Source organism: Nicotiana tabacum, chromosome 20 (assembly GCF_000715075.1).
Source record: "Nicotiana tabacum cultivar K326 chromosome 20, ASM71507v2, whole genome shotgun sequence".
NCBI lineage: Eukaryota > Viridiplantae > Streptophyta > Magnoliopsida > Solanales > Solanaceae > Nicotiana > Nicotiana tabacum.
The window spans coordinates 154,591,213-154,663,301 of record NC_134099.1 but is presented as its reverse complement, the minus strand read 5'-3'; the positions used below and the strand labels follow the sequence as shown (position 1 = coordinate 154,663,301).

The 72,089-nt window shown below is 37.7% G+C and overlaps 2 protein-coding genes and 1 pseudogene across 2 annotated transcripts; 2 read left to right on the top strand and 1 right to left on the bottom strand.

The window, feature by feature from the left end:
* Positions 1-2,880: 2,880 nt before the first annotated feature.
* LOC107785772 (probably inactive leucine-rich repeat receptor-like protein kinase At5g48380) lies at positions 2,881-5,084 on the bottom strand (annotated as a pseudogene).
* Positions 5,085-11,663: 6,579 nt separating this feature from the next.
* LOC107767112 (large ribosomal subunit protein uL6z/uL6y) lies at positions 11,664-14,733 on the top strand. Its single transcript, XM_016586037.2, has 3 exons — positions 11,664-12,111; positions 14,152-14,274; positions 14,407-14,733. The coding sequence occupies exons 1-3, from the start codon at positions 11,737-11,739 to the stop codon at positions 14,491-14,493; spliced, it is 585 nt and encodes a 194-aa protein (XP_016441523.1). The 5' UTR covers positions 11,664-11,736; the 3' UTR covers positions 14,494-14,733.
* Positions 14,734-32,128: 17,395 nt separating this feature from the next.
* Positions 32,129-33,052, top strand: LOC142174610 (uncharacterized). The gene has a single exon (XM_075240437.1). The coding sequence runs from the start codon at positions 32,129-32,131 to the stop codon at positions 33,050-33,052; it is 924 nt and encodes a 307-aa protein (XP_075096538.1).
* Positions 33,053-72,089: the final 39,037 nt, after the last annotated feature.

The following is a 72,089-nucleotide window of genomic DNA, read 5'->3' as shown; positions in this document are numbered from 1 at the left end:
ACATATATAATAGTTTACCCCGAGCGAACGAATGGCGTGACACCCCCAAAGCCCTACATGGATCCGCCCATGCTCTTATGCAGAGTAAGTTACATTCCCACTAAAAAGTTCAAAAAGATGTGTGGAATAACAAAGGTAAGGTCCAATATTGGGACCCACCCTTTGAAATTTGTGACTGAGACAGGCAGTTTCACAAAGACTCTCATTTCTTTACTTTTTCATTCAGAATAAACAAACACTATAGGAGTAATATGTTACCCCCAGAAAAAAAAGAAATAATTACTCAGTAATCTCTCTGTTTCTTTGCCAGAGGGTTGAAGAAATGTTGATTTCTTCTCTACTGATTGTCTGTTTCTCTCTCTAATCTCTCTTTCTTCAACAAATACTCGAAGTATTAAAGATTGCAGCTTTTATATTTTTGGACATATAAATTTCTCTAGCTAACCAAAGTCTTCTCTTTCACACCTCCCAAACTCTCCTCTCTCTCTCTCTCTCCATCAACACAGCCCTATGGAGATTGGAGAATCTAGGGTTATGTTGCTGGGATCGGGGCGGGTTTGAATTAAAAAAATGGGGTGGGTCAGTTGGTCCAATAAGGGGATGCCACGTGGATTTTAAAAGATGGGATGGTATTTTAAACGTGTAAGGGATAAATATGAACCTAATGTATAACGGTAGGGATATTGTTTATAGAAAACTTAACTAGGGGTAAATAAGGCCTATTTATGATAGTAGAGGGGCAAATCAGACCCTTAGCCGTTATTTATAATCCCTCCGTCTCAATTTACGTGAACTCATTTAACTGGACATAGAGTTTAATAAATGAAGAAAGACTTTTGACATGTAAGCTAAAAATATAGCAAGTTACAATAATACCCTTAAGGGCCCACGGACTAATATTCAACGAAAAGCCCTTTAAAGAATAGAGAGACAAGTCCATTTCCTCGCTGCAAACAATGCAAAAGTTACTTGCTTTTAGAATTAGCGGTCCGTGTAAGACTTCAAAATAGAAGATGATAAGGGCATTAATGGAATCCTAAAATTGGAGAATTTCCTTATTAGGAATGTGATCATTCTTTCTGGCACACCCTAATAAGAAAATAGATTCACAAAACAAAGGAAATATTATTCTTGACTTCATAGTTTGATGCTTCAGAGCAAAGTTTCAAACATGTGGGAATTGGGATAAGTGAATATGGAAATGGCACTCTTGGGTTTGGGGATTATAAAAGTATTTTTTCAATGGAACAGCAAAGTTTACCTAATTTAATAGAAAAAGGTTTGATTCTGTCGGAAAAATATTTTGACCTGGTCAGTCCATATCTTTTTTTTTTTTTTTGTTTAATAAACGACTACTTCTATTAATTAAAGATGGGTTACAGGGAGCTACATTTGTGCAGCAGAATTACAAACATATGGAACTTGACTACTAGTAGTACTATATATCCTATTTAATTTACTAATACAATTGGTCTGACTAGACGAAGCATTATCGGACATTGGACAAAAGGATTTGGAGTAAGCTTGCACTGGAAAGTGACTACTACTATGTCTGCTTCGTAGATACCCCAGCTTGTCAGCTTCTACGTTTGCTATAACAAAAAGTGGTGGTTGCTCAAAAAGGTGATATTACTCCCCATAAGTTCCATTCCAAAATGAGCTAGCTGGTCTGCTACTCTATTTTGCTCTATTTTGCTCCCTGTAAGCATGTTTTACCGGTGGATCACCCAGCTGGTGGATCAGGTATCTGCAATTATGTGAGAAATTGTTAGAGGGGCTATGTAGCATGGTAACTACCTCCGCAACGTCCATATTGATTTCCAGTGGTATAAGCTTATGAACTAAGAGTTCGTTTGGATTGGTTTAAAAAAAGTTTTTTTAAAATATAAGTGCTTAAAAGCAATTTTTAAGTGCCGGAGCTTGTTTTATAAATAAACAGTTAAGTGTTTGAATAAAAGTACTGAAGCTGAAAAAAAACTGTTGAAGTGTTTGGTAAATAAGTGACAGTAACCTTCTTTGCAGTATACGGAAGCAACTTTGGAAAAGACTTCAATTTTGTCTTTATTTATTGATGATTTTTTTTTACTTCAAACAAGCTAAGGCTACTCGCTTAAATAACACTGGGAGAGTATCTGAGACAAGGAAAATTGTAAATCAAACTAATCAGTAGTAGGTAGTCATCTTGACTCACTAATGACTAAACCTTATTCTAACAGAAACAAGTTTCAGAAATATAATCGCAATGACTTTAATTAGTACAGAATTAATGATTTAATGTACTAAGCATCTATATGTTATTGATCATCTTTAGATTGAGACAGCAAGGAATCAGGGGTTGAAATTGTATTTGAACATCATGGTTATGGTCTGAAAGGAGATGCATATGCATTTGATACTACAACAACAACAACCCAGTAAATTTTCACTAGTGGGATCTGGGAAGGGTAGTGTGTACCCAGACCTTACCCCTACGCCGAGGGAGTAGAGTGGTTGTTTCCGAAAGACCATCGGCTCAAGAATACAAAAAGACAAAAAGAGACAATATCAGTAACACCCCAGGAATCATTGGAAAATATGCATTTGATAGAATTTTAAATATGCAATTATATTAGATTGTCTATAGGTTTATGGTTCATGCTTTTTCAATTTTGAATCACAACTAGTACTGACCTAATAACAACTAGTTTCAGCAATATACTCTAGGTGATTGCGTATACCAAATTTGGGCATCTTCAATTAGTTCTCAACTATTCGAAAGTAACAATTCAGCCCAGAATGCTGATATTCTGAAAAACAGCTTGACGACAGTTTCAGAAGACGACTCTTAGAAAAATGCATATAAAATTTTAACTAAGCCAATGCAGGATCAGTGTTCTATTCTTTTAGAAACTACAAATGCAATCCATATGGTTTTCCAATATTGTGAAGTATCTACAGATTCTTAGAAATTACAATTGCAATAGAAGCTATTAATGTACAGACTTACATAATGGCTTTCATGGTTTAATTTAGTGTGCTCCTACTTTGTCTCCTTAGCACTAGTCATATAGACTTGAAATGTCAGTTGATAAGGGTATCTCCCGTACCCAGTCTGTTCGGCCCTGAGAAATTGTCCTCAGTGTGTCATACACTTCCAACATTGTTGGCCTTTCATTAGGAAAGAACTTCACACAGTTGCAAGCTAATTCAAGAAATTGGAGGATTAAATCGTCGACTCCTTTTCCAAGCAAGTTTCTGTCTGCATCAAGTACACAAGGCGAATGATCAAATAGATTTCTCGAGCTAGTCAATTCATGTGGTTCCTTCCCAGTTACAAGCTCGAGAAGCACAACACCAAAGCAGTAGATGTCTTGCTTGTAAGAACCTAAACCTGAATAATGCAGTGTCATTCTTACTCCAAAATTTGGCTTCCCAAAAATTGGATATTTTAGGTTCAAAATTTTGATCTAGCAATATACACCGTGTGCTTATGCTTCCGTGTGTAACGTGTAATTCGTACCCATGATGAAGCCAAGCCAGACCTTTTGCTATCCCAAGTGCAAGTTTAACTCTCCGAGGGAAATCCAAAATCTCGACCTTATCTCCCGTCGAGTGCAGCCATTCATGAAGACTTCCATTAGGCATATATTTGTAAACAAGAAGTTTTTTTTCTTTTTCAGCACAGAAACCTATAAGAGGCAATAGATTCCGATGTCTCAGGCCACCGAGAGTTGTTATCTCAGAGACAAACTCTTCCTCCAAATTCTCCCATTCATTGAGCTTCTTGATGGCAAGTGTCCATCCATTTGGTAGAATTGCTTTGTACACTTTGCCCAACATTCCATTTCCTACTAAATGGTCTTCACTAAAACCAGAAGTTGCTTTTTCCAGCTCCTCAAAACTCATTTTAGTAACTAACTTCTCCAGCCTTAGCATCTGTAAAGCAACCAGTTAAATCATTGGAACATACAGAATAGAACAGAACATAGAAAAACTTACTGCTTTCACATTTGTTCATTGAATAAAGAACAGCAGGAAATGTAAAGTGGCAGTCTATACACGACTCTAGCAAAAAATTGTAACTTAACTAACGCAGGGGAAAAGCTGGAAATTAGCAAGATCTTTACCTTCTGGTTGCTGCTTAAGTCCTCTTCACCTGGTGAATCGCTTCCTGAAGTTAAATGTTCCTTTACCCTCAGTTTCCATTTGTTGAATGAGACTATCTTGTTGATAACTTTGCTTGGAAATTGAAATAAGCGAAGGACTAAAACCAAGGTAAAGAAAAGTACCCAACCAACTACAAATGCTTTGATAAATGAAGCACGATCGATATGTTTCCATATCCAAGAATTCTCACATCCTTTCAAGGGCTTCCCACAAAGCTCTGGATTGTTTTCAAAACTTTTAGCTGTGATTTGTCCATTAACAAACGACGGCACTGCCCCAGTCAAGTAATTGTTGGCTACACTGAATGTCTGAAGGCGAAGTAAAGAGCCTATTCTACTTGGAATTTCACCTTCTAGATTATTATTGTCCAACCTCAGAACGTTAAGGTAAGTACAATTAGCTATATCAGGTGGTATATTGCCAGAAAAAGTGTTATTTGAGAGATCAAGTGTTGTCACATAATCAAGTATCACTGAAATATCAGAAGGGATATTTCCATACAACTTGTTGCCTGAAAGATCTAAACCAGTCAAACTTGTACAATTTCGAACGCCTCGAGGAAACTCACCAATTAATCCATAGTTTGAAAGTGTGATGCTCAATACCTTATTTTCATTAGCATGCCAACAATTAATTCCTGAAAAACGACAGATGATGCCTTCGGTAGCATTGCTGAAATCCCAAGTGTCCAAATTATTGAAAGGGTCTTGTAATGAATCTTTTATTGATTTCAAGCAATAAAAATCACTTTCTACAGCACAGCAGACAGAAATTCTGCTAAGTAACATCAATAGAAAGCCAAGAAATGTGCAGATGAAAAAGAAAGATCTTGTTCTAAAGTTGGTTTTGTCCATATTTTGAAAGACTTCCTGCTAAATCTTGAACTAAAGAAAAAGGAGATATCAGCAATGAAAACATCTCTAAAGAATGATTTATACTTCAAATATTATACTTATTGTTGCAATGATAGTCAGGCAAAGCAGTCAACTTCCTTGTAGTTTACTGAAGCAACTTGGAAAAAGCTTCAATTTTGTCTTTATTTATTGATGATTGTTGACTTTTAAGGTTTGATGTTCTCAGCGTAAAGGTTTCAAACATGTGGAAGTTGCGATATTTTCTAATCAAATTAAAATTGAAATGGCACTCTTGGGGATTATAAAGCAAATTAAAGAATTTCACTAAAGAAGAATGAACATAGTTTATAAAAAGAAAATGAGCAAGATATAACAGTTTTGAGTGTTTTTTTTTTTTTGGTTGGAAAGGAAATATTGTTATAGTTAATATGAGTCATAACAAAAGGTAGTACAATTATCTATAGGCCTAACATCTTAGTAAATTATCCCAAATTATTGAGTGTGTTGACTGCTTCCTCCTTCAAAATGAATGGCCACAACTCAATATCAAATGGGTTCCTTTCAGTGGAGTTAAGGAGTTTTGACTTTTCTTAACTCAATAGCCAAAAACTGAATTCGTCCTAATTTATGTAACAAAGTGATACTCTGAATTTGGGAGTTGAATTTTCTGCAAAGTCAAGAATTTGGGAGTTGAATTTTCTGCAAATCCTATCAATTAGATATATAAGTTTAATGCATCGGGGCAGGGTAGGGTAAGGCGGAGTAGGGCAGGGCAAGTCTTGCCCCGCTAAAATTTTGACCCGTCCTGCCCCGCCCCGTTTAGCTTTTAGTTAAAAGTTTACCCCGTCCCGCCCTGCGCTATCAAGCCCTGCACGGCCCTGCCTTATTTAGACTCTTTTTTATTTTTTTCTCTTTATTTTGTATTTTGCGGTATGCTTATAATTTCTTTTACTTTTTCAACTTTCTATTTAAAGACCGAAAACCTCCAAGATTTGCCAATTGGGGGATGTGAGGTGGTATTAAAAAACTTCACTCTCCAAAGTCAAGCATAATTATCTTCGCAAGTCTCAAAATTTCCAAAAGCACGTAATCATGCATCTTTTAGAGAGCCAAGTGAATATAGATATAAAGTACGTGGAATTAATTAACTGTCCTAATCATCTTGCCCTCCCTGCCCCATTCTAATTTTTCAAAAATTAGATTTTACTCTGCCCTACCCTACCCTGCCCCGCCCCATTTAAATGTCCCCCTGCTCCGCCCTTTCCCGCCCCAATTATCATTGGCTTATAAAAAGTAGTAGTTTTTAAGTTAAAAGTCAAAAGCCATAAGTTTGTAATATTCAACTTTTGGCTTTTGGCTTATTTTCGTACTTTTTATGTCTAAAAGTAAGTGTTTATAAGCAATTTTTATTATTGTCAAATACCACACAAACTAAAAAAGTACTTAAAAGTCAATAATCACTTAAAATAGCGAATAACAAGACATATTATCGCGGAATTAACAATCCTACTAAGTACTCATATCGCAAACTGAACTTTCTTTTTCTTTTCAAAATTTACACCTTTGTACTGAAGGATCAACAAAGTAGATGAGGAATAAGAACCTGCAAGCTGACTGAAGCATTGAATGCCTAGGTAAGAAATCGTTATGTGTTTATTTCGTTAACAATAAGGGAGTGGCCGTAAATACTTACTTTTCTTTACGATAATTTGCACAATTTCGTGTACATTAGGGCGATAGATGCGGTTGGATGGGGAAAGTTTGATCTCTACTGACATGACGACAAAAAACGACGACGAGGAACAAAGCTGCTGAGAGCAAAAAAAAAGAAAAACCGGGACTAGTCACCGGATTTGTCGCCGGTGTTGGCCTGCAAAAACCCGCCACAATATTAGGCCTTCATCTCAACGAACACATTTCAAGTTGTAGTAGATTTATAAGTCGCATTCCAAAGTGCGATATATAAGTCGTATTTCAAATTTGTGATATATATATATATATATGGATGTGTGGGATAATATTGGATATGTTGTTATTGTTGTAAAACTGGGGTTCAGTTTTATATAGTAGATTTATAAGTCGCATTTCAGAATCGCTATTTATAAGTCACATTTCAAAATCGCGATTTATAAATCGCAATTTAAAAATGCGGTTTATATGTCGTACCCAATATCATTTATAGTCACATTATAATGTAGTGACACATTCGACTTATAAATATGATTTAGAAGTCGATTTATAAGTCGCAGTTTGTTAAGTTTGAAAATGCGATTTATAAGCTTTGTAAATTTAATTATTGTGTGGCACTTATAAGGGCTGCTAAAATAATGCCTATAGTTTTACAAGGCAATTTATGTATAGCATTTAAATCTTTCTTATTTGAAATTTAACTTTAAAACAATTTGATTCAAGGCACTAAGGTTTTCTTCATACGAAGAAGATTAGGTGTGAAAAGTAATTTTCTAATGGCACAGCAAAGTTTACCTAATTTAAAAGAACAAGGTTTGATTCGGAAAAATATTTTGACCTGGTCAGTCCATATCTTTAACATACAAATATTGATTACTCGTCTTTTTTAAAATAAAATTAAAGAAAACGATTTTCCCAACATAGGGTATCAATAATTTAAGATGTTTAATTTTTCGAATGTGAATTCATGTTTATTCAAGGTTTATGTTTAGTTTGAGATCCTACTGAGATTTACTGCATTTTTAATGAAATATTTACGAAATCAGGGAAGTTACTGAACTTTTACCGCATAGAATAATTATTGAAATTGGCGATTCATGCTTAATTAGGATTTATGTTTAGATTGTCAATTTGATTTGTTGAAGGTTTATGATAACTCTTCGCTCATAATTTTAGATGTTTGATTTTCTGGATGTAAAATTATGTTTATTCAGGATTTCAGATTTAGTTTTGAGGTCCTTTTTTAAATTGCAGCATTTTTCAGTGGGTACTGGTTCAAATGCTCCAGCTAACGTGGAAGATTGGAATTCAAGGGGATCTACTGGTTCAGCAAAAGTCTCCATCTAATGCATAAAATAACTAAAATGCCCTCCAAAAAAGCAAGCATGTTGACAGTGAGGTGCCTGCTAATACTCACTTATAGAATAGTAGAAAAATATATGCAAATGCACTGGAACAAAATTGACTCTTTTCCCACAAACAAAAGAAATAAATATACTATAAAGGTCCCACTATATGTGGGATCCGAGAAAGGGGCGAACTATAAAGGTCTATTGTACGCAGCCCTATTCTATATTTTTGCGGAAAGTGCACAGTTAGCCACTAATAAGACATGTATTTACTTTTAAGTCACTGTTTAAAATATCTTTAGTCTTTAGCCACTGCTTTAATAAATTTTACTTGCCGGACGAAAATATCATTCTGCTCATAAAGTTCAGGACCAAGTGTCATTAACATATGAGCTTGTTACTGTAAGTTCAGGACTAGCTATCCTGAATTTATGAGCTTGTAAGTCTAAGTTTAGGACTACTTGTCCTTAACTTTTGAACTTGTAACTCTAAATTCAGGATTACATGTCCTTAACTTTTGAACTTGTAACTCGAAGTCCAGGACTACCTGTCCTTAATTTTTGTGCTTGTAACTCTAAGTTAAGGACTACCTGTCCTTAATTTCTGTGCTTGTAATTCTAAGTTGAGGACCAATTGTCCTTAATTTTTGAACTTTCAACTCTAAGTGCAGGACCAAGTGTCCTTAACTTATAAGTTTGTTATTGTAAGTTCAGGACTAGCTGTCCTTAATTTATGAGCTTGCAAGTCTAAGTTAAGGACTATCTGTCCTTAGTTTTTGAGCTTGCAAGTCTAAGTTAAGGACTACCTGTCCTTAGTTTTTGAGCTTGTAACTTTAAGTTCGGGACTCCATGTCCTTAACTTTTGAACTTGTAACTCGAAGTCCAGGACCACCTGTCCTTAATTTTTGTGCTTGTAACTCTAAGTTAAGGACTACCTGTCTTTAATTTCTGTGCTTGTAATTCTAATTTGAGGACCAAGTGTCCTTAATTTTTGAACTTCCAACTCTAAGTTCAGGACCAAGTGTCCTTAACTTATAAGCTTGTTATTGTAAGTTCAGGACTAGATGTCCTTAATTTATGAGCTTGCAAGTCTAAGTTAAGGACTACATGTCCTTAGTTTTTGAGCTTGCAAGTCTAAGTTAAGGACTACATGTCCTTAGTTTTTGAGCTTGTAACTTTAAGTTCGGGACTACATGTCCTTAACTTTTGAACTTGTAACTCTAAGTTCAGGACTATCTGTCATTAATTTATGTATCCTTTTAACAACACATGCATCAACAAGAATCAGAAACCCAATTCAGCATTGAATCCATACATAAAATTGAAGGCAAAAACCGAATAAAGGTGGCAATCATACGAAACAAGACAAAGCTGACCCTCGTTAGAAAAACAACAAGATATCATTTTTCATCTTCGTAACTGTTCAAAGCCATCAAATTCACAAGAATCAAAAAACCCAATTCAGCATTTTTATCACAAAAAACATATGCATCCACAAAACACATGTCTCTGCATCCAACTTGAGAGAGAAGCGAGAGTTTGGAAAGAAAATCAATGGAAGAAAGGGTTAAAATTTCTTTTCATGTTAATTTTAATAGAGTAGTGACTATTTTTGCTCAATATTAGAATTGCGGGATAAAAAATAAATACCATCTTAAATAGTGACTACCTCACGCCATTTTTACTATTTATGCAAGAAGTTGTTTCTACGATTTGAACCTGTAATCTCCTGGTCACAAGAAATATAAAATAGGGAGCAAAGGCCATGGCAACTTCGTGAGACGATAAAGGAAGAAGTGGGGCAATCTATAGCAAAAAAAAGTGTAGAAGATACATAGTGGCCGCACGGATAAAAATATTTATAGCTCCTAACCAATATACATATACTATACACTAATTATATAGAATATATACCTTTATGGCTATATTCTTAAAGGGATTTTTACACAAATAGCCGGCCATATTAATTGTTTACTTTTTCTAGCCATATACATAGATTATACATTGATTATACATAATTACACACATTTAATACATAAATTATGCATATAATATACATTCGCTGGCTATTTTTAGTTTAAGTTGTAGGGTGGGCGGCTATTTGGGTTAATTCTTCATTTTTAAATAAATGACTATTTAAATTAATTTCTCATAATTTTATTATCTTGGGGTGGCCATATTTTTAATGAGCGATTTGTTCAATTAATATGCAGATCACTTGATATCTTTCTATTGATATACATGCAAATGCACATCGACAAAGGACATAATTGACTTTTTTTTCCATAAACTTGATTCGCTGTTTACTTTTCCTAACCAATATATAAATTATAAGATAAAATACAAAAAAATTGGCCGATCAATCAAAACTAATTGCATTCGCTAGACAAAAATATTAAAAGATATATTATATGTATATGATACACATATATACAAAACTTAAACATTTTATTGGCTATTTATTTTTAGAAGCGGCTAAAAATATATATTTCTTTATTAAATAGTGATTTTGTAAGACGATAAAGCTAAAAGTGGGCCAAAATAGCACGGGTTAACCAGTTTTCGGACTATATACAAAAATATTAAAATATATATTATATGTATATGATACACATATATACAAAACTTAAACGTTTTATTGGCTATTTATTTTTAGAAGCGGCTAAAAATATATATTTCTCTATTAAATAGTGATTTTGTGAGACGATAAAGTAAAAAATGGACCAAAATAGTATGGGTTAGCCAGTATTCGGACTGGTAATTGAAAAATAGCCAGTATTTACAAAGTCATTAAAAAATAGCCACTATTTTACTGCGACACGGAAAGTTCCAGTATAATAAAGTGGAGATTGGTGCACATGTGTATGAACTTCCAGCATATTATGCTGGAACTCTAACACACGGAAAGTTCCAGGGAGAAATTTAAAAATAGCCAGATTTATAAGTGGTCATTCAAAAATAGCCACAGTTTTAAAGGTAATCGAAATTTAGCCACTTTTCATGTAAAGATAGATCTGAACGAAAACACTGTTCAAGTTCTAGTATATTATACTGGAACTCCAGTCAGTATAATATACCGGTCCAGCATAATATACTGGAGTTTGGAGCACCAGTGCTCCAGTCTTCAGTATATTATACTGGAGCCAGCAAAGTATACCGATCCAGCATAATATGCTGGAAGTTCATACACAGGTGCACCGACCTCCAGTATATTATGCTGAAGCGATCTCTGTTGCAGCAAAATAATGTCTATTTTTCATTGACTTGGCAAACAATGGCTATTTTTGAATGACTAATCCGAAAACTGGCTAGACCGTGCTATTTTAATAAAATTCCAACATAATATACTAGAGATTGAAGCACATATATATAAACTTCCAATATATTATGCTGGAAGTCTAGTATATTATGCTGGAATATTTTCTGAATTTTGAAACAGTGTTTTTGTTCAAATCTATCTTTATAGAAAAAGTGGCTAAATTTCGATTACTTTTGAAATAGTGGCTATTTTTCAATCTCTTGTAAATCTGGCTATTTTTGAATTTCATTGGGCTGGCCATATTTTGAAGGCTCATAAGCCCAATAAACAAAGACATCATTAATCATATTAATCCCTATTTCACCATCTTAAACAAACTTCCCCCGCTAGGGTTTTGCTGTCTTCACAGAAACGCCGAGAGAGAAAGAGAGTAAAGCAAAATGAAGACAATACTCTCATCAGAAACAATGGACATCCCAGATGGGGTAAACATTAAAGTAAAAGCAAAGCAAATAGAAGTAGAAGGACCAAGAGGAAAACTCACTAGAAATTTCAAGCATTTAAATCTTGATTTTCAGCTCATTAAAGATGAAGAAACAGGCAAAAAAAAGCTCAAGATTGATGCTTGGTTTGGTTCACGTAAGACTACTGCTGCAATCCGTACAGCACTTAGTCATGTTGAGAATTTGATCACTGGTGTCACTAAAGGGTACCGTTACAAGATGCGTTTTGTGTATGCTCATTTTCCTATCAATGCGTCGATTAGTGGTGGGAATAAGGCCATTGAGATCAGGAATTTCCTTGGCGAGAAGAGGGTATAATTTCTTTCTCTCTTTTTTGTTTTGTAGTCTTTGTTTTTGTTAGTATTAAGTGGGTTTTTATGATCTGATTAAAATGCTGGTTTGTTTTTGTTTGTTTAACTGTGATGTTGGTACTTTTAAATTTTTGATTATACATGGTGCTGTTGTGTATTAATTTTAACATTAGGAATGTTCATCTAATTTCGTTCTGGGAAATAAATAAGCTTCTCGACTCTCGAGTGTGTTTGGTATGAAGGAAAGTGTTTTCATGAATTTTAGTTTTTGTGAACATTAATTTTTTACATTTACAGGATAATTTTCATGTGTTTGGTTAGATATAAATATTGCTTACACATGATTATCCTGTGTGAGCTTGCTCTGTTCCCAAGGTTGGATGAAGTAGGAGGATTACGGTAGATTGATAATCATCCTAAAGCTAGTTAAACTATAAATCTGTGATGAATAAGCAGCTGGAATAGTTCATTTGGTTAGAGCGTGTGGCTGTTAACCACAAGATTGAAGGTTCAAGCCCTCCTTCTAGCAATGGTATGTTCGGACGGGGTCCTGCGGGGGCTCGGGTGAGTTCCGGAGTGATTTCGGATCATTTTCCTCATATTGGTATCGGTGGTTTCTCTGATTTCTGGCGCTGGGTTATTAGTCATCGCGATCGCGGAGGAGTATCGCGATCGCGAAGAGTATTATGGGGCCACTGGTGGTTTAGTCATTGCGGTCGCGTCAGGAGGAGTGCGTTTGCAAAAGTTTGAGCGGGTTGCTCTATGCGTTGCGATAGTGGTACCGCGTTCGCGTTAAGAAGCTGTGGATTGGTGGAGTTGTTGTTGTGTAGGTTAAGGGATAATCATACTGTTGTTGGTCATATACTTGTATTAACGATGAATAACAATGGGTAAGTGTTGATTAAAGTAAGAGATATGTAGTAAGAGAACAATGGAAAATGACTTCTCTCGCTAATAGAGGGAATTAATATATTTTCCTTGGAGGAAAGTTTTTCCACAATTGAAGATATGTGGAAAATATTTTCCAAAAAACATTTAATGTCGTACCAAAGACACTTGATATGGGCTTTTCTGCTCAGGGATAGGTTTCAAATAGCAGAGGCAAAAAGCATTGAGAAGTATTTAGTGGGCGTTTGGACATAAGAATTGTAAAATTCGAAAATAGGGGAAAAAAATTTCAAGTGAAAATGGTATTTGAAATTTAGAGTTGTGTTTGGACATAAATATAATTTTGGGTTGTTTTTGAAGTTTTGTTAGTGATTTGAGTGAAAATTTTGAAAAATGGCTTTTTAGAGTTTTCTAAATTTTCGAAAATTTCCAAAATGCATTTTCAAGTGAAAATTGGAAATTATATGAACAAACTGCTTTTGAAAGAAAGTGAAATTTTTTTGGAAAAAAGGGAAAAATTTCTTATGTCCAAACGGGCTCTTAACAACTCTGGTGCCTTTAGTTCATGCTGCTTGTTGTGTGGACTATATCCGTCTTCTCATAAGCATGTGGAGATCATCACAAGACTAATATTGATGGATTTAAGTGTCCCTTACATGGTTTATAGTGTACATGATTTATCTGCAATGAGCTTCAATGTGCTTTACTTTTGCTGATTTTTTTGTTTAAGATTATACAGGAATGTACTAAGACAATGATTTGATACTTTTAGAAGTTTATCAACTTCTCTAATTCCCCCCCCCCCCCCCCCTTGGTCATAGTTAAAGGGAAGTCTTCCTAGAATGATTCATATGTTTGTCTACTCTTGTCTTCTAGCACTAGATAATGTAGAATCTATTGCCCTTTGCTTGGAAACTGATATTCTTATATTAAATGTAAAAAACTTCCCTTATCACTGGTATTCACTATGCATTTGCTTGTAATGATCTTGTTTGAATGTGGTGATCCTCAATACACTGCTGTCTCACATGTCAGCATGATGGATATTTAAATAACCTTGAGATCGTATAATTTGTTTTTGCTCTTGCACTTATTATGGGCATTTCTCAAGTGTAGAGCAATAAGAGACCGACTTGTTTGCTGTGATTTTCAGGTGAGGAAAGTCGATATGCTTGAAGGGGTTACTGTTGTCCGCTCAGAAAAAGTTAAGGATGAGTTGGTATTGGACGGAAATGACATTGAACTTGTCTCACGATCTGCTGCCCTCATTAACCAAGTAAACCTCCATTTCTTTGCTATTCTTTTAGATATCACCCTATTTCCGTAATATGTGTTTACTCTCTATAGTGAATATCAAGATCTTGCATATTAAGGTCATATATTGTTTTTTTTTTTGTTTTGGGGACAGAAATGCCATGTGAAGAACAAAGATATCCGTAAGTTCCTTGATGGTATCTATGTCAGCGAGAAGGGAAGAATAGTTGAGGAAGAGTAAGTAGTTAGCAGTATACCGCTCTTGGTCTGTTTGTTTTCCCTATTTTTGGTTAAGAGTTGAGGTTATATTGGGATCCCTTGCAAATTTGTTTTGAGTTATATCAACACTTTTGATTGTAAGGTTTTCTTACTGAAGTTTCTTTAGAGATAAAATATTTTGTTCTTGGAATTGGGAAGATTGATGCTTTTCTTGAAAGCAGTTTGATTATAGTAATTCTAAATGTTGTGTTTTCTGTTTTTCTATCGAGCTGCACGATGCATTTTGAGAAACACCCCCCCCCCCCCACACACACACAACAAAAAAAGAAAGAAGAAGAAACGACATACCCAGTGTAATTTCATAAGTGGGGTCTTTATACTACCGTGTGAAGGTAGAGAGACTGTTTTTAATAGACCCTCGGACTCAAGAAAAGCATAAACACAACAATAATGGGATAGACAAACAATTGCGTACAAGCCATGAAAACGAAGTAGTAACAATAACAAGATAATAAGATGACTGAAAAGAAAAATACATGTAGCAGCAGGGAACTAAGAATAAGAAAATACGAGAATACATACTAATACTATTGGAATGGAAAGGAAGAATTGCTCAACTACATACAAATTTTCTACACTAATTGTCGACATCAACACCCTCTTATTAAGGATTGCGTCCTTGGTAAGGACGGTGGGAGAGATTCGAAACACTTTTCAGTCAGTGATATGAATGCGTAGTCTGTTTTTACGAAGAATAAAACCAGACCTATTAACACTATACTTGTTACGGTAAGGATGATTTTAGCAACACTTCTGTAGTAAAACATTGATCAATTTAATGTGTAGAGTTTGTTTATTCTTACTATTAATATTGCCATCTTATGGGGGTATAGATTATCTAATTGTGGTGGCTGTGACTGCCAAAATTTGGCAAATCATGTGATTTATTTCTAAGGCTCCTCTGAATCTACTATCCACACGCCATCGAATGTGATGGAGCCAGTAAGCATTCTTTTGGATATTCCAAAAGAAAGAGAGATAATCATATAAGTTAGGGGATGTCATGTTTCATTCTCGGATTTCTTTTGGTTGCCCCTACTAGGGGTGTTCATAAAAATCCGAAAATCCGAATCAAACCGAAAACCAAACCAAACCGACAAAAAAAACCCGATACTTTTTGGTTTGGTTTGGTTTTAAAATTTAAAAACCGATCAAATTTGGTTTGGTTTTGGTTTTAATTTAAAAAAGCCGAACCAAACCGAATATAGGAGTAGCTATTTTAAATTTATTATTACACCTATATATATGTATACTTTTGTACAAAGTTTTAAATTTTTTATAGTAAATATTAATCGTTTGCACTTTTAGTACAGTTCTTTACCTTTACATTCTAGTTTAATTGGTAGTTTTCTTTTGTTAAGTGTAAGAATCTATTTCATGTTAAAAATAATATATTTTTAATTGAGTCCTTAAATTATTCATCACTATTTGATTCAATTATCATCAATATATCTTGGTAAATAATATATTTGTCAAAGGGCAATTGATTTGATAGTGTTACGTTGAAAATGTGGTCACCGAAATGTGTGTTTGGTAGTGTATGTCGTATATTTAAGGAAAAACCGATAAATAACCGAAAAAATCAAAAAAACCGACATAAACCGAATCCAGAAAAAACCGATTTACTTGGTTTGGTTTGGTTCTAATATTTGAAAAACCGACTTAATTGGTTTGGTTTCTTTTTAGAGAAAAACCGATCCAAACCGAACCATGAACACTCCTAGTTGCTACCATTTATCACACTAGCTAAAGCTAGTACACGTGTATTTCGCGTCAATCAGTATAAAATATATACAAAATAAATAAATTATTATATACATTGAAACAATATCTTCTTAACATACAAAGATGATGAATTTAGTTGAATTAGTTATATAATATTTGTAATTATAATATCTTGCGAAATAAGATATAAATATGTCATGTTGTTGTATCTCGTCTAACATCTCTTTGGAATACCAGTAATATAAATTTCGACTATCAATTAGACCAATGACAGTATTATAGTACCTCACAATTTGTCAAAATGGTTATTTCATCAAAATGTTATAAACCTACTATTGAATATAAATATTTTACTCGATTTCCCCAAATATACATTTCTTGAAATTCTAATCTACTAAATAACACAATTTTTCATAAAACTCCAGTCACCCAGTCTTTGGGAAGCTGTTCTTTAAATAAATTTTCTTAGATCTTCATCCAAAGATATTAATTAAATAGTTATTATTTTTCTTAAAATGTTAATAGCGAACAATTAAATAATAACTTAAATTTTTGTAAAAGAGGTCTAGTACATTCCTAAGATCAACCTACAAGGAAGTAATAATTTTTTTATTAATTATCAAATAATGAATACAAAAAATAATGAAGCTTTAAAATTAATGGTAACATTTTCACAATTAGTTTATCATCAAGATTCTAACACAAATATTTTATGTAGAAAAATGAAGGTAAGTTACTTTTTATATCAAAACAGATTACAAATTTAAAAACTTGCTCAACATAAAAAATACGTAGTATATGATAGAGAATTATATATTTAAAGATTGATTTTTTTTACTTTAGAGGAAGGTTTAGGAAACAATATTTATTATGACTATACATTATTAGTAAGCATAATCAGTTTTCCATTTTCATGAAGAATAATAAATAAAATCTGATTTAATTTGTTAAGATTCTAAAATAAATATTTTAAGTAGGAAATAATTAAATCTATTTTTTATATAACAAAGAGATTAAAAGTTTTAAAATATGTTCTAATTTTTTCTCGGGTTGAGTCTGTAGGCATATAAATTTTAAATCCATAAAAGAATTTAGATTATATTTTAAATTCAAGGTACATTGGTCCAAATAAATATAAGGGCTAATATAATTGAATTAATTATATAAGTCTAATATATATGGATTAAATAAATAAGTCTTAATCCATTGGGCTAGCCCATTTAATTGGGCTAAAGTGATGAGCCCACTTCATTAAGCCCAGATGTCATCTTCTTGGAGGCCCATTTTGGTGCCACGTGTCTAATGACGTGGCGCGCCAAGTCGAACGGAAGAGCCAATAGGATCATGCCATATGTCAAAATGACAAGGCATGCCAAGTCACATTAAAAGGCCAATGAATCGTGCCACGTGTGCAAGTGACATGTTCTGGCCAATCAAATGCAATCATGTCACATTTCAATTTGATTGATTGGAAAGAGTTTGTTCTTATCACAACTCTTCCCCTTCCACAACTATAAATAGGGGTCTTCATAACTCAGAAAAGACACCAGAAGTTATAACAAGAAGCAAGAGAGAGCTCGTTGATCAAACACCGCAAATTTCTCTACAAGCTTCAAGCAATCAAATTCAAGCTCAAGAACGAAGAGCAAATCATGTTCAAGTTCAAGAACGAAGAACAAATCAAGGTCAAATTCAAGCAATCAAGCTCAAGCTCAAGAACTAGATCATCGTTCGTGGCAACAAACATAGATTCAAGATCAAACTCAAAGGCCCTTGAATTTATTTACAATTGAAAAGAAGAATTAGAGGATTCATAGAGATTGTAACACTCAAATATTTGAAATCAAATACTACGATTGTTGCGATATTTTTCGGTCTTGATTTTATTTTCTCGACCCAAATTTATTGTCTACAAATTCTGGCACGCCCAGAATTCTGGCACTTCTCCAGAGGGTGGCTTATAAGTCGGTGATATTTGCAGTAGTTCGGGTCATTTGTTTTCCTAGCTTCATTTGGTCGCTTCATCTCCGGAAGCTCAATGAGATTTAACTCGAGGAGTTCTTCGAAAATGGCTGGCACATCAGAATCCAGGAATGGGTACTCTTTTTCCTGCATTTCTTTTAGAGTCAACTTCCCACTTGGCTTATCTTGAAACGAAGTGGATTTCATACTCTGCTTCTTGCTCTCCTTCATCGTGAACTTCACAAGTGGCGTATTGACATTCATAGCTTCTTTGCTTTCAGACTTGGGTACGAACTTGCCCCACTTCCTGACTTCTGGCTTGTCATTCACTTTGCGAGGTTCATAGATGGGTAGCCTTTCATTTCCAGCGGAAGCCATGCTCAATTCCATGTCATGGGCACGAGTTGCAAGTTCTTCAAATGTGTTAGGCTTGATACCTTGCAAGATGTAGCGCAATCCCCAATGCATGCATTGGATGCACATCTCTATGCCTGAAGCTTCACTAAGACTGTCTTTGCAGTTGAGGCTTGCATTCCTCCAACGATTGATAAAGTCGATAACTGGTTCCCCCTTTCGTTGACGAGTATTTGTGAGTTCTATCATACTCACCGTGCGTCTTGTGCTATAAAAGCGACTGAGGAACTCTTGCTCTAGTTGATCCCAACTGTCGATAGATCCAGCCTCGAGGTCCGTGTACCAGTCAAAAGCATTTCCTTTTAGCGAGCGAACAAACTGCTTGATGAGGTAATCTCCATAAGTCCCAGCATTGTTGCACGTCTCAACGAAGTGCGCAATATGTTGTTTTGGGTTACCTTTACCATCAAACTGTTGAAACTTCGGAGGTTGATAGCCAGCAGGCATCTTCAACATATCGACCCTTGCAGTGTACGACTTTGCATATGTAAGGGAGGATTTGGCAACAACTTCATATTTGTTCTTAATGGTTCCTTCGATGAACTCCTTCAGTTGATCGATTGGAATCATCCCTTCAGAAGAGACAGGGATAGCCTTAGTGGATGCTGCTTGTCTTGGGGGAGAGTCACTCTCTAGAACTTCTGGGAGCTTGCCGGGTGCATGAGTAGATTCTTCTTCCATCAAGATTCCCACCCTGTCTGTTAGCTTGTCAATTCTAGCCTCTTGATTTTGCATGCATTTGGTCAAGCCAGTGATTGCTTCCATCAAGTTTGCCAACTGCTCCTCCATAGATGAAGTGTTTGTCAACATGACTTGCATGATTGTCGTCGATGACGGAGAATAGCATGGATTTTCACACAGATTGATCCTTGACTGGGTCAGGCTATGTGGTGTAAGTGGGGAGGATCCATCGCTTGAAGCATCATCATCTTCCTTCACAGCAGAGTGCTTGGAGCCGGAGAGGTCAAGCAGAGCAAGAGTTTTCTTGATCTTTTCAGCAACATCGCTTCCTCCTTCAGATGCATTTGTGGAAGATCTTGCTCCTTTTGAGGATGAAGATCCGAAAACAGGGGTTGATGCGGACGACACTTGGGGTGCTTGTTGTCCTAAAGAGCTTGCTTTGCTCCTCGTAACTGGTCCGAAGCTTCCAAAGGTGACATCGAGGATGCTTTCCACATCAGCATAGAACCTGGAGTTAGCAGCCTTGGTGGATGATGATTTGGAGTTGATTTTCTTCGAAGCCATTTCAATGTTCTTGAACTTTGGTGATTGAAAAGTTGAGATGAGAGGTAGATATTGTCCACTGATTGAAACTAAAGTTAACAAACTCATTGAAGCTGGATTTATTTGGGAAGTTAAATATCCAACATAGGTTTCAAGTATTGTCCCTGTAAGGAAGAAGAATGGCCAAATTCGAGTATGCGTTGACTTCAGGGACCTCAATAATGCATGTCCCAAAGATGAATTCCCGCTTCCTATTCCAGAGCTGATGATCGATGCTACTACTGGTTACGAGGCAATATCTTTCATGGATGGTTCGTCGGGCTATAACTAAATTCGCATGGCACCAAAAGATGAAGAGCTTAGTGCATTTCGCACCCCCAAGGGTATTATTGCTACAAGATAATGCCTTTTGGCTTGAAGAATGCTTGTGCTACTTACCAAAGGGCTATGCAGAAATTTTTGACGATCTTCTCCACAAGAATGTCGAATGCTATGTTGACGACTTGGTGGTGAAATCAAGAGAGAAGGGTGACCACATGAAAGACTTGAGGATGGTATTTGAATTGCTCCGGAGGTACCAACTTAGGATGAATCTGTTGAAATGTGCCTTTGGAGTTACTTCTGGAAAGTTCCTTGGTTTCATTGTCCGGCGTCGAGGGATCGAAATTGATCAAGCCAAAGTGGATGCCATTTTGAAAATGCCTGAGCCTCGAGATATCCATGAATTGAAGAGTCTGCAAGGAAAGCTAGCATACCTTAGAAGATTCATATCAAACCTGGCTGGGAGGTGCCAACCATTTAGTCACCTCATGAAGAAAGGTGTTCCTTTCAAGTGGGATCAAGCTTGTAGCAATGCCTTCGAAAGTATCAAAACCTACTTGATGAAGCCTCCAGTTTTAGCAGCTCCTATACCAGGAAAGCCATTGATACTATACATTGCGGCGCAGGAAAGGTCTGTTTGAGCATTATTGGCCCAAGAAAATAGTGAGGGGAAAGAAAACTCTCTTTACTACTTGAGCAGGATGATGACACCTAACGAGTTGAACTATTCGCCAATTGAAAAGTTGTGTTTGGCGCTAGTCTTCTCAATTCAAAAGTTGAAGCATTACTTTCAAGCTCATGTTGTCCGTCTTATTTCTAAAGCAAATCCCATCAAGTTCGTGATGTCAAAACCTGTTCTTAGTGATCGACTAGCGAGATGGTACCTCCAATTTCAACAATTCGAGATTTTGTACATCCCTCAAAAGGCTGTAAAAGGACAAGCATTGGCAGACTTCTTGGCAGATCATCCGATATCTGATGACTGGGAGCTAACTGATGAACTACCTGATGAGGACGCAATGGTCGTTGAAGTTCAACCCCCATGGAAGATTTACTTTGATGGTGCTGCACATCGTGGGGGAGCCGGGGTTGGCGTAGTATTTGTCACTCCTCAAGGTGAAGTCTTGCCCTACTCCTTCACCTTGACACAACTCTGTTCCAACAATGTTGCTGAATATCAAGCATTAATACTTGGGCTTGAAATGGCCGTTGATATGAAGCAATTGCAATTGCAAGTCTTTGGTGACTCCCAGTTAGTGGTCAATCAGCTTTTGGGTAGTTACGAGGTCAAGAAGCCTGAACTACGCCCATATCATGATTACGCAAAAAAGTTGATGGGGTGGCTCAACGATGTGACTATTCAGTATGTACCAAGGAAAGAAAATAAGAAGGCTGATGCTTTAGCTGCTCTAGCTTCATCATTAACCCTGCCCGACCAAGCGCAAGTTACCGTCTGCCAGAAATGGGTAGTACCGCCGCCAAATGAGGTCGAATGTGAAGAAAACGAACTCAAGCATCTTGTTGTTGTAAAAGAAGTTGAGAAAGAAGAATGGCGACAACCCATCATCGACTACTTATGCTATGGGATACTTCCAGAAAATCCGAGGAGGAGGACTGAAATCCGTCGTCGTGCACTTCGCTTCCTTTACTATAAGGATACTCTATACAGAAGGTCATTCGAGGGAGTACTCTTGCGATGCCTAGGAGAAGAAGAAGCTCTCCAAGCTTTGCAAGAGGCACATTCTGGGGTATGTCGGTCACACCAGTCCGGACCAAAGCTCCACTTCCATATAAAAAGGATGGGATATTATTGGCCAACGATGGTAAAAGATTGCTTGGACTACGCTCGAAGATGCAAGGCTTGTCAATTCCATGCGAATTTTATTCATCAACCTCCTGAAGTATTGCACCCAACTGTTGCATCCTGGCCATTTGACGCTTGGGGATTGGATGTTGTTGGACCACTACCAAAGTCCTCTGGTGGGCATCTATACATCTTGGCTGCAACTGACTACTTCTCAAAATGGGCTGAAGCTGTTGCTCTTAAGGAAGTATGAAAGGAAAATGTTGCAAGTTTCATCTGAGTAAACATTATTTATCGCTTTGGCATACCTCGTTACATAATAACGGATAATGGAAAGCCATTCGATAATAGGTTGATGAACAAGATTTGTGATCTTTTTGGCTTCAAGCAATGTAACTCTTCGATGTACAATGCTGCCGCCAATGGTCTAGCTGAGGCATTCAACAAGACTCTATGCAACTTGTTAAAGAAAGTTGTCTCCAAATCCAAACGAGATTGGAATGACCGTATGGAAGAAGCTCTATGGGCATATAGAACGGCTTATCGCACGCCAACACAGGCAACTCCTTATTCACTCATTTATGGAGTCGAAGTTGTCTTGCCACTTGAGCGTCAAATACCTTCGTTACGACTGGCTATTCAAGAAGGGATCATCGATGAAGAAAATGCTCGACTTCGATTAGCAGAGTTGGAAGCTCTTGATGAAAAGAGAATGGAAGCTCAACAGAGTCTTGAATGTCATCAAGCTCTATTGTCTCGCGCCTTCAACAAAAGAGTTCGTCCGAGATCCTTTCAAGTAGGAGATCAAGTCCTTGCCGTACGAAGACCCATAATTACTTCCCATAAACCTGTAGGGAAGTTCACTTCAAAATGGGATGGGTCATATGTCGTACAAGAAGCTTATTCAAGTGGGGCTTACAAGCTGGTTGATGCAGATGGTATGAGAATCGGCCCTATCAACGGCAAGTTTTTGAAGAAGTATTATCCATGAAGTTGCAAGTCATGACGCTCCTCGACGTATGAGCCTAAACTGCAAGTCACGACGCTCCTCGACGTACGATCCTAAACTGCAAGTCATGACGCTCCTCGACGTACGAGCCTAAACTGCAAGTCATGACGCTCCTCGACGTGCGAGCCTAAACTGCAAGTCATGACGCTCCTCGACGTACGAGCCTAAACTGCAAGTCATGACGCTCCTCGACGTACGAGCTTAAACTGCAAGTCATGATGCTCCTCGACACACGAGCCTAAACTGCATGTTGCTACACTCCTAGCCCGCAAGAGTATAAACTGTGTACGGCCCAAAAAAAAATCCGCTAGGTTGAAAATCTCGAAAGAGGCGGCCTAGGCAAAAGTTATGACGTAAAAAAAAGTCCGCTAGGTTGAAAATATCGAAAGAGGCAGCCTAGGCAAAAGTTAGGAATTAAAAAAAAAAGAGTCCGCTAGGTTGAAAATTTCGAAAGAGGTAGCCTAGGCAAAAGTTAGAACATAAAAAAATCACCCAGTCTGAACTACGGAATGACTTGATCCTCTTCACCGAGGTACGTAGGCAGCTTAGAGTTTCATTCTAAGTTCAGTTGCACAAGTTCAAAAGATACATATTGCCCCAATTGTTGTCCGAGTGAAGTATGGAGGAATGCAAAATCAAGCTGAAATGCCATCCTCTTGTGGAACTTTGATCTCATTTAATTTAAAAAGGGCAACCCTCCATGGTAAATTGATATCTCCAAGTCCGTCGGTACTCAAGTTGAAGTCCCCAAGTTGAAATCTTCAACTCCGTTGGTCTTCAAGTTGAAGTCTTCAAATTCGCCGATCTTCAAGTTGAAATATTTAGGCCCTCCAAGTCTCAAAGTTGAAGTCTTCAAGTCCGTCGCTCTTCAAGTTTCAGTCTTCAAATTCGCTGGTCTTAAAGTTAAAATATTTAACCCCCCAAGTTGAAGTCTTCAAGTTCGTCGGTCTTCAAGTTTCAGTCTTCAAATTCGCCGATCTTAAGGTTGAATTGTTTAAGCCCTCTGAATCTTCGAGTGGAAGTCTGCAAAGTTCGCCAAATCTTCAAAGTTTTCCAAGTGTTCAAGTCGATGTCGTCTTCAAGTTGAAGCTTTATAACTTTCCAATCTTAAGGTGGACATATAAGTCCCTTTGCACCTTAAGTTGACCTCTTCGTGGGTTTGTCCTTAAAAGGAACTATAACTTTCCAATCTTAAGGTGGACATTTGAGTCCCTTTGCACCTTAAGTTGGCCTCTCCGGTAGTCGGGCCATTTTGAGAGTAATCTCTCCAAGAATTGGGCCACATTGAGAGTAATCTCTCCAAGAATCGGGCAATTTTGAGAGTAATCTCTCCAAGAATCGGGCCATTTTGAGAGTAATCTCTCCAAGAATCGGGCCATTTTGAGAGTAATCTCTCCAAGAATTGGGCCACATTGAGAGTAATCTCTCCAAGAATCGGGCCATTTTGAGAGTAATCTCTCCAAGAATCGGGCCATTTTGAGAGTAATCTCTCCAAGAATCGGGCCAGTTTGAGAGTAATCTCTCCAAGAATCGGGCCATTTTTTAGAGTAATCTCTCAAAGAATTGGGCCACATTGAGAGTAATCTCTCCAAGAATTTGGCCATTTTGAAAGTAATCTCTCCAAGAATTGGGCCAAGAGTAATTTCTCCAAGAATCGGGCCATTTTGAGAGTAATCTCTCCAAGAATTGGGCCACATTGAGAGTAATCTCTCCAAGAATTGGGCTATTTTGAGAGTAATCTCTCCGGTAGTCGGGCCATGAAAGTAATCCCTCCGATATTTGGGCAGGGATAAGTACTCATCCCCTCACACCCCAAGATTATCTTCTTCATGCGTGGATCATCTTGTTGAACAAGAACATATCTTTCTCGCTTGACCTACAAAAAAAAGGAAAAAAAAGACAACAAGAAAGAAAGCACGAGAAAAAAAAAATTACCTTCGCATTAATGCTTCCAAGTCCACAAAAATAAACTCAAGTGGATTGCAAATATGCGAATTGATATTGAACAAAGATGAGCGCATGGGATTTATATAGAATTCTCAAAGTGGCTGTTGGAAATTAATTCCCGATGTGGGACGATGCAACAATATGTCTTCGAAAAGGACTCGGATAGTTGAAAGGCGGCAGTAAGAGTTTGCCATAAACAAAAATTCCGTAGCAATCTTTGAAGACAAATATCCCTGGTCAATTCCTAAAGGGATTTGGATAAGTGTTAGCATGGTAAAACAGCTTGAAATAGCTTGGAATTGAGTTACGTGGAAACTTCTCAAGGCCAACTAAATTGCATTGATTATGGATTGAGTTTAAATTTCCAAAGTCAAAGGAGACCTAAGCAAACCATCACAAATCTCACATGACTGAAGATTAGTGTTTCACGAATTTGGTATTCGTAAAATGATTTGGCTTGAGTCTTACGAGAAGGAATGACGTTCCGATATTACTTCAATCCTTGTCTTCGAAATTCATCAAAATGTATATTTTGCCAAGTCTTGAAGTAGGGGGCATTTGTAGGCATATAAATTTTAAATCCATAAAAGAATTTAGATTATATTTTAAATTCAAGGTACATTGGTCCAAATAAATATATGGGCTAATATAATTGAATTAATTATATAAGTCCAATATATATGGATTAAATAAATAAGTCTTAATCCATTGGGCTAGCCCATTTAATTGAGCTAAAGTGATGAGCCCACTTCATTAAGCCCAAGATGTCATCTTCTTGGAGGCCCATTTTGGTGTCACGTGTCTAATGACGTGGCGCGCCAAGTCGAATGGAAGAGCCAATAGGATCATGCCATATGTCAAAATGACAAGGCATGCCAAGTCACATTAAAAGGCCAATGAAATCGTGCCACGTGTGCAAGTGACATGTTCTAGCCAATCAAATGCAATCATGTCACACTTCAATTTGATTGGTTGGAAAGAGTTTGTTCTTATCACAACTCTTCCCCTTCCACAACTATAAATAGGGGTCTTCATAACTCAGAAAAGACACCAGAAGTTATAACAAGAAGCAAGAGAGAGCTCGTTGATCAAACACCGCAAATTTCTCTACAAGCTTCAAGCAATCAAATTCAAGCTCAAGAACGAAGAACAAATCATGTTCAAGTTCAAGAACGAAGAACAAATCAAGGTCAAATTCAAGCAATCAAGCTCAAGCTCAAGAACAAGATCATCGTTCGTGGCAACAAACATAGATTCAAGATCAAGCTCAAAGGCCCTTGAATTTATTTACTATTGAAAAGAAGAATCAGAGGATTCATAGAGATTGTAACCCTCAAATATTTGAAATAAAATACTACGATTGTTGCGATATTTTTCGGTCTTGATTTTATTTTTTCGACCCAAATTTATTGTCTACAGAGTCCCCCCCCCGATATCTATATGTCTATTTTTTACACGGTGATAAAATTTATTTTTTGTTACCAAGGTACATAATATTCATTCATACTAGTCTTAGTGTACGCGCGCTTGCGCGTGTTCCCTATCTTAGTAAATAATTTTTGCTAAGAAAATTATATATATATATATATATATATATATATATATATAGATTATTTTTAAATTATAAAATAAAGTATAAGTTTTTAAAGTTAATTAAATATTAATCCTATTTAGCTAACTCAATAAAGAAAATTATTTGTTCCTCAATATTATTCAATATATTTACCTTAAATTTTGTTCTAATTTTTAGTTTTATCAGTTCAATTTTACCGGTTATTATACTTCCTTTTTAGTTTTAGTAAAATCACATAGCCTTGGTGATTTAAAACTTTTTCTAAAAATATTATTCGAAAGTTATTCTCAAGTTTTATGCAAGAAGGCACAACCATATTTAATTAGCACTTTTATTATGATTCTTTAAAAAAATCGTATAACATAAATTAAAAAATTAAATTTCATGTCTTCTCGATTTATCTCCTTTCAAAGGTTTCAACGTTACTCAAGCATTAAGGTTTTAGTTGCTGAGATAAAAAAAAATTATGATTTACATAATTTTGTCGAAACGCGCGAGGCCAAAAAAAGCATTACTAAAACATAATAAAATTTTAATATGACGAACAAATTACTATGAAAAGTTATTGAAATTCACTGCGTGTGTATGTACATATTTAATATATAATTCATTTTAAAGTTCTAAATATTTATACTTCCTATATAGTTTAAATAAAAAAGATTCAATAAGTATAAATTTAATTGATTTTAAAATCCTTATTTACTAAAATATTTAAATTATATTTCTATTCAATATAAAATTTATTTTTATAGAATAAAAAGTCAATCAACATTTCCCGTAAAGGTTTTGTGCTTTTATAATATATATTTAGGCTTTTACGATGTAATATGATTAAATATTCTATCAAATAATTATTTTGATTGTTTCATTAAACATGAATTTATTATATTATATGACTAAAATAAGAATTTTTTTAATGCACATTTGATTGTTCCATGCTAAAACAACTTAATGCTGACGCTATTGTATTAAAAAAGTTTAATTTAATATGTGATTTCATGTCGTCATACTTTCATTAATTAGAAATCAATTCAAAGCACCGACTAAAATGTTCTCATCTATTTTCAATTAGTATCTATATCTATATATTTATTAAAATAAGAAACTTACCATATATAATTGACATTATGGTTAAGCCAAGTGGCAAGCTAATAAATGTCATTAGTATATGGTAACTTTATTCTATACTTGACTATTTTAGCTAAATACAAATAATATATATATAGAGAGAGAGAGGGAGAGAGAGAGAGAGAGAGAGAGAGAGAATTTGAATTAAAAGATAATATTGAATTTATAGATAAAGTTTTAAAATTCGAATTTAAATTAAAAATAAAATTTATTTTTTATCATGTTATCATACTTAATTCGGTTAATGATCATATGCAATCATGTTAGGAACTTTTGTTATTTTTCTAATTATTTAAATACTACTTCGCCTCTAGCAAAAAAAAAAAATACTCCATTTAACTATAAAACTCTTTCATATTTAGAACCCTATAAGTATAGTTCTTTGAAATAATGTAACTAGATTTGAATAAAACGAATTTCTTTTAAAATAAATGTAATATATAGCGTACACGTATGTGTTTATCTAAATAACAAAAAAGAGTTTACAAAACCAAATAAAAGTCTACTTACATAAACCAATGATTGAAAAATCACAATTTATTGGAGAGAAAGGAACAGTTAACCTGCAGGCGCAGGTTTAGAAGAAAGTTTTAACTCTGCAGGCGCATGTTAAGCAAGTTTTAGCTAACCTGCGCTTCATCCATGGCTAGACATAGGAAGAAGCTTCCATCATCATCAGAAGCTAAGGAATATGAAGGAAAGGAGGAAACACCTGCTCACAATCAACCTAGTCGCTGGTTAACAGGAATGGGTAGTGCACCTACAGTTTTTCATAAACCAGCAAAGGATGGGGAAATTGACGGAACGATAGTGACGCCGGACACATGTATTCAACAGAGATTACTTCCAGTAACTTTTGGTAGTTTTTTGCCACAAAAATTTTAGCCAATTAGGGAAGAAATTGAAGAAAATGAAGTGCAAACTCTGCTGAAGGAAACCACGGAAGCTGCGCAAATCCATCGGCGATTGCAATTTTCAGCACAGGTAAACTCAGGGCAGATCCGGCAAGATATGACATGTCCAGTGGAAGTTGAGAGGAAAAAGGAAGCCATGCAGAAGAATCGAAGCTCTCAAAAGGGGAAAACATTATGCTATACACCGCCTGCTATGAGGGATGGTACTTTTGTCGTGCAAATTGAAGATGAGGATACGAAGGAACAGGAGACCTACTGGAGCATAGCTTTGATTGGGTTTGTGCTAGGTGACAACCCTTATGAGAAAGCAATGGACAACTATGTCACAAATGTATAGAATTTTGTTGAGAAGCCTCAAATTCTATTTCATAAGGATGGATACTATATTTTCAGGTTTGAAAATACTAAAGATAGGGACCTAGTACTCCAAGCAGGACCTTATACATATCACAACAAGCCTTTTGTGTTACAACAATGGAGAATGGATTTCAAATTTGATCCAGGAAGTGTGAGTGTGATTCCCTTGTGGATCACATTTCCAGGTCTACCACTGGGTTTTTGGTCTATAGAAGCACTCAGTAAACTAGCTAGTGTTGTTGGGAAGCCTTTGTACATTGATAAGATCACTACTGAAATGGAAAAGGTGTCCTATGCAAGAGTTTTGGTGGAACTGACATATCCCAACCACTACCAGATAGTTTTGAAATGCAAACTAAGAGGGGAGTAATAATTCAGCAAATTGAATATGAATGGAAGCCAAAGTATTGTTTTGACTGCATTAGATTTGGGCATAATTCAAACGAATGTTGGCTCAAGGAAGTGCAGGAAAAGGCAGTGGAAGTAAAAGAAGCAACAACACAGATGGACCTTGAAATCGATGCCAAAAGATAAGAGGAAGGATGATGTGATTCAACATACTAGAAATGAAGGGGACAAGCAACAAACAAATGACAAAGGAGATGATAAGCTTACTGATAATGAAAAAATGAAGGGGAAAAGTGTACAACAAAGTGCAGTAGTTATGATGTAGTCCACAAACAAGTTCTCATTGCTGCAGATAGAAGATGATCCAGGGGACGTTGGCCTATCCAGCTTCACCCAAAAATGATCCTATGCACCTGGAATATAAAGGGGTCTGAACAAGGCCCATAAGAAGAAAGAGTTAAAAATCTTTCTGAGGAAACGTAAGGTTGAGTTTATAGGCTGTTTAGAAACAAGAGTAAAGGAAATGAAGGCTAACAGGATAATGAATAAAGTATGCAGTGATTGGAGATTTTGCTGTAACTACAAGGAACATCCAAATGGAAGGATTTGGCTATTGTGGAAACAAAATATTGAGGTGCAGATACTGTTGCTTGATGACCAGTTTATACATTGTGAAGTCCAAGAAAGAAGTTCCACTTTCAAGACTTTGATAACTGTGGTGTATGCAAGTAATAAGGTAAACAAAAGGCAACAGCTATGGGATAAACTTAGGAATTTAGGAGCAACTATTAAGGATAGTTGGCTACTTAGTGGAGACTTCAATAATGTCCTCCACACTGATGATAGGATAGGGGCTCCAGTTATACAAAGTGAGATCAAGGGGTTCCAGGATGTAATTATTACCCTGCAACTCACACAATTGAAGAGTTTGGGATGGTTCTATACTTGGTGCAACAAACAACAACTGGAAAAGAGGGTATACAGTAGAATTGACTGGGCACTGGGGAATGTTGAGTGGATGCAGAAGTACAGTCATATTGAAGCAGATTTTCTAAATCCTGAGGTGTCAGACCACTTCCCTATTCTACTACAATGCAAGGCTGTGGATCAAAAAAGGAACCTGCATCCTACACCTTTTAAATTGTATAGCTCTGTGATGGATCATGCTAACTTTGCAGGCATAGTGGAAAAGGTATGGAATCAAGAGGTAAATGGAGGCAACATGCACAGGGTATGGAATAAGCTTAAAGATTTGAAAACTGAACTGAAGGAATTGAACACTTATATGGCTTCCTATAGGCTTCAGCTCAATAAGGCCAGACAGAAATTTGAAGCCATTCAAAGTGAACTAAAGCACAAACATATGGATCAAAGGTTGATTGATCAAGAAAAAATGGTTTTGATGGAAGTAGAGAAATGGAGCAGCATAGAGGAACAAATTCTACATCAGAAATCTAGAGCACATTGGATAGCTTGTGGAGACTCAAATTCTAAGTATTTCCATGCACAGTTGAAGCTGAGGACAAGCACAAATACTATAAACTCTATCTACACTGACTTGGGAGACAAGGTATCTGATCCTATACTGGTGGAGGAAGAGTTTGTCAAGTTCTTCAGGAAGCTACTGGGAGAGAATAACACTACATGTGAATGTCCAAACTCTAAGGTCATACGTCAAGGACCTTGTCTTAATATGCAGCAGAAGGAGGACCTAATCAAAGTAGTTACAAGAGATGAAATACTTCATGCTATAAAAGATATGCCCCATGATAAGGCACCAGGAGTGGATGGGTTTCCAATTGAATTTTTCACAAGACATTGGCAAGTAGTAGGTGATGACATATATGAGGCTGTGAAGGATTTTTTTGTGACTGGGAGGCTGCATAAAGGAGTGAGTAGTACTGTTGTAACACTGATTCCTAAAGTGCAAAATCCTAGTCAAGTTAAAGACTATAGGCCCATAGCATGTTGTACAACACTGTATAAGATTATCACAAAGATCCTCACAGTAAGACTAAAACCAGTCATTGGAGGTCTAATTGGGAGATCACAGTTAACATTTATAGAAGGTAGAAGTATTACAAACAACATTTTGTTCACACATGAATTGTTCAAAGGATATAATAAAAAGGGTATCTCCCCAAGATGTGTTCTTAAAGTGGATTTGAGGAAAGCTTACGACACAGTAGAATGGTGTTTTTTAGAAAGATTGCTTACTGACATGGGGTTTCATTACAAATTCACAAGATGGGTAATGGAATGCATTTCATCAGTTACATATTCTCTAAACATAAATGGTGGACTCACAGCACCTTTCAAAGGCAAGAGGAGCATAAGGCAAGGAGACCCAATGTCTCTCTATCTCTTTGTCCTGGTCATGGAGTATTTGCAAAGGGAGTTCATGCAATTGATAAAGATGAAAGACTTCAAATTCCATCCTAGGTGCAAGAAATTGGGTGTGGTACATGTTTGTTTTGCGGATGACTTGCTAATGTTTTGCAAGGCTGATATACAATCTGTCAGGCTATTAAAACAAGCTTTTCATAAATTCTCTATGGTATCAGGTCTTCAAGCAAATGCTGACAAAAGTTCTGTTTATATAGCTGGAGTTGCAATTTGAAAAAAAAGGAAATTTTACAAGAGCTGGGGTTCCCTGAAGGCAACCTACCTTTCAAGTACCTTGGGGTACTATTGGATTCCAAAAAGCTATCCATTGCTCAGTGCTAGCCACTAGTAGAGAAGGTAACTCAGAAGATAAATTGCTGGACATCGAGATTATTATCATATGCAGGGCGACTTCAATTGATAAGATCAGTTTTATTTGGTGTGCAATCGTATTGGACACAAATATTTTTATTACCAAAGAAAGTGATGAAGATGATTGAGGCAATCTGCAGATCATTTTTGTGGACTGGTTCAGCTACTGTGTCAAGGAGAGCTTTGATTTCTTGGGAAACAATATGTTTGCCACAGAGTGCAGGGGGGCTTAATGTAATGAACACGCTATACTGGAATAAAGCTGCTATTGCAAAGCATCTATGGGCAGTGGCAAAGAAGAAGGATAGTCTATGGATAAAATGGATGCACATTTACTACATAAAGAACTATGTGATTGAAGATATGCCTATACCTAGGAATGCAGCTTGGGTAGTTAGGAAAAATTTTGAGGCAAGAAGGATGATAAATGAGCTTCAAGGAATTCAAGGGGATCTGGAAAGCAGATTGCACCAACTACAGAGGGGTGAATTGTTCAGCATTAAAAAATTGTACAGGCTTCAATTCTCTCAACATCAAAAGGTCCAGTGGAAGAGCATTATCTTACAGCCACACATGCATCCAAGATTCAAATTTATACGGTGGCTTGCATTACATAATAGATTAGCAACAATGGAGAGGCTACTGAAGTTTGGTATACAAACTCCACAGCAGTGTATTTTTTGCGAGCAAGCTGTTGAGACTTTTGACCATCTTTTCTTTGAATGCTCGCTGACAAAGGAACTATGGTTGAGGCTGCTAAGATGGTTGGGATATGATAGACCTATTTGTGACTGGCAGAGTGAAGTCGAATGGGTAAGCAAGAATGCTAAAAGGAGAAATGGACAATGTGCAATAATTACTTGTGTATTTGGCATGCTGGTGAATACTATATGGAGAGAAAGAAATAAGCTGAGATTCCAAGGAGGTAAACTGATAATCAACAACATCTGCAAAGAAATAGCTATCCACATACACCTGAAGGGGGTCTCAATACAAAATTGGAAAGAAGCTCTGCAGATGATAAACTGCTACCCTTAGTATGCTAGAGTCTTTTACTGGTTTCTTGTGTAATAGCATTAGAGTACTGGATTGTCATGTATAGTCCTAGCTTAAGAAGGAACCTCGGACTAGAGTTTATAACAAAGGATGAGTAAATGGTCAGCATCTACTGAATGTAATGTATATTCTTTTGATGGAATGAAAAAAAAAATCTACTTACATATATAATAAAGTAAACATACATGCTGGAGAAAGAAACATCACAAAATCAGTCAATATTAAAAAAAATGTTGTTTCTTTTTTCTTCTTGAAGAATATTTGTTTGAAGAGTCAATTTGCATAAATGGACATCAAACAAATAAGAAAACTTTGGTTATACAATTGCTATCATTAATTTCAATTTAGCACATTCAAGGAATTGAAGGGTATAAGCTGAAATCCCTTCATTTAGCTATAGTCAAGTCAATATTGCAAGGGTATAATATTTTTTTCGTTGAAGAATATTAGTTTTGAATCATTAGATTACGTGAAAGGTTTTTTTTTTCAAACTCAACAAGAGATAAATTGGTTTCTAATTGATAGCTTCTATAGCGACTTTTAAGTGTAACAAATAGTATATATAAAGAAAAATTGGTATAACATGAAATATAATTTTTTTTAAAATGTAAAAAAATTATTTCGAAAAAACTCTTTACTTTTTTAATTCAAAGATAATAAAAAGATAAAAAAAATTTGAACATTAGTATAGAGTTTTAAAATTATTATAATAGAAGTTATATCATGGATAAATTCAAAAAAATCGAAATCTTATGGAATATTTACATAATATTCGGCCATATTTATTGTTTACTTTTTATAGATAATATAAATAGATGATATACTGACAACACACAATTATATATGAATTATATATAAATTACACATCATTCAATTTTTTTAATTTAAGTGGTCGGGTGAGCACCTATTTAAGCTGATTAGATAAAGCCAAAAGAAAAATATGAAATAATTTCAACCAAAGGCTAAAAATATAATTAAAGTTCATATGTAGACAATATTTATTAAAAGCATCCTTTTATAGTAAAATAAATTAATTTTTTGTAACAAAAGAAAGAATGACATAAAAAATAAGATAAAAGAAAATAAATATTAAAAAAAATGTTAGAAAGATCTAAAAATGAGAAATAAAAGATGACAACAAATTTCTACTTATGTTTCATCTTTGTTGAGTATAAAAAATTTGAAAGTTAATCTCATCGATTTCAAATATATTTTTTTTCGACTCAAATACGTAGATTATAAGATAAGGACATCTTTGAATATTTTTTTAATTTATATTATGTGTCATTTTTTAAAAATTACTATTACTAACAAACTCATATGATATTCAAATTTGAATTGGAATGCAATTTAAGTAGTTTGCATTGAGGTTAAGCCAAGTATGATATTGAAAAATAAACTACTTGACAATTTTAAGACAATATATGCAATATTTTATAATAATAATAATAAACTAATTTAAGAATTAATGATTCAAAGAACAAATTTTTTTATATATAGGGTATTAAAAATTCAAATTCTGGGGCTAGAGATATCGATAAACTTAAAATGGAGTCATACTGAAATAAATCCGGCCAAAGAATCATTAAATTTTTGGATAGCCGATTAAAGTGAATTTAAAATTAAGGATAATATCTTTAAATGCATCATTATAAAGATAATTACTATTATGACATATAAAAAGTTTTAAAAATTAAAATTTCAAAATAGAAATATTTTTTGGAAGATAAAATCATACCAAATAAGAGTTCAAGTCATAGTATAAGAGTCACGTCGTAATCAAAGAATCGTTTATATCGGGTCAACTTTTGTGCTTTGCCATAAATATGAGTTATTATTTCACTTTGTGGCTATTTTTAGGTTCCAATGACACATATGAGAATAGTGCAAAAATAAAATTATCACTACGATAATTGAGAAATGTTAGTCTTTTTTCATGTAGTGTTTCTTAATTAATATCTGACGATTATCTATAATTATTTAGAAGGTTTAAATGTTAAGGTTATTTACATATAATTCAAATAACTCAGATATTTAACATGGTTAATATCAGATATCAAAATGGAGTAAAAAAATTCACTAGCTAAAGAATTTTTTATATTTTTAGATAGCCAGCTAAAATGAGTTTTGAACTAAGAATAATATTTTCAATTAAATTATTATAAAAATAATTATTATTGAAAAATAATGTTTTAAAAACTGAAATTTTAAGAAAGAAATATTTTTTAAGAGATATCAACACACCAAATAAGAGTTTAAGTAGTAGTAAAAGAGTTAAGTCTTATCGAAGAGTCATTCATTGTCTCAACATTTGATTGTTTTGCCATAAATATGAGTTATTATTTTGCTTCCTGACTATTTTTAGGATCCAATTAGACCGGCAAAAATGGTATCAAAAAAGAAAATAGAAGAAATGATTAATTTTTTTCATGTAGTTAATATCCAATGATTATCTATATTTACCGAGAAAGTGTAAATTTTAAGATTATTTGCATACAATCCAAATAACTTAAATATTTGACATAATTAGTGTCCGCGCATCCGCGCGGGTACTAATACTAGTAATATATATAAGGTAAAATATTTATGTATTTTTTTCTTACCTAGTTTAATAAGAAAAGATTTAATATGCAAAGTTTTAATTGATTTCAACGTCCTAAATATTAGGAAAGTACTTGAATTATAATTTTATCCATTATGAAACGGTATTTTAAAAGGGTAAAAAAGACGAACAACATTTCGCTAAGGGCCTTCGTACTTTTAATATAGTATAGATAAACTTAGAACCTTTCCAACTTTGTACCAAATTAAAAGACAACAGAAGCAATTATCTTATCTTAAAAAGATATGTCATTGGTAAATAGAATATGGTTATATGGCATTGATAAATAGAATATGGTACTTGGATGTATTTTCGTTGGAACAATTAAATCAACGTATAATGGTTGATTTTAAATTCTTAAAATTTTTAGTTAATTTAAAGATCCTAAATCTTAGGGAGATAATTAAATAACTTTTTTGTTTAGTATGAGCTCTAATTTAAAAGGATAAAAAAGACGAACACATTTCACTAAAGGCCTTTGAGCTTTTAATGTAGTATAGATTTTTAAGTGTAAGATTTACATACAGTAAACTCTTAATATATTTAAAGGTTTTGGACTTTTTACCTAATTTAAATAAGAAAAAAATTAATAAGTAAAATTTTAATTAATTTTAAACTCTTAAACGTAGATTTGTATAAAGTAAACTCTTAACAGTTTTAAAGTTTTAAATGATAGGGCTTTCTGCATAATTCAATAAGAAAGATTTTAATGCGTAAAAGTTTAATTCATTTAAACGGTTAAATATCAAAAATAATTAATTGACTATTCAATAAATTATTTCTTACAGCACTTGACACATATTCCTAGGACTGCAGTTTTTGTCTATTTATATGAGACAAAAAACCGTTAGTAGTATTATTTCATTGGTAGTAGTATCAATTTGACAGTATTCAAATAAACAAAAAATTTGATTTTGTGATTGTATACAAATGCATTGTATTTTGTACACATACACTCAAATACATTGTATTTTGTAAACATACACTCAAATACATTGTATTTTTGTATAAATATATTATTTTTTCGCTTGTATTTATGTATTCCCAAGATCTGTATTTTTTTAGTACAACCGAATATTACTATATTTTGTGATTTTTTTGTTTATTTGAATACAGTCAAATTGAATATGGTGAATTGAATACACTATATAATAGTAAATATATGTGAATTAAATATAATGTATACAATCAAATTTAATAGAACGGTATACATCCCTATTTTCGTGATTTTTTGTTGTTTGAATACAATTGAATTCAATATAGTGAAACTGCATACAATTTAATATTGCGCTTTCCATTATTAAACACCTGTAATCACTATTTTTTAAGCGGACTACCTCACTGTATTTATAAATATATTCGCGCGATAGAATACATAATTAAACATTTGTGATTCATGTGCTTTTACCTCATTTTATTTATAAATATAGTCGCGTGAATACATGGGATACAGAATAATAGTAGCGAAATTTATTTAGAATTGATTTTGTTGAGTTATATTAGGAGTGTATCACGATAATTGATTCTCTTTCCGTTATTAGACAGCTGGACATACCTATTTTTAAGGTAATTGTCGTTACTATATTCATGAATACATCTGAATACAGTCACATATAGCTGGACTCCCCTATTTTTAGGCGATTTTTGTTACTATATTCATGAATACATTTGTAACGACCTAGCCTGTCGTTTTAAGAATTAACGTCCCGATCCCCTATTAATTGCTTTTTCCGTATTTGTTTTTGCTATTGTGAGTTGCCGGGAGGATTTATTTGGAGTTTCGGAGTGTTTTGGGACACTTAGTCCCTAAATGAGAGTTTAAGTTTTACAAGTTGGACCGTAGTCGGAGCAATGTGAAGAGACCTCGGAATGAAATTTCGTCGGTTCCGTTAGCTCCGTTGGGTAATTTCGGGCTAAGGGGCGTGTTCGGATTGTGTTTTGGAGGTCCGTAGCTAATTTATGCTTGAAATGTCGAAAGTTGAATTTTCGAAGTTTCCGGTTCGATAGTGAGATTTTGATCTAAGGGTCGGAATGGGATTCCGAAAGTTGGAGTAGCTTTGTAGTGTTGGATGTGATGTGTGTGTAAATTTCAGGTCATTTGGACGAGGTTTGATAAACTTTTTAATCGAAAGCGTAAATTGAGAGTTTTTGGAGTTCTTAGGCTTGAATCCATGGTTAATTCGATGTTTCGATGTTGTTTTAGGTATTTTGAGGAATGGTATAAGTTTGGATATTAGTGTAGGACTTGTTCGTATTTTTGGTTGAGGTCCCGAGGACCTCGGGGTGATTTCGGAAGGTTGTCGGAAGAATTGAAAGTGGTTTGAAGCTGCTGATCTCTGTCATAACCGCACTTGCGGCTGGGTCCCGCATGTTCGTAGTCGCAGAAGCAAAAAGGGGAGAGCCAGTAGGAGTCGCAGAAGCGGGCGCTTCACCGCAAAAGCGGCGCAGTATTTGCGTAAGGGTAATCGCAGGTGCGAGAGCTGAGTTTTAGTGAATTGTCGCAGACGCGACTTTTGTTCCTCAAAAGCGGGACCGCAGATGCGGTCCCTTGGCCGCAGATGCGGTCCCTTGGCCGCAGAAGCGGATTCGCTGGGCAGAACATATAAATAGTTGCCTTCGCGAATTTGAGTTATTTTTCACCTATTTTCAAACGGGAAGGAACTTTGGGGAGCTTTTTCAAGGGAGATTTTCAAAGGGATTCGTTGAGGTAAAACCTTTGGTCCTTAAGCTCGTTATTATGGTGATTTTTATCATTCTAAGCATAAATATTTAAGGAAAATCAGTGCTAAATTAGGGGTTAGGGCTTGGTTAATTAGAGAGATTCGAGTGATGATTTGAGGGACCATTTGAGGTCCGATTTTGGTACTTTTGGTATGACTGAACTCGTGAGAGTATGAGGATTCTGAAAATATAAATTTTACCCGATTCTGAGACGTGGGCCAGAGGGGCATTTTGGTCATTTTACCTAATTTCGCGTATTAGCTTAGAATTTAATTATAGAATCAGTTACTTGAAGTTTATTTACATTATGCAATTGAATTGAATAGATTTGTGCCATTTGGAGTCGAGTACTCGTGGTAAGAACGTGATTTCGGTTTGACTTTGAGCCGGTTCGAGGTAAGTGGCTTGCCTAACCTTGTGTGGGGGAACTCCACTTAGGATTTGGTATTGTCGATATTTGAAATGCCTTGTACGTGAGGTGACGAGTGCGTACTTGTGCTAATTGTTGAAAATCCTGTTTTCATTAAATAACTTTAATTGTATTTTCCCTTCCTCTTTATTCTACTTGCAATTTAAGCCTGCTGTTAGCTTAGTGAATCATGTCTAATTACCTTAATTATTTTATTTACTCAAAACTGCCTTATTTGGACTACGTGAAGCATGTTAGGTTAGAAATACCTATTTACCTTGGTGTGAAATTGAATTTAATTGAGTATTCTTCGTGTTGTTGCTGCGTGTTTACTTTGGGACTACGAGACGGTATCCTGGGAGATCCCCTGCACACACACACACACACACACACACACACACACACACACACACACATATATATATATATATATATATATATATCGATTTGGACTGTAGTGCGGGATACCAAGAGATCCCCTGCATATATTGAGGATACTAAGAGATCCTCGGGATACTGAGAGATCCCCGACATACATATTGAGGATACCAAGAGATCCTCGGAATACTGAGAGATACCCGACATACATATTAAAGATACCAAGATATCCTCGGGATACTGAGGGATCCCCGGTTGTTATCGCTGTGTTGAGCTGTACTTCTTTTCCGTGATTATTCTGTCTCTGTTGTAGTTGTTGTTGTTCTTTCTATTCTATGTTATTTCCTACTGTTGCACTTAATTTTACTGTCTTAATCTATACTGTCATACCTTATATTTCACTTAATCTCAGTAGGGCCCTGACTTTCCTCGTCACTATACGTCCGAGGTTAGGCTTGACACTTACTGAGTACCGCTGTGATGTACTCATGCCCTTTATGCGCATGTTTTTCATGTGTAGATCCAGGTACTCCGACTCAGTCCATCCACCCTTGAGGCGATGCGATTTCTCCCAGAGACTTCGAAGTATATCTGCCGCATCCGCAGACCGAGGAGTCCCTTTCTATTCTCTCTTTAAGTATTAGCCCTTCTGTATTTTCTTTTGTTAGACATTCTGGAGTTAGATATTTGTAGACATTCAAAAGTTTGTGATCATGAGATTTCGGGTTTTGGGAAATGTAGTTCCAGTTGAGATTTGTATTGTATATGCCGAGCGACACCTTAAATGTTTTATTTTGATACCTTTCTATAGTTTTGGCTAGTTTTATTCTGTTATTTTCCGTTTCCGTAATTTGTTAGGCTTACCTAGTCGTAAAGACTAGGTGCCGTTACGATAATTTACGGAGGGTGAACTTCGGTCGTGACAACATTAGCGCAAATATAAGGAATACACTACCGTAACAATTGAATAGTAGCTATAAGAAGTAATTATGTATATGTTAGCTATAGAAATTTAATAGCCACTAAACAATAGTGAATTCTGAAATTTTTTCGTAAAGAAATGATACTACAATTACATATAGTTGCGCATGGCAATTGTAAATGGAAAAGTACTTTGAGCCAGGTTTCCAATTGAACTAGCTATATAGGCTTAGATTTTGTTATTTTTGTAAGAACTAACTCTATAAGTCCAATTGAGATAGCTCTGTGTATATGCTTTCTTGGTTGAATAAAATATTTCCATTTCGATAAAAAGAAAATACAAATTTAAAAGGCACAAATGTAAATAATATTTTTTAAAAAAAGCAAAATTACACAAATCACATGAAAATAGAAATATCAGCACAAAATAATGTCAATGTATTGGAAAAAATTACATTTATATAAAGATGACATGTCGAGACATGTGGACTGGTCAAATAGTCAAAGAATTATAATTAGTCAAGAGGCACGAGCAACAATAGAAACGAGCAAGGACAAAGGAAGAGGCACAGGTGGCCATACCTGTTTAAGTCATTTATATCCAAGAATCAAAAGGAATGGATCTGACTATAGTAAAGAGCGCAGATACAGAATTTGACAGGCATTAAATACTAGATACGTTAGAGAATTTGTATTGATTATAATGATTATGTAACGTAGCATTCAATGTATTTAATTATTCATAATAGCCTCATTATGATTTGGGAAAAACGCATATCTTCAAGATACCTATAAAAGGGAGGTATCTGATCAATTGTAGGGACAAGAGATATTATCGGAAAATACTTTGATTTACTTGTTTTTCCTGATTATACTCTAATTACTCCAAATTACTTTCCTTTGCATATTCTTTTGATTATCAGTAACTCGTGTTCTTCTAAATTCTAGCTTTGACTGAAATTCTATTTTTTGGTTAAACAAATTGGTTCCGTTACCGGGAATCTGATAATCTATTTTCTTTTCACTTAACCTTCTTTGTTGCATTAATTATGTCGAATAACAATGACAACACCCCAGGAAACCAAGAGAACCAACAAAGTCAGGGATGTCCACAGAATATTAACATTCAAGTTCCTACTCCGCAAGACTCTCCACGGCAATCTCGTAAGGGTTCTCCTAATGGATCTCAAATAAACGAGTATGCTCAATTTGAAAATGTTGAAGCTATTGATGAAGCGTTGCAGAAATTAATTGTTGCTCAGGTCAACAAAGCTGTTGAGGCACTTGTTAACCAGTTATCTGTTGCAACACCCATATCTACTCTAAATAATAACACTGTGGAAAACCTTCGTTCTGGGCTTGTTAATTCAGGTAGAGGTGGAACTCCTAGTAAATCACAGGAGAGAGGACCAGGTAATGTAATTAATTTTGATTTACAAAATTTAGTACTAACCTTGCAGAAACAGTTCAAGGAGCAAAGTGAGTGCATAGAGCAGATACTTGGGGTGCCGCCCATAATCAAAAGGGTAGATATGGATAGATATTAGCAACAACCCTGGAAACCAAGTGTTGCTCCACTCCCAATATCAAAAAAGTTTAAAATGCCTGATATTTCAAAGTATGATGGAACAACAGACCCACGAGATTACGTGACTGCGTTCACAACGGGTGTAAAAGACAACGATTTGACTAAGCAAGGATTGAATCAGTTTTAGTCAAAAAATTTGGTGAAACACTCACCAAAGTAGCGTTAACATGGTATTCTCTTTTACCCGAAAATTCTATAAATTCTTTTGCTGAGCTTGAAGATTCTTTCATCAAAGCACACTCGGGAGCTCAAAAAGTAGAGAAAAGAATGGAGAATATTTTTAAAATCAAGCAAGGGGACTCTGAACTGCTTAGAGAATTCGTGGACAGATTTCAACGTGAAAGAATGACATTGCCATGTGTACCTGACAACTGGGCAGCGGTAGCTTTCACAAGTAATTTGAATGAAAAGAGTTCGGAAGCTACGAGGAGACTTAAGGAAAGCCTTCGAGAATTCCCAGCTACAACGTGGAATGATGTTTATAACATGTATAGCACGAAGTTGAGGATTGAGGAAGATACTATTTCGCAATTCCAAGAAGAAGAAAAGATAAGTTCGAGACGGGCGGAGATCGAAAAAAGGTCCAGTAAAAACAGGTACGAGCCTTATATGGGATCTTCGGGAAAAGACTCACGGTCAAAGCAGGATAATCAAAGGTACGATCATAGATCAAGAAACAGAGAATTAGGTTCTTCATCAAAATTCAGGAACGAGCAAAGCAACAAAGGGTCACGAGATGATGATAGAAATTTAAAAGCAAGATTCAGTGGTTATAACTTCAACGTCAGCACCTCTGAGCTCGTGGCTGTTTTGAGAAGCATTAGAGATAAGGTTCGGTGGCCAAAGGAAATGAGATCGAATCCAAACAGGCACAACCCTGACCATTGGTGCGAGTTTCATAATGACCACGTGCATAAAATAGCAGATTGCAGATTCTTACAAAGTGAAGTTGATAATTTATTAAAACAAGGATATCTTACAGAGTTGTTTAGTGAGAAAGGCAAGCAGGCTTACATGAAGAACAGGCAGGAGCCTCCAAAACCACCTTCTCCCAAAAGAACTGTTAATGTTATAAGTGGGGGTGAAGACGTCAATGGTATATCATATACTGCAGCTAACAAAATTTCCAGAGTAACAATTACCCAAGGAAAATTGGTGCGGCATGTTTTAGAGAAAGACAGTATTACATTCAATGATGCAGATACAGATGGCGTATTAACCCCTCATAACGATGCACTGGTAATATCTTTAATTGTACATGATACTAATGTGAAGCGAGTTTGTGAGCACGTGATTTTTGCCCTATATATGAATTACTCCCATAAATTCAAAACAAAATAACTTCTTTCATTATTTGGAATTTTGAGGATTTTGTGGCATTTTCTGATAATTTTTTGCATTTTGTTTGTGCATTTTTATTTTTGTTTAATTAACAAAAAATACAAAAATATGTGTCATTTGCATTTTAGGAGTTAATTTTTCATTTTTAAATCAATTAGTAATTTAGTTGCCTTACAAAAATGGAAAATCACAAAATTGGTTTATTTTGCTTTGTTCAATCTTTAGATTTGAATCTCACTGGTTTTCCTTTAATTTGGTATTTAATTAGTTGTAATATTTAGTAGGGTTAATTAATTTAAAATTTTAGGATAATTTGATTAGGAGTTGATTTAGGATTTATTTTTAATTTTTAATTTGATTAGAAAACAAAAGGAAAATCAAAAGAACAAGGAAAATGAAAAAGAAATTGGATTTATTAAGAGAAGACCCTGATTTGGGCTATTTGTACTCAAAATTTTTCAGGCCCAAGCAATTGTGCCTGAAACCCGTCCAAACCACCCAAAACCCGGCCCAAACCCGCGCCCCAATCCGGTATGGTCACCCCTTTCATCCAAAACGATGTCGTTTTGTTATCCTTTGATCTCGACCGTCGAGGTTAGTTGATCGGACGGTCCAGAACTAACCTCGTCTTAATATATAAGTGTCCAAATAGCCCCCCACCCCCTCTCATTTCCTTCACCAGACCCTCATCACCTCCATCGGAACCGCCTGCCGGAAATCGTCTCCGCCAGCGGCAGTACTCCAATCGACCCCAAATTAACGCCATAGACTCCCCTCCTTCTCCTCTTCCCAAATCTCCAAAACCCCTCCCTCAAATCCTACCAGAACTCTTCGAATCTTGAATCGAAGAGGAAGACCAAAACTCCAACTCACTCAATCGTCCCCAAAATAACACCCCTGAACCCTCGTCTCACCCTCATTCCAGAAATCCACTCTGTTTCCCTCGAATATTAGTGAAGCTCCTCGAATATGGATTTGAATGAACAACCCCAAAAGTCCAGAGGTCAGAATCAACAAGGTTTAGAAGATTTTAGGCCTAAATCGATGTTACTCGTGTGTTCTTGATATTAAGAACATACGATTAACTTCGGATTGGGCCGGAGTCGATGAGTTGAAGGCTGTCCCTTAGGCCCTTTTGTCCGGGTCCTCTTGGGTATGTTTCTTTTTGTCTCCTCAGTTCTTTTCCTCCTCTACTTCTTCGTTTCTTCTATTATTTGTTGTCCTATTAGGTCTTTTGTGTTCGTTTATGGGTTGTCTATTATGCATGTTATTTTAAAAATGTTAGGTCACTTAGCTTGATTAGTTAGGTTAGTTTTATTTGGTAATCTCTTTAATCTTAGTCCAGTACTTGATTTTTGTTGTTCAGACTCGTCTCTGTTATGGGCATTTGTTTAGTCAATTCGACTTGGGTTGGGTTTGGATTTATGCCTCTGATCTTTGATTTACTGGTTTGGGGCGAACCTGAATAAATTCAATTGGGTTGAATCGACCCATGCTCTGTCCGGTTCCTTCAGGTAATAACAGGGTCATTAAGGAGTAATTTGGGTAGTCTAGGCTTGGGAATCTTATATAACTGAACTAGGAAGCTTCCTGGAAGCTGGGGTGGGGGCTATTTTGAAATTCTGAGGTTTACACTAGGGATTTCTAAGCTAAAATGAAAATTTTAGAAGGTTTTAAGTGCAATTTTGAACTCTTTGAGGCTACCCTAGTAGCTTGCCTATAAAGGCATTGTTACTTAGAGCTCAAGTCAGATTTTTGAGAGCTGAAAAATCAGAAATACACCAGACGATTGAAATTTAGAAGAAAAATACTATTCCATTGGAATTCTGCCCAAAATCTTAAGCTGTTCCTAGATTACAAAACAATTTCTGAAGCCTTTTAAGTGTAAATGGCTTGATCTTGTGCTGGAAAAGCTTTGGGGTTTAGTTTTGTTTGAAGTTTTCACTGTTCCATTGATCTTTTGTTTGGGTTTCTGCAAGGTTTTCAAAGTTTTGCAGCATTTTGGTTCATCTAAGGTTAAATGTGAATTGATTTGGGTCTTGGGGTTTGTTGTGTGTCAACCTGTGTTGAACTTGGGTTTTTACTGATTGTTACTCAAATCTGTGTTGTGCTGCTCGCTGCTAGCTACTAATTCTTCACTCTTTCGGTTTCTATCTCATTTCCAGGTATTTTCGGCCCCATGGATATCGTTTGAGTTTAATCTGAAGTTTGGATATGGAAATACGATGAAAGCTGATGTTATTTGTAGTTAAATCTTATTTCTTCTTCCTTCAATCTCATGTATAGCTGTAATATTTAGCTTTACAAATGTGCTGATTAGTATAATGATCATGAATAGGATGTGATTGAAGCCTTAAGCGGTTTGGTTCTTCTTCTTAGCTATCAATTTTTGGTTTGAATTTAGCTATAGGTGAAAGAAATGCTTTGGGTTGTGTTTGCAGTGATATTTAGGCCACTGTTGAACTGTCTGTTGTTGTTTGAATGCTATGTGGTTAGACCTGATGTTTAAGATCATGGCTACTTAATGTTAACCCTACAGGTTCTGTTAATATGAGATTTAGTTAAGATTTAAATTCCCATGTCATTGTTTCGAGTTAGCTTGAAGCTTTAAAAGTAAAGTTGCATATTGTATAGTTCTCAAGAATTGGACCTTCAATTGTTTTCAAAATCATGTCTTCGATAAAATCTCATATAATCATCTATTGAGAAGTCGAAGGCTGATTTTAAAAGTTGATTGCATATACATGGGTGTTCTGTTGTTAGACATTTGGGTTTACGTTGTTACCCTGGGATTTTTCAGACGCTGTTGGTGTGCCATGGGGATTCGAGGTCGAGTCCTGCGCTCGTTAACCTTAGATTCCTGAAAGATTTGGGCTCATCTTGGGCCCAAGTCTAAAGACACTTGCAAAAATATAATTATATACTTTGTATTGTTTGGGCCTGCCTTTTACTTTCCCATCTCAGTGCTATTGATGGCCCAAGCCATTTTCTTTCGAACATTCGACCATGTTCTCTTCCGGGCGGATTTCCTTCTAATTCGTTTGAGCATTAGTGTTAAAAGCAGAATTCAAGTTCCTTTAATGTTTTAATTAATTAGGTTACGTTAATTAGTTGAGGTGTGCCATATTAAATGATACCAATAGTTATGTCCCTCAAAACTAAGTTTAGAAATACCTTTAATAGAATAATTTGGGGCATGTCGTGCCAAATAAAATTTCAAAATGCATGACCATCATTTAATTAATTTTAATCCTTAGAGATCGAGGCGTGCCATTTACTTGAATTTCCATGGCCCTTGCAAAGCTGAAACACGTAGTTGCTTTAAGCGCGTTATTTCAATAATATTACCTTCCTAAATTCGGGTGTGCATTTCATGTGACCCAAATCAAAATCTTAAAACGTTGAATAATATATGTTTAGGATGGCGGGTGCATTTCATGTGACGCGATCCAAAGACATGTTTTAAATGACGTTCAATCTTCTTTAAAAATTGAATAAAAGCGGTTAAAGGCTAAAATCTGCACATAGGTTTAAAATCAGATATTAAGCCGGATATAACAGTTGAGCGACCGTGCTAGAACCACAGAACTCGGGAATGTCTAACACCTTCTCCCAGGTTAACAGAATTCCTTACTCGGATTTCTGGTTCGCGGACTGTGATACAGAGTCATTCTTTCCTCGATTCGGGATTTAAATCGGTGGCTTGGGACACCATAAATTATCCCAAGTGGTGACTCTGAATTTAATAAATAAATAAATCCCGTTTCGATTGTCCTTTAATTGGAAAAACTCCCTCATACACTACTCTCTAGGGGTGTAGGTGAAAAAGGAGGTGTGACAGCTCTGGCGACTCTGCTGGGGATCGAACCCAGAATCTTTGGTTCAGGGTTCAAGAATTCGAGCTTAAAATAATTGTTATAGTTGGCTTTATCCATTATTTGATTTTGTTACATGATTTGGGCCTAATGTGCTAATTGATTGCTTTTACCGCTTTGATATTCCGTGAACTGTATATAAACTGTTGCGAAATCCCTCTTCACTCTGAGTTTTCTAAATCATGAAGAAGTGTGCACTTCGTGTGACTTCTTTTCTATTAGAGTTATATTCCAAATTTAGAACGAGATTCGGACAAGTTGCAAAGCCGGTGAAACTTTTGTATTCCCGGTACGCTGCCCCCTCTCGGCTCGAGCTATCCGCTCGGGTAAGCCAGGTCTAGAACAAATAAACCCAGTTTTTTAAACCTAGTATAACAATACCTCATGCCGGATCCCTAATAGGAACGTTTGTTTGCATCATGTGCATTTTGACTTTAGAGACTCAACACAGGGGTTGAGTCTATCTAGGACAGGTGCACCCGAAATAAAAAAGACCATCCTGATGTATCTTACTTGCTACTTGTACATTTATTTGCTTCGGATTTGCATGCTGACTGGCTTTTGAATAAAAGGGAGAGTATTTGGAAAAGAAAATAGCAGTGTGAGGTAATTACCTGCGGTGAAAACCAATGTCCCTAAAAGTATACTGAAACTTTGCCGAAATTTTGAAAAAAGAGGGGAATTTTGTAAATTTTAAAGAAAAATAGGAAAAAATATTTTTTTGTTTTTGGGAAAAGAAAAAAGAAGTTGGGTTTATTTTCTTAAAAGTTTTTCCCGAACTACACCAGTTTGATTCTCACCGGGTGTGAGATACGTAGGCAACCCCCATCGGGTCCAACTTCCTTTTTTGCAAAAATAACGCAAAAGAACAAAATTTTTACTTTAATTTGAAAATAATTAGGGCGATGACATTCTTGTCAAAAATAGCCAAATGTCCCTAAAAGGGCGCCGGAAGGCTGTATTTGCAAGAACAACCACTTTTAGTCACTTTTAAAGGTTTTGGCTGGTTAGCCGACACAGCCTTAAAATCTTCGTTTTCGAAGTGCTGAAAGGCCGTATTGGCAAAGCCGAATATTTGTGTGAAAACTTTGGAAAAAAGATGGTCATTTTTCTTGAGTCAAAACGAGTCATAGTTCCCTTTTAATTAAAATCACCTTAATAAATGTGCAGGATGAACACAATTCAAAATAAACCTTTCTCAGTCCGTGAAAAGATCCCTTTGGAGCTACATATGTGGTGGCACGATTTGGAGGAAGGTAGTAGAAAGGTTGTGACAAAAGCATTGGGTGGTCTTATCGGGCTCTTGAAGGTTAAGCCAAGAAAAGACGTGATTGAGGCCTTGATACCATTCTGGGACCCAACACATAATGTATTTCACTTTGCTGATTTCGAGTTAACTCCTACACTGGAAGAGATAGCAGGCTATGCCGGTTTTGAAGGGAATCTTAGAAGTCAATACCCGGTGGCACCTAGAACAGTAACCCCTCATAAATTTTTGGACTTGTTAAGCATCAGTCGTGACATCTGAGATGGAAATTTGGCCAAAGGATTCTGTACCTTCTACTTTCTTTATCGACGTTACGGGAATCCCCGTGGCTTTGAAACACCAGATACCGGTCTTACTCACGCGGGAAACCAAAACAAGTGGGAAACTCGGAGAGGATTAGCTTTCATAGCGGCGTTCCTGGGTATTTTGGTTTGCCCTAGAAAAGACGAGAACATAGAGCTGGGACTTGTAGGGATAGCGACTTTATGATGAAAAAGGCAAATGGGACTATAGTGCCGTTGATCTTGGCGGAAATTTACCGAGCACTGACCCATTGTCGAGAAGGAGGGAAGTTCTTTGAAGGGTGCAATATGTTGTTACAACTATGGATGGAGGAACACCTTTGCCACCATCCCGGATACTTGAATTGTGGTATGACTGGCCTTGAATGCATCGAAAAACATGAAAAACGGGTAGAGGGTTATGAGTTCCCGGATGGTACAGAAGCATGGCATGTTCATCTGAGATCTTTGACTGCAAACAAGATCGAATGGACGATCGGGTGGCTCTCAATCAATGAAGTAATCTATATGTCGGCCGAGGTGAGTTTTTTGCTGCTGATGGGTCTTCGGAGTATCCAGCCTTATGCTCTGCACAGAGTCCTACGTCAATTAGGACGATACTAGACCATCCCACACGATGAATATTTGAGTCGGTAGGTTATTGAGTTAGAGCCAAAGTTGCCTTCCCAGAAGAAAAAGTGCATCAGATTTGGCATCAGTGCAAATTCTTAGGGCCTAATACTCAAGTACGAGATCTATTCAGAGGCGAGGTGGAGCCCAGTTATATTTCTTGGTATGGTAAAAGATCTCGTGTTCAACATGAGCCCGAAAGGCCCGCAAAAAGACCCCATGTCCAACAGTTCACCGACGGAGCACAGGTGCAATGGGATTGGTTGGCCAAAGAAAACGAGTACAGGGCTACCATAAGCAAATTAGAGAAACAAGTCAGGGACCTTCAGTTCGAAAATAGCTTGCAAGCCGTGGCGGACGAAGGAGAGAAGAAAAAGCTAGCCATAGAAAACGAGGCCCTTCGAGCCCAGATTCAGAAAATGAAAATAGCGGCAGAAAACCTAGCCCGAAGTGCCAAAGATGAGAAACTCATAGCCAACTTGAGGCAGAAAGTGAGTGACTATAGTTTTGATTTGAACAAAGCAGAAAGTGAACTAGACAAGGCTCGAAAACAGTTGGCTAAAAATGCAGATGAACGAGCACGCCTGGTTAAGCAGTTGAAATAAAAGTACGATGATGAGGTCGCGGGATTAAAGAAAAGGGCCATCGCCACGGAAAATAAAATGATCAAACAGGCAAAAGACTTCAAGGTTGAAAGAGAACATTGTTATACGGCATTGGCACAATTAGAAATAGATTTGCAACAACTTCAGGAGCAAAATCAAGTGGCCGAGCAAACTTTGGAGGCCAGGGCCCAGCGGATTGGGCGTTTGTTACAAGAAAAAGGTGTCATAAGAGAGAGAATCAGAAATATCGCTGATTACATTGTTATGAAGTTCCAAATCTGTGAGGATATGACTCGCACTACCTTCTTCACGGAAGTAATGACATTTGTTAAACAGATAATGAGTGACTTGGACCGACTTGAAAGGGATCTTGCATATAGGCCTGTGGCGAGACCGAATGATGTCCCGCGGGCACCAGGAGCATTGATGTATTCATGATTTTTCATTTGAGTCTGTATTTCCTTTTCCGTTAGAGTCTGTCAGTTGTGTTGAGTTTGTATTTTCTTTTTGCTGGAGTCTGTCAATTGTGTTCGAGTCTGTATTTTCTTTTGTCGGAGTGTGATAGTTTATTTTGGAGTCTGTATTTCATCTTTTCATCAGCGTCTGTTAGTTTCTTTTGGAGTCCGTTAGTGTTGAGTCTTTGTAATCAAAGCGTTTGCTTTTTATGAAATTGAAAATCCCAAAAATTGTTTTATTATTTACTTTCGTACTTATCTCCAGAACTACGCTCGGTTTGATTCATGCGGGGTCATGATACGTAGGCAATCTCCATAGGATTCGACCATAACCAAATGAGGAAAAAGAGAAAAGAAAAAAGAAGAGAGGAAAAAAACAAGAGAGAAAAAGAAAAGAAAAGAGAGAAAATAAGAGAAAAATAATGGCAAAACAAGAGGGAAATGAGAGGATAAAAACAAAGAAAATCAAAGGCCAGAATGGAAAAAGAGAAGAAAGAGAAGGAAGTTGCAAATGGAAAAGCCGGGATGACGCAAACAACCGATCAAATGCATAATAGAAACGATTAACTGCTTAGGTGCATTCATTCCCCAAAATGTGGTTACCAATCTATTTAAATCCTAATCGCTAACAAGGTTGTTGTCGATGTATTGAGCCCATGCAGATGGTTAGTTGATTGGCATTCTGGCAACTCACTCATACAACACCTGATCAAAAGACAGGTTGAATATGGCCAACCAAGAACCGGAGACAAGTATTGTTGACCCGTCAAAAGAGGTGGAAGAACTGGATGTTAATGCAATGAAGGAAGAGATGTATAAGTTAAAGCAGCAGATGACTGAAATGTACCAAGCCTGGGCAAAAGGGCATCCACCACCGGTTTATCCCGCCAACCCTGCTTATATCCCACCATTGGCCCAACCTCAGGAGCCTCCCACTGTGAACTCATCTCCAGCATTTCCCCTCTACCAACAATGCTATGGCGCCACTTCCCAAACTTCTCAAGCTCCACCACCCAAACAAGTCCCATACCCTCCCCCACCAATTACACCCGTTTTTGTGGCACCTCTACCTGCTACATTATACCGATCTTCCAGTGAACCTCTGTTCCAAACTCATGACAACCAGTACTATCCCCCTGAGGTACCTTCAAAGTTCCAGAACCATATTCTTACACCCCTCATCTTGATCTCCCGGCAAAGACCGAGAAGCCACCCAAAAATCCCGAGCATGAAGAGATGATTAGAAAGGTCAAAAGCTTAGAACAATCGTTCAGAGATATGAGGGGGTTGGGAGGTCAAGTAAGTGTGGCCTATAAAGATTTATGTTTGTTCCCAGATGTTCAGTTACCAGCAGGGTTCAAAATGCCCAAGTTTGATCTGTACGACGGGCATGGTGACCCAGTAGCACACTTAAGAGGATTTTGTAGCAAGATGAAAGGAGAAGGTGGAAGAGATGAATTGCTGATGGCATATTTTAGCCAAAGTTTGAGTGGATCGGCATTAGAATGGTATACCAGACAAGATCACAGCAGGTGGTACACATGAGACGATTTGGCCCAAGCCTTTGCCTGCCATTTTCAGTACAATCTCGAAATTATCCCAGACTGTATGTCATTAACAAAAATTGAGAAGAAGCCCGGTGAGAGTTTCAGGAAATATGGATTCCGTTGGAGAGAGCAAGCAGCGAGGGTTGACCCTCCGATGAAAGAAAGTGAGATGGTTGATTATTTCTTGCAGGCTTTGGAACCCACTTATTTTGGTCACTTGGTGTCAGCAGTGGGCAAGTGCTTTAATGAAGTTGTAAAAATGGGAGGCATGGTTGAGGAGGGACTCAAGTCCAAGAAGATCATGAGTTATTTAGCAATCAAAGCTACCACCCAGGCCATTCAAAACAGTACTGGAGGTGTACTCAGGAAAAAGAAGAAAGAGGACGTTGCGACAATTGAGTCGGGAGCTTGGGTCGATTCCATGAACCTTCCACTTCACTACAACGCGCCTCGACCCTACCACCAAACTTACCCCCACACTCCATATAGCACACTACAACACTACTACCCACTGTCAGATCCCTATTTTTCCGTCCATCACGCACAAACCTATACCCAACCTTCTACTCACACACAATGGAGTGCGCCGGCTCCACAAAGTCCATACCTAGCTCCACAAAATGCCCATCCACCCCCAAGAGCCTATAGAAATCCCCCTAGAATAGGTTTTTGGCCAAATCAAGCCTTTAAGAATGAGAGGTTGCAGAAGCAGAAGACTTTCACTCCATTGGAAGAATCATATGCTAGTCTATTCCACCGACTGAGACAGTTGGGTATGTTGAATCCGATTGAGGCTAAACTACCGAATCCCCCTCCCAGAAATCTTGACCGCTCGGTGAGTTGTGAGTATTGTTTAGGGACTCCGGGTTATGACATAGAGAAATGCTGGAAATTGAAAACAGCTATTCAAGAGCTCATTGATACTAATCAGATTGAGGTCCAAGCCCCTGAGGCACCCAACATCAACCAGAACTCGTTGTCGGCCCATCATGAGACTAAGATGATTGAGATAGTGCATAAGGGAGGGGAGCCTAAGAAGCCTTCGCAAACCGTCATGATGATTCGGGCTAGTGAAGCCAAGCCATTTGAAAAGTCAACAAGTGAGAAGTCTATGATCAAGTTGAACGGGACAAATAACGAACCATCTGTGGAGGTCAAGAAGGGGTCCTCAAGTGACGTTGCAGGAAAACACGAAAGAGCGAAAGTGGTTGTGCCAGGAATGATGAACAAGCCTGTAGTAATTGTGAAGGGTGCCCGCACAGATCCTATCATTATCAAACCGGTAACTCAATTACCCATAGTCAACAGCAAGGCAGTCCCATGGAAATATGAACGAGTGATAGTGACTTACAAGGGGAAAAAGGTTAAAGAAAAAGTGTGTGAGACCCATGGTTTGACTCGATCGGGGAGATGCTTTGCCCCCGAAGAGTTGAGAAAAGCTAAGACCTCAAAAGATAACCCAGTATTGGTGAAGAAAGTGGTGACCGAGGAAGAAGCAGAAGAATTTCTGAGAAAAATGAAAGTACAGGACTATTTCATTGTGGAGCAATTAAGGAAGACACCAGTTCAGATCTCGCTCTTGTCATTATTGATCTATTCAGACAAGCACTGTCGGGCTTTGATAAATATCTTGAACAAAGCCTACATTCCTGACAAAATCTCAGTAAACCACTTGGAAAAGATAGCTAACAAGATATTTGAGGTAAACAGAGTCACCTTTTCTGATGATGAGTTGCCCGTGGAGGGTACGGAGCACAATAGAGCCCTCTATCTGACGGTGAAATGTGAAGAGTCCGTGGTTACTCGAGTACTGGTTGACAATGGTTCCAGTGCAAATATTTTCCCTCTTTTCACTCTGAAAAGTTGAAGGTGGATGATGAAAGAATTCACAAGAACAGTATCTGCATTTGGGGATTCGACGGTGGAGGGAAAGATTCAGTCGGGGACATAGTGGTCGAGCTTACAATAGGGCCAGTTGAATTTACTATGGAATTCCAGGTGCTCGATGTGGTTGTTTCTTATAATCTGTTGTTAGGTCAACCCTGGATTCATACTTCCAAAGCGGTCGCGTCCACTCTGCATCAAATGGTTAAGTTTGAATGGGATAGATATGAAATTGTTGTACATGGCGAAGACAATTTGTGTGTTCCCAGTGATGCCATTATTCCATTCATAGAGTTTGAAAATGACAAGGGGCCGTGGGTTTATCAGGTTTTTGACACGGTATCGATAGAGAAAATTCCTGAAGGGAAGTGCGTGCCGACTCCAAGGGTAGCTGCTGCATCAGTCATGGTAGCCATTGAAATGTTGAAAAATGGTTTTGTGTCGGGGAAGGGCTTGGGTTCATCTCTGCAAGGTATCGTACAACCGGTTTCTCTTCCTAAAAATTTGGATACATTTGGTCTGGGGTTCAAACCCACAGTTGCAGACGTGAGAAGAGCCAGAAAAATGAAACAGAGAGCATGGGCCCTTCCAAAGCCAGTCCCGCGTCTTTCCCGATCATTTGTCAGGCCTGGTACCAGAAAGCGCCCAGTGACGACGGTTCCCAGTTCGGTGGGTGATGTGGATGGAGATTTGATGGAAAGGTTCGAGAGGATATTCGCCGATGTGAACGTGTTGGAAGCTGGAGAGGGTTCTAGAAAGGCGGATGTGCAATTTGTTGGGCCCAGTGCAAAGATTAACAATTGGGAAGCTACTTCTCTCCCCACCAGGAGGCAGTTTTGGTAGTTTGCTTTGATTTTCTTTCAATTTATTTGGATTATTCCAGGGTTGTAATTAAGATGCTATGTTCCGTCCGTTTGGATGTATAAATCCCGTTATCTTTAATTTCAATGAAATGCAATTTCTCTTTTCCTCTCTTCCTGATAGTTTTATTTTTGTTTTCCTTTCTTTTCTGTACATTTCTTTTTATGCTGGCTTCAATGATATGACATGCATGCGGAATCCCCGGCCTAGTCTTAAAAGCCAATCTAATTCTAAAATAGTAATTCAAGAAATAGAGTGTGATGTTGAATCGGAATATGACGAGGATGAATCCTTTGAAGAGATTAGTAAGGAATTAAGCCATTTTGAAGAAAAACCCAAGCCTAACCTGAGTGATATAGAAGAAATCAATTTAGAGGACCAAGATAATGTCCGGGAAACTAAAATAAGCGTCCATCTTGAACCACAACTCAGAAAGAAGATAATTAAAACACTGTTCGAATATAAAGATGTTTTTGCATGGTCCTATGACGACATTCCAGGTCTAAGTACTGTCTTGGTGGTTCACAAATTTCCCACTAATCTGGTATTCCCCCTGTCAAGCAGAAGCTGAGGAAATTTAAAACTAATATGAGTGTGAAAATTAAGGAAGAGGTCACCAAACAATTTGAGGCCAAGGTCATTCGGGTCACTCGGTATCCCACTTGGTTAGTCAATGTAGTGCCTGTGCCGAAGAAGGATGGCAAGACCAGGGTGTGTGTTGATTATCGAGACCTCAACAAGGCGAGTCCCAAGGATAACTTCCCACTGCCGAACATCCATATATTGATCGATAATTGTGCCAAACATGAGGTTGGTTCTTTTGTGGATTGTTATGCGGGCTACCACCATATCTTAATGGATGAAGAAGACGCGGAAAAGACAGCATTCATCACGCCCTAGGGAACGTACTGTTATCGGGTCATGCCATTTAGTTTGAAAAATGCTGGGGCAACCTACATGAGGGCAATGACGAACATATTCCACGACATGATACACAGGGAGATCGAGGTTTATGTGGATGATGTGATTATAAAGTCTAGAAAGCAGTCTGACCATGTCAGAGATCTGAGAAAGTTCTTCCAAAGGCTTTGCAGGTACAATCTCAAGCGCAATCCTACAAAATGTGCGTTCGGTGTTCCATCTGGAAAGTTGTTGGGATTCATAGTCAGCCGACGAGGTATTGAATTAGACCTATCAAAAATCAAAGACATCCAGGAATTGCCACCTCCAAAGAACAAGACTGAGATGATGAGTCTGTTGGGAAGATTGAATTACATCAGCCGGTTTATTGCTCAGCTCACGAACACTTGTGAGCCTATCTTCAAATTGTTAAAGAAAGATGCTGCAGTCAAGTGGACAGATGAAATTCAGGAAGCATTTGATAAGATAAAGGGGTACTTGTCAAACCCACCTGTGTTGGTCCCGCCAGAACCAGGGATATCTTTGATTCTGTATTTGACAGTCTTGGACAATTCATTTGGATGTGTGTTGGGACAACATGACATCACTGGCAGGAAGGAGCAGGCCATATATTATCTTAGCAAGAAGTTCACATCTTACGAGGTTAAGTACACTTAGCTTGAGAGGACGTGGTGCGCCCTAACTTGGGTAACCCAGAAGCTGAAACATTATTTGTCATCTTATACTACATACCTCATCTCTCGCTTGGATCCGTTGAAGTATATCTTCCAAAAGCCTATGCCCACGGGAAGGCTCGCAAAGTGGCAGATCTTGCTCACAGAATTTGATATTATCTATGTGACTAGGACCTCAATGAAAGCACAAGCATTGGCCGACCATTTGGCTGAGAATCATGTGGATGAAGAATACGAACCTTTGAAGACTTAGTTCCCTGATGAAGAGGTAATGCACATTGATGAGTCGGAACAGATTGAAAGGCCAGGATAGAAGCTTTTCTTTGATGGTGCTGCTAACATGAAAGGCGTTGGAATAGGAGCGGTACTTGTTTCTGAAACAGGGCATCATTACCCTGTTACAACACATCTTCGGTTCTACTGTACTAACAACATGGCGGAATACGAGGCATGCATTTCGGGTTTGAGGATGGTTGTAGACATGGGTGTCCAGGAAGTCTTGGTCTTGGGTGACTCGGACTTTCTGGTACATCAGATTCAGGGAAAATGGGAAACACGGGATTTAAAACTCATACCGTACAGGCAATGCTTGCATGATCTTTGTCAACGGTTTCAATCAATAGAGTTCAGGCATATTCCGAGGATCCACAATGAGGTCGCCGATGCTTTGGCTACTCTAGCGTCAATGTTACATCATCCAGATAAGACTTATGTAGACTTGTTGCATATTCAGGTCCGCGATCAACATGCTTAACATGGTGGAAGAAGAACTCGATGGCGAACCTTGGTTTCGCGATATCAAGGAATACATTCGAAGGGGAATATATCCGGTACAATCCACAAGTGATCAAAAGAGAACAATTCGCTGCTTGGCAAGTGGATTTTTCTTCAGTGGAGGAGTTTTGTACAAAAGAACTCCAGATCTGGGGTTATTAAGATGTGTAGATGCCAGACAGGCTGCGACTATCATAATTGAAGTACATTCTGGAGTCTGTGGACTGCACATGAGTGGGTACGTGTTGGAAAAAAAGATTCTCCAAACAGGTTATTATTGGCTCACTATGGAGCGAGACTGTATCAGTTTCGTGCGTAAATGTCATCAATGCCAAGTGCATGGAGATTTGATTCATTCTCCACCATCTGAATTACATACAATGTCTGCACCATGGTCTTTTGTTGCTTGGGGAATGGATATCATTGGACCAATAGAGCCAGCAACGTCCAATGGGCACAGGTTTATTCTGGTGGCCATTGATTATTTCACCAAGTGGGTAGAGGCTAAAATATTCAAGTCCATAACCAAGAAGGCAGTGGTTGATTTTGTGCATTCGAATATCATTTGCCGGTTTGGGATACCGAAGGTGATCATTACAGACAATGGGGCTAATCTCAATAGTCATTTGATGAAAGAGGTATGTCAGCAGTTCAAGATTACACATCGCAATTCTACCCTATACCGCTCTAAGGCACACGGAGCAGTTGAGGCGACCAACAAGAATATAAAGAAGATACTTCGAAAAATGGTGGAAGGTTCTAGGCAGTGGCATGAAAAGCTGCCGTATGCATTGCTAGGTTATCGCACTACTGTCTGTACTTCAGTAGGGGCGACTCCTTATTTGTTGGTGTATGGCACTGAAGCAGTGATACCTGCAGAAGTGGAAATTTCATCCCTTCGAATTGTCGTGGAGGCTGAGATCGATGATGAGGAGTGGGTCAAAACCCGCTTGGAACAATTGAGTTTGATCGATGTGAAGAGACTGGTAGCAGTGTGTCATGGCCAGTTGTATCAACAGAGAATGGCAAGAGCATACAACAAAAAGGTGTGTCTACGGAAGTTTGAAGTGAGGCAGTTAGTATTGAAATGCATTCTTCCTCATCAAGTTGAAGCAAAAGGAAAATTTGCCCCAAATTGGCAGGGGCCGCTCATTGTGACTAGAGTATTGTCCAATGGTGCATTGTATTTGACAAATGTAGAAGGCAAATGTGTAAAAATGGCTATCAATTCTGATGCAGTCAAGAGATACTATGTATGATTTTTTTCTTTGATTGTACTTGTTTGTATTTGGCATGTCTCGAATATTGAAATGACAAAGGTATTTTGTTCTACTATCTAAACACTTTATCCCTCGTTGCCCCTTTGAGCCTCATTTATTTTTTTTCATATCCCTCTTTCGGAATCAATAGCAAATATCGAAACACAAGTGTAATGATAAGTAAAGGAAGGAGAGAAAAAGAGAAAGAAAGAATGAAAAGAAAAAGAAAATAATGAAAAGAGAAAGAAAAGAATGAAAAGAAAAGAATGAAAAGAAAAGGAAAAGAGAAAAAAAACAACAAAAAGAAAAACAAAAAGAAGAAAAAAAGAGAAGAAAAATCATAACAAACAAAGTAATTCCTATGTCACGAACTACGTTCGACCTAATTCCTTTTAAGGATACGTAGGCAGCCTCACGGTTCGGTCCCATCAAAGTAAAAATCCAAAAGTCCCCAAACAAGAAATTGGGGCAGAAGTTGTGGTTGTTATCAGAAATCTGAATCCGAAGGTTGTAAATTTGAACCCAATCAAATTGTTTTGAGCTTTTTATACCCTTCCTTTCTAAACCCATCCAAAAGCCACATTACGGTCCAAAGAAAGACCTTCCTATTAGTCTTCGGAAAATGCCAAGTCAAGTAGGTAGCGGTGATTTACATCAGGGGCAATACTCTGGTCCAAAGAGGGAAAAGAAGTTAAAAATAAGAGAGTCTTATTGGTGAAAACCCTCACGGGTATGAGCACGTGATTTTTGCCCTATGTGAGAATTACTCCCAAAAATTCAAAATAAAATAATTTTCCTTTGTGTGCAATTTTGAGAATTTTCGTGGCATTTTTGGATAATTATTTGTATTTGTTTGTGCATGTTTATTTATTAGATTAATAAAAAAATACAAAATATGTCGCATTTGCATTTAGGATTTAATTCTACAATTATGAGCAATTAAGTTTGTTTTACAAGAACAAAAATCATAAAAATAATGTATGTTGTAGTTTTAGCATTTAATGTCCAAATTGTGTGATTTTATCGTTAATTGCTATGTAATTGTGTCTTAATTGTTAAGAGTTAATTAGTACTTTTATAAATTAATTTAGTTCTATAGGTTAATTTAGAATTTTTAGAATTTTAGTTTTATTTTAAGAAAAAAAAGAAAAAGAAGCAATGGAAATAAAAGAAGAAGAAAATCAGATTGGGCCTTTTCTTCAATTTTAAACCACAGGCCCAAAGAACCAAACCCCCACCAGGTCGACCCGACCTGGTCCTCCTCATAACCCAAACGAATCCCACCCCCCACCCCTTTCTATTTTTCATTTTTTCCCTAACAACAACAAAAAACCCTAAAAAAGGGACACCCGCCCCACCCCTGCTGCTTCATCTCTTCGCCGCCTTCACTCACCACCCCAGCTCCGCCTCACGACCAGCACAGCCAGCCCGTCGCCAGCTGACCATCAACCAGCCTTTTCCATCGAGCAGCAACGAGCAGCAACATCTCCAAGCCACTGCTGCTCTAGCTCCACGGTCACGCCAACGACCCCTTCGTCGTCTCCCCCAGTCCGTCCCCAAACGCTCCTAAACCAACCCGCACGACCACCATAACCCGACGTCCAGCTTCATCCGCGAACGACCACAAACCAGTGAACTCCTTCGTCACTTCATAAAAAAACGAAAAGGAGCTGAAAACAGTGAGGTTTGTTCAGGCGTGTCGAGGTCGCCGTTCGAACCCGGTCTTTAAACTAGTAGGTTTCCGTTCTTTTTTCTTTTAGTTCATTCAGCAAATTCGTCTTCCCCTCTTTTTTTTCTTTCTCTGATTGTGTTTGTGTTCTGATGGGTTAGTTTGAATTCGAACCCAGGTCTTTGTTTGTATTATAGATAATTCATGTTCATTTTGTTTGAAGTTTGTTAGTTCTCATCAAGTGATTTAATGTCGAGTGTTTTATATGCTGGTCCTTAGATTTTAGCTTCAGGGTTCATCGTCGATATACTTTCAATATTCCTACATTTTTGTACAGGTTTAACTTAGAATTGTGTTATTTCAGCCCATGTATCTGTGTATCAATCGTAGTCTGAAATCTGACCGTAGTAGTTCAACATAGTTTTGTTCTGAATCATTCGTCTTTGTTATGATGTTGTTTGATCTAGTTTGAGTTCAATTGATGATTGTGTTTAGTGATTTGGATCTACTTGTTTGTTCTGCTAAGGTTGTTTGGATATGAATCTGGCTTTGTTGAATTGTCCTAATGTTGTTGATTGAAAGTTAGTTTCATGTGTTCAATTAATCAATTGTTAGGCTTGATTTGGTTATAGCTGATATGGTTTGTAGTACAGATTGAAAGGGATCGGGTAGGATGGTAATTTCAGTAGTTTCAGGGGTATTTTGGGATTTGAAGTCTTAAAAATGATTAATTTGAGTGCTTCGTCCACTAAGCACTAATAATGTTAAAATAATACATTGTTTAATATAGTGAGGAACAAAACATATAGTAGTGGGGAATAATGGAATTAAATAAAGAAAAGATAACGATAGTGGGGAACAAGTGAATTAAAAAGAGCACAAGACATATAGTAGTGGGGAACAAGGCATGCAAGTGTGGGGAACAAAATAACTTCAAACAAGAAGACACTTGATAATGGGCTGCAGGGAATATCATGGAGGGATATACTTTCTTAATCAGTTAATGCTCCTAGGAGATAAAGAGTTAAAAAAAGTTTGGATATAAATAAAGAGAGACTTAAGGAGGAAAAAGGGGTCAGAAAAATCTTAAAAGAGTGCTGGAGAGTTTAAAAAGAGGAAAACAAAAAGAAAGAAATGGTTTTTCATTGCATCTGTAGGAGTAACTCGAATTCGGGACAGTGAACCTGATTTCTTTTTGAATGCTTAATCGGTTCAGTGGTCTACGAGTTCAGTTTTGGGTTTAATACACGCGTGGATGAGTCTGTTTGTGGGGATGTTGGTTCTTGCTGTTTAGTCTTTTACAAACTTTTGGGGGCGTTCTATCGAGCTTGTTTGGTTTTCTTCAAATTTTTCGAGTCTCGAATTTGGTTTGAATTGCTGCTGCTGGGTTGCTGTTGTTTTGCTGTGTTACTACTGTTGCTGACTGCTTCTTCATCTTCTTGTATTTTCATTATCCAGGTAAATGTTCTAAAGCTCTCAAATTTAATGGAAAGGAAGTAAAGAGTTGTTGGAATGGATTTATGAATTTCTCCTGTTTCTTTGTGTTTAATTTAATGTATAAGCAGTAGTTCACTTGATATCACATAGTATGTATTAGAATGACTTAGGAATGCATAAACTGGACCATTGAATCTATTTCTACAAATATGTGAATATCAATTGTAATTAATCATAGTTTGTTATTACTAGTTATGAAATATAGTGTAGTTAATTCTTTTTCAGTAGTTGTGTAATAGTTTCAAATAGGTTATGCCACAAAACAGGTTCAAATAGTTCATGGAAATCAGCATGTTGGTTTAATAGGGTTAGTTCTGAAATTGCGAGTTCGCTTGAGTAAGTAACATCATTTTAAATAGCAATGTGAATAATGTTAGTAACTAATATTCTCAAATGTTAGTGATTGATGTTAGCCTGATGTCAGTTTTTAAGCATTGACGCATTTCTTCGACAAGTCGTAAAAAGAGTTAAAAAAAATGGCTTTATATTACACATAGTTAATTCCAATAGTTCAATTCATCTAATAATGTTTGTTTAAATTAATCAAAGAATAGTTAGTTTGTTTTGATATTACTGGGTGTCAATCTCGTGTTCTATTCATAATCTCAACTTTAGTGTTATTAACTAATAGAATAAGGAATGATACAATCTCTCTTGAGTAAGCTCTGTTGCAATTTTCCGTTTGCATTTGTCTTAATCTAATAAAAAATAAGAGGCACGAGCTTATAAACATGTAACTAATTAGGACCTCTTCTCTTTTATTTTAGAGACGAACTTAATAGAAAAATGTAGTCACTTTAGGATTGTCCTTTCAAAATAAACGAGATGAGCCTCGCCTAGTAAAACTCACCGATTGCGAGGCCCTCACGATTGTATATATATTAATGACTTAGAACTCGAGATTGGCCGTTTAGCGAATTTCACGACCCCGTCCAAAATAACAACGTGTTAGTCTCCTTAGGCGCGTATTTTAATAACATAACCTCCCTAAACTCGGGTGCTCATTTATGTGACCCAAATCAAAATCTCAACAAAAGTCGAAATATGTCGCTAACCACGGGTACATTGATTGTGACGTGGTTCGAGGTGCATTTCCACAACATTGCAAATTCCTTTTTAAAATAATGAATGAGACGAGCCTCAACAAACAAAAATACACAAGCTGCAGGGCCCTCTATACGTGTTGGTAAAATTACTTAGACTTCGGGATAGGCCGTTTAGCAAAATTTACGGCCCTACCCAAAAATAATGATACGCTAGTCGCTTTAGGCGCGCCTTTAATAAATTACTTTCTTAAACTCGGGTGCACATTTATGTGACCCAAATCTAAATCTCAACGGAGTTGAAATATGTCAATAACCACGGGTGCATTGATGTGATGTGGTTCGAGGTGTACTTTCACGACGTTGCAATTCTCGTTAAAAAAAAAATAATAAAAGCGGTAAACAGTTAAAATTTGCACATAGGTTCAACATGTATTAAAACCAGATAAATAAGCCGAATATGACAGTTGAGTGACCGTTCTAGAACCACGGAACTCGGGAATGCCTAACACCTTCTCCCGGGTTAACAGAATTCCTTACTCGGATTTCTGGTTCGCAGACTGTAATACAGAGTCAATCTTTTCCTCGATTCGGGGTTCAACCGGTGACTTGGGACACCATAAATCTCCCAAGTGGCGACTCTGAATTAAATAATAAATCCCGTTTCGATTGTCCTTTAATTGGAAAAACTCCCCCTACGCCCGTGCGGGTGCAGGTGAAAAAGGAGGTGTGACAGCTCTGGCGACTCCGCTGGGGAGATAATCACCCAGAACCTCTGGTTCAGGGTTCAAAATTCGAGCTTAGATAAATTGTTATATTTGGCTTTATCTGATTTTGTTACATGTTTGGGCCTAATGTGCTAAATGCTGCTTTTACCGCTTTGATATTATCTGAACAGTATATAAACTGTGTCGAAACCCTTCTCTTCTTACCTCCGGGGATGAGCTTGCTGGTCGAGACTCCCTATTCTGTTAGTGTCAATACCTGAAATAAGAAAGAGGCCGGACAAGTTACTAAACCGGATGGCCTTTTGGTTCCCGGTACGTAGCCCCCTCCTTGACTCGAGTTGTCCGCTCGGGTACGCAGTCTAGAACAAATACCCAGGTTATGAACCTAGAATAACTCAGCTTCATGCCGGATCCCTAGTAGGAACGTTTGTTTGCATCACGTGCATTTGACTTTGGAAGCTCAACACAGGGGTTGGGTCTGTCTAGGACAGGTGTACTAAAAAATGAAAATGACCATCCTGATGCATCTTACTTGCTTTTACTTGTGCATTTATTTGCTTCGGACTTGCATGCTGACCGACTTTTTAAGGAAAGCGAAATAGCAGTATGAGGGTTAAGGAGAGTTAACCGCCTGTTGTTGAATATATATATATAGTTTTATTTGCCAATGAAAAGAGTCTGTTTTTCAAAAAAGAGTTTGTTTTATCGGCCCGAACTACGCCGGTTTGATTCTCACTAGGTGCGGGATACGTAGGCAACCCTCATCGGGTCCAACCTCCCCTTTTACAAAAATAGCCAAAAAATGTCAAATGTTAATTGTCAACATAAATAAGTCGGGTGATGCCGTTTTTGGCAAGAATAACCGAATGTTCCCGAAAGGGACGCCGGAAGGCTGACTTTGCATAAACGACCACTTTTAGTCATTTTTTTATTTTTGACCGGTTGACTCACCCAGCTTTAAAATCTTCATTCCCGAAGTGCTGAAAAGCCGTGTGCGGAACCGGGTCTTCCTTTTAATCTGTGAAAATTAAAAAATAAAAAAAATAAAAATATAGTCAATTTGTTGAGTCAAATAAATTTTATTTCTTAATCACCTTAATAAATGTGCAGGATGAGCACGATGCAAAATGAACCTTTTTCAATAATGACTAAAATCCCTTTCAAGTTATGGCTATGGTGGGATGATCTAGGTGGTGAAAGGCAAGATGAGGTCAAGAAATATCTAAAAAGTCTTACAGGTTTGTTGGAAATCCAGCCTCGGGGGGATGTCATAAGAGCTTTGGTCTCCTGCTGGGACCCGACACACAATGTCTTCCACTTCTCCGATTTCGAACTTACTCCGACTTTGGAGGAAATAACCGGGTACATCAGAAATGCTGAAGTTCCATTGAGGCAAAAATACCTGGTTGCTCCAAGAGCTGTCACTGTGCATCGGTTTTTAGATTCGTTAAAGATACCCAGGACGGTCCATAACTCAGATTTGGCCACAGGTTTTTGTAATCCGCGCTTCATATACGACAGATATGGTCATGTCGGAGGATTCAACAACCTGGGTAACAAGTTATGCAGCAAAAGTAACCTTCAGAAATGGGACGAGCATAGACGAGTGGCGTTTATGATAACCTTTTTGAGCCTTTTGGTATTTCCAAGGAAAGACGGAAATATTGATCTGAAAATAGCCGGGGTCGTCAGTACCTTGCTCACTCAAGATAAAAGCTCTCTTGCGCCTATGATAATATCTGATATCTTCCGAGCTCTCACAACTTGCAAAGCCAGAGGGAACTTTTTCGAGGGGTGTAACTTGTTGTTACAAATATGGATGACTGAGCCTCTCTGCCACCGTTCCCAGCTTTTGAGTTATGGTTCTTCGAAGAAAACTTGCATAGAAGAGTTCTATACAAGAATCAAGGGGGTCAGTCTACCCGAGGGAGTTACGGCGTGGACATCATTCTTTCGAACCCTCACTGCCAGCCAAATACAGTGGACACTAGGGTGGTTGCCTGTGGATGAAATCATATATATGCCAGCCATTGGGCCTCATTTCCTTTTGATGGTACTCCGGAGTATTCAGCCCTATGCCCCGTATCGAGTTTTGAGACAATTGGGGAGATGCCAAATAGTTCCGAGAGATGAAGATCTTAGTGTCCAAGTAGTCGAGATCGGGCCCAACGGACAATTTCCTGAAGCAGCAGTCCAACAAATTTGGAGCGAGTGTCAATACTTAACAGCCAATACATGTGTACGTCATCGGTCCAAAGGTGAAGTTTAGCCGGAATACCTTGCTTGGTTTAGGAAAGAAATCGAGTTTGGGAGACCGGCCAAAAGGCCTCATCTCCGGGAGTCCGTCCAGGCGTCGCAAGAACAGTGGGATTGGTTGGCAAAAGAAGAGAGTTACAGGGCAGAAATAGGCCAGCTAAAGCAATAGATTAAAAACCTGGGATTTGAAAATAGTCTGCAAGTTGACGCCGATCAGGGAGAAAAGAACAAATTGGCCCAAGAAAATGAGGCGTTGAAAGCCCAAATCCGACAAATGAGGATAGATGCCGACAACCAACAAAGGATTCGATCGGATGAGCGATTAATAAAAGGGTTGAAAAAAGATATTAGTGAGTGCCGGAATGACTTGAAGCAATCGGAGGGTACCATAGCACAATTCCAGGCACAATGGGCAAGAAGAACCGAAGAGCGCACACGGTACTTACAGCAGGCGAGGAAGGATTATGAAAAGATCATTGCCGGTCTAAAAAGAAAGGTAATCACCCTAGAGAGCAAGTCGGCTAAACAAGCCAAGGCTTTTGAAACCGAGAGTAAACACTGCTATAATCTGATGGCTTCAATGAAAGATGAAATGCAGCAGTTACGGAAACAACATCTGCATGATTCTCGGGTTTTGAAGGCTAGAGGGGATCATATAGAATGCCTACTCCTAGGAAAGGACCGAACCAGGAGCAAGATTCTGACTATTGCTCGTGCTATTACCCGGAAATGTCGGGAATATGAAGACATGACCCGTACTACCTTCTTCTCGGCGGTGATGATATTTGTGAAGCAAATCATGTATGAATTGGAACGCTGGAAAAGAACCTCACCCCTAAACCCGCGGTGAGGCAGAATGATGCCCCGCGGGCACCCAAATTTAAAACTTTAATGTGTTCATAGTTTGAATCTGCATTTTTCTTTCTTTCCTAGAGTCTGTTGTTTGTTAGAGTCTGTCTTTCTTTCGCGTCAGAGTCTGTCAGTTGTTATCGAGTTCGTACTTGGTTTGGTTTCGAGTCTGTTATTTTCCTTTCCAAAAAAGCATCGGGTTTGTAATAGAACGTTTATTAATGAAAAATCGAAGTTATTATCTTTGCTTTTCGCACTTATAGGGCAGAACTACGCTCGGTCTGATTCATGCGGGGACATGATACGTAGGCAATCTCTATAGGATTCGACCACCACTAAAAAAGAAAAAAAATCCAAAAAAAGGGGAAAAATGAAAAATGAATAAAGAAGGATAAAATAAAGGAAGGGGAACAATTATGAGAGGCCGGAATGACGCATGCAACCGAAGCAAATGCATGATAGAAATGGTTAATTGCCTAGATGCATTGTATCCCAACGTGTAATTGCGTATGTGGTAAACTCTGAAAACTAACAAGTTTGTTGATTTCCAGAGAATTCAAGCAATTAGTTTATTTAGAGGATACTGGCACATTACCATTACCAAACCAGGTCGAAGGGACCAATACCGGAAATTATGTCTATTCCAGATGTCGACACTAGTGTTGAGGTAGAAGAGTTGGACGTCTATAAAATGAAAGAGGAGATGCTCAAACTTAAGCAACAGATGGCCGAAATGTACCAGGCCTGGTCCAAAGGGCAATCACCGCCAGCTTACCCTGCCAACCCGGCTTTTACCCCACCATTAGCTCAGTCTCAGGATCCTCCCGCCACCAATCCAGGTTTTCCCATTTATCAGCACTACCATGGCACTACTTCTCATACGCACAAGCTCCACCACCAAAATTAGTTCCATAACCTCCTCCGCCAATCACCCCTGTCTTTGTGACATCTCCACCAACTGCACTCCATAAATCCCCGAGTGAACCTTTGTTCTAAGCACATGACAACCAGTATTATCCCCCGGAGCTTACCTTCAAAGCGCCTGGAGCCTATCCACATGATCCACATTCTGACCTACCGGAGAAAGCCGAAAAACCGGCCAGAAATCCTGAACAGGAAGAGATGTTCAAAAAAATGAAAAGCATAGAGCAATCCTTCAGGGATATGAGAGGGCTAGGAGGTCAGGTAAGCATCGCTTACAAAGATCTGTGTTTATTCCCGAATGTACAATTACCGGCAGGGTTCAAAATGCCCAAGTTCGACTTGTACAACGGACACGGTGATCCGGTGGCTCATCTGAGAGGTTTTTGTAGCAAGATGAGGGGAGCGGCCAGAAGAGATGAATTACTGATGGCGTATTTCAGCCAAAGTTTGAGTGGATCGGCGCTAGAATGGTACACCAGGCAAGATCATAACAGGTGGTACACATGGGACGATTTGGCCCAAGCATTCGCTTGTCACTTTCAATATAATCTTAAGATTATTCCGGACCGACTATCCCTGACCAAACTAGAAAAGAAGCACAATGAAAGCTTTAGAGAGTATGGTTTCCGGTGGCGGGAGCAAGCAGCAAGGGTAGATCCCCCAATGAAAGAGAGAGAGATGGTCGATTACTTCTTGCAGGCTTTGGAGCCGACTTACTTTGGCCATTTGGTGTCCGCAATTGGCAAATCTTTTAATGAGGTTGTAAAAATGGGAGGCATGGTCGAGGAGGGGCTTAAGTCCAACAAAATCATGAGCTATTCAGCGATCAAGGCAACCACTCAGGCCATCCAAAGCGGCACTGGGGGTGTACTTAGGAAGAAGAGGAAAGAAGATGTCACGACTGTTGAGTCCGGAGCCTGGTTCGGATCCAGAGGCCCGTCACCCTACTATAGCCAACCACGACCCTACCACCAAAATTACCCCCATACTCCATATAGCCCTCCACAACATTACTACCTACCGCCAGATTCCTATTTTTCCGTCCATCACGCACAAACCTATACCCAAACTCCGGCACACGCACAATGGCGTGCTCCATCTCCACAAAATCCATACCCAGCTCCACAAAACACATATCCACCCCCAAGAGCCTACAGAAATCCCCCCGGGACAGGTTTTCGACCAAACCCAGCCCTCAAGAATGAGAGGTCACAGAAGAAAAAAACTTTCACTCCACTGGGGGAATCATATACCAGTCTTTTCCACAGATTGAGGCAGTTGGGCATGTTGAGTCCAGTTAAGCCCAAAATGCCAAATCCTCCTCATAGAAATCTTGACCATTCAGTGAGTTGTGAGTACTGTTCAGGGGCCTCAGGGCATGATACAGAGAAATGTTGGAAGCTGAAAACAGATGTGCAAGAGCTTATCGATACTCATCAGATCGAGGTTCAAGCACCCGAAGCACCAAATATTAATCAGAATCCATTGCCAGCTCACCATGAGACACACATGATTGAGTTGATACACAAAGAGGGGGAGTCCAAGAAGCCCTCACAGACGGTAATGATGATCCGTTCCAGCGAAACCAGCTCAAAGGAAAAAGTAACCAGTGGGAAGTCCGTGGTCCAGTTGAGATGGGTAGATGATAAGCCAGCTGTGGTAGCCGAGAGAGGGTAGTCAAGCATTGTTGCAGTGAAACCAGAGAAAGCTAAAGTGGTAGTGCCAGGGGTTGCAAGTAAACCTGTTGTGGTTGTGAAGGGTGCTCGCACAGAGACTGTCATTATAAAATCGGTAATTCAGCTTCCAGTGATCAACAACAAAGCTGTTCCTTGGAATTTCGAATGAGCGACGATGATATACAAAGGGAAAGAAGTCAAAGGAGAAGTGTGTGAAGCCTAAGGTCTAACTCGTTCGGAGAGGTGTTTTGCTCCCGCAGAATTAAGAAGGGCCAATCCAGTAGCAACAAAGAATCCAGTTACCGAAGAAGAGGCGGAAGAATTTTTAAAGAAAATGAAGGTGCAAGATTACTCCATTGTGGAGCAGCTGAGGAGGACCCCGGCATAGATCTCATTGCTATCATTGTTGATCCATTCAGACGAGCACCGCCAGGTGTTGATGAAAATTCTGAATGAAGCCTATGTTCCGGATAAGATCTCTGTGAACCATCTGGAGAAAATAGCAAACAAGATTTTCGAGGTCAACAGGGTCACTTTTCAGACGATGAGTTGCCCGTGGAAGGTACAGAACATAATAGAGCCCTTTATCTGACCGTGAAGTGCGAAGACTCTGTAGTCACTCGAGTACTGATTGATAATGGGCCTAGTGCCAATATCTGTCCTTTGGCCACATTGAACAAACTGAAGTTCGATGGTGACCGGATTCACAAGAACAACATCTATGTTCGAGGGTTTGATGGTGGTGGTACAGACATAGTGGGTGACATCATACTTGAGTTAACAATTGGTCCAGTCGAGTTCACCATGGAGTTTCAAGTGTTAGACGTGGCAGTGTCATATAATCTTCTGTTGGGGCGACCCTGGATCCACGCCGCCAAAGGAGTGCCTTCTACATTACATCAGATGGTCAAATTCGAGTGGGATAGGCAAGAGATCATAGTACACGGGAAAGACAATGTAAACGCCGTAAGTGATGCCATCGTGCCCTTCATAGAGACTGATGATGATAAGGGACTGTGGGTTTACCAGGTTTTCGATACGGTTTCAGTAGGTAAAATTTCTGAAGGTGAGGACCTTCCACTTCCCAGGATCTCAGCTGCGACTGTCATGGTAGCCTTGGAGATGTTGAAAAACGGGTTTGTGCCAGGCAAAGGTCTAGGAGTTGATCTTTAGGGTATTGTTCAATCGGTTTCTTTACCCAAAAATCTGGATACCTTTGGGCTAGGGTTCAAGCCTACCATAGCGGATGTGAGACGGGCCCACAAGTTGAAGAAAAGAGGTTGGGTCCTTCCCAAGCCTATCCCACGCCTGTCCAGATCTTTTGTCAGGCCAAGCATCAAAAAGCAATTGATGTCCAAGATTACAGGGCCATTGATTGATGCAGATGGAGATTTAAATGAAGGCTTTGAGAGATTATTCACCGAAATAAACATGGTAGAAGTTGGGGAGGGGTCCAGCAAGGCGGATGTGCAGTTTGTGGGGCCAAAGGCAAAAATTAACAATTGGATGGCTACTCATTTTCCCATTCGGAGGGAGTCTTGGTAGTTGGCTCTGATTTTCCTTCCCGTTTTCTGGATTATTCCAGGGTTGTAGTCCAGATTTCTTTATTTTGTTGTGTTCGTCAAAGTGTGAAACCTTGTTATCTCGTAATTCAATAAAATAAAAAGTTTCTTCTTCATTCCTTATTTTATTTTAATTTTATTTTCTTATTTTCTTTTTTCTGTACAGTTCTCTTTATACTGGTCTTAATGACATGGCGCACATAAGGAATTCTCAGCCCAGCCTTAAAAATCAATTTAATTCTGAAATGATAGTTCAAGAAGTAGATTGTGATTACGAATCAGAATATGATGATGAGGATGAAGCCTTCGAAGAAATTAGTAAGAAGTTAATTCACTTCGAAGAAAAACCCAAACCCAATTTAAATGACATAGAAACCGTCAATTTAGGGGACACAGACCACATCCGAGAGACTAAAATAAGTGTCTACCTCGAGCCAAAAATTCGGGAGGAGTTAATCCAAACACTCATTGAGTACAAAGATGTTTTCGCGTGGTCATATAACGACATGCCAGGATTAAGCACTGATTTAGTGGTCCACAAATTGCCCACTGATCCAGCATTCCCTCCCATCAAGCAAAAGTTGAGGAAATTCAAAACTGATATGAGTGTGAAGATTAAAGAAGAGGTTACCAAACAGTTGGATGCAAAGGTTATCCGGGTCACCCGATATCCTGTTTGGTTGGATAATGTTGTGCCTGTGCCGAAGAAGGATGGCAAGATCAGAGTATGCGTCGATTACCGCAATCTCAACAAAGCAAGTCTGAAGGATAACTTCCCACTACTCAACATCCATATTTTGATCGATAATTGTGCCAAGTGTGAGATCGGATCTTTTATGGATTGCTATGCCGGGTATCATCAGATTCTAATGGATGAAGAGGATGCAGAGAAGACGACATTCATCACACCCTGGGGAACTTATTGCTACCGGATAATGCCATTTGGTTTAAAGAATGCTGGGGCAACCTATATGAGGGCAATGACTACTGTGTTTCATGATATGATACACAAGGAGATTGAGGTATATGTAGATGATGTGATCATAAAATCAAAGCATTAGGCCGACCACGTCAGGGATTTGAGGAAATTCTTCCAGAGGCTTCGCAGGTACAACCTCAGCTCAACCCCGCCAAGTGTGCATTCGGTGTTCCATTCGGAAAACTATTGGGATTCATAGTCAGTCGGCGAGGCATCGAGTTGGACCCATCAAATATCAAAGCCATACAAGATTTGCCCCCTCCGAGGAACAAGACGGAAGTGATGAGTCTGTTAGAAAGGCTGAACTACATCAACAGGTTTATTGCTCAGCTCACGACAACTTGTGAGCCTATTTTCAAGTTGTTGAGGAAGGACGCTGCGATCAAGTGGACTGATGAGTGTCAAGAAGCGTTCGACAAGATAAAAGGTTACTTGACAAACCCACCTGTGCAGGTGCCTCCGGAACCAGGGAGACCTTTGATTCTTTACTTGATAGTCTTGGAAAATTCATTTGGATGTGTACTGGGGCAGCATGACGTCACCGGCAGGAAAGAGGAGGCCATCTATTATCTTAGCAAGAAGTTCACAGCTTATGAGGTTAAGTACACTCACCTGGAAAGGACATGTTGCGCCTTAACTTGGGTGGCACAGAAGTTGAAACATTATTTGTCATCCTACCTACTTACCTCATTTCACGCTTGGATCCATTGAAGTATATTTTTCAAAAGCCTATGCCGATAGGCAGACTTGCAAAATGGCAGATTATGCTCACAGAGTTTGACATAATCTATGTGACTCGGACTATGATGAAAGCTCAGGCATTAGCCGATCATTTGGTCGAGA

Bases quoted from the DNA above. Each gene is read 5' to 3' on its own strand.
- LOC107767112 (XM_016586037.2), top strand. From the start codon at position 11,737: ATGAAGACAATACTCTCATCAGAAACAATGGACATCCCAGATGGGGTA. The intron at 12,112-14,151 runs GTATAATTTCTT...TGTGATTTTCAG, and splicing joins ATTTCCTTGGCGAGAAGAGG to GTGAGGAAAGTCGATATGCT. The intron at 14,275-14,406 runs GTAAACCTCCAT...TTTTGGGGACAG, and splicing joins CTGCTGCCCTCATTAACCAA to AAATGCCATGTGAAGAACAA.
- LOC142174610 (XM_075240437.1), top strand. From the start codon at position 32,129: ATGAAGATGATTGAGGCAATCTGCAGATCATTTTTGTGGACTGGTTCA.